Source organism: Triticum urartu, chromosome 7A, assembly GCF_056163025.1.
Source record: "Triticum urartu cultivar PI428250 chromosome 7A, HENAU_Tu73, whole genome shotgun sequence".
Classification (NCBI taxonomy): domain Eukaryota; kingdom Viridiplantae; phylum Streptophyta; class Magnoliopsida; order Poales; family Poaceae; genus Triticum; species Triticum urartu.
In genome coordinates this window covers 46,063,258-46,135,346 of record NC_141879.1, presented here as the reverse complement: position 1 = coordinate 46,135,346, position 72,089 = coordinate 46,063,258, and the positions used below count along the sequence as shown (strand labels likewise).

At 44.9% G+C, this 72,089-nt stretch overlaps 1 protein-coding gene and 1 pseudogene across 1 annotated transcript; one reads left to right on the top strand and one right to left on the bottom strand.

Moving 5' to 3' along the window:
• Positions 1-42,398: 42,398 nt before the first annotated feature.
• LOC125518258 (elongator complex protein 4-like) lies at positions 42,399-44,093 on the bottom strand (annotated as a pseudogene).
• Positions 44,094-46,402: 2,309 nt separating this feature from the next.
• On the top strand, positions 46,403-63,193 carry LOC147957542 (uncharacterized). Its single transcript, XM_087531754.1, has 7 exons — positions 46,403-46,954; positions 47,238-47,348; positions 47,447-47,596; positions 47,688-47,786; positions 48,031-48,902; positions 56,108-56,281; positions 62,974-63,193. The coding sequence occupies exons 1-7, from the start codon at positions 46,403-46,405 to the stop codon at positions 63,191-63,193; spliced, it is 2,178 nt and encodes a 725-aa protein (XP_087387880.1).
• The last annotated feature ends 8,896 nt before the right edge of the window (positions 63,194-72,089 follow it).

The window sequence follows — 72,089 nt, the reverse complement described above, 5'->3', positions numbered from 1 at the left end:
AAATAACAAAACGTATAATTATCTGTGGATATTCGTAATCGAATACAAATTGGATTTGAATTTAGTTTGCCAGGTCCTAGGGCAAACGTGAATGCTAATTCTCCCAAGTTTTGAACGAAGCGGCTAAACACCCACTATAATTTGTGGGCTGCTCGAAGCAAGTGTTTGCGAGATGGAAATTACTGTCTACCCCTGACACTTGACATCCTTATCGACAGGATTTACACTATTGTTGATAGGGGTAGACTAGTAACTTCAATCAGACGTGACACGATGGCCTCTGAGCCCATTCAGACATGGTGGGCGCCAAACGTGGGCGGCAAAACACAATTGATTCAAGCTCGTCCGAAAGACATGTGTCTCGTCTTCCATTTCCCCATTCATACACGGTGGGCGGCAAAACAAACTCTCCTCGTCCGAAATCGATGTAGGTTTATATTTTAAATAGGGGCAGATGTGTAACTTCCATCAGACGTGACACAACCGCCCTACCTGTCAGCCCCGTTCATACACCGTGGGCGCCAACCGTGGGCGGCAAAACACCCTCTCCTCGCCCGAAATCGATGTAGGCTAATATTTTAAATAGGGGCAGATGTGTAACTTCCATCAGACGTGACACAACCACCCTACCTGTCAGCCCCGTTCATACACCGTGGGCGGAAAAACACCCTCTCCTCGCCCGAAATAGTTACCGGCAATTATTTGGGAGATGCGAGATTACTGTCCTATCCCCAACCGACGCGATGTCCGAAATTTTAAACGGGGGATAAGTTTGTAACTTTCCCCCATTTCAGAGAAGCGCGTCCCAAAGTTTGATATCCCCCCCTCCGCTCCATTTCCCCATTCATACACCATCGGCGACATGACAACCTCCGCACTGAGGCCAGCCTCCTCCGTCCGCCACCCCATCCTCCACCTTGCCGGAGCCGCTACCCCTACCCCGTCGTCCACTGCAAGAGATGGATGTCTCTCATCCGCTGGACCAGGATCCTTTCATCGCCTCCTCTCGCTTCATCGGCGCCGTCGTCCACCTCGCCGTTGCTTCTCCTACGACCGCCTTGTCCACGGCAACAGGATATATCCCCCGAACCGGCCGTCTACCGTCTAAAGTCTTCTTCCCCTCCGCCGATAGCCATCGCACCCGTAGCACCCTCAACGTATCAGCATAGGCCTACACGGTGTCGCAAGAGAGGTGGTACTCTTCCATATGTGCTTAAGTTATTGATCTCACCTGAAAAATAGATCGTAATTTGTTTACTGTACTTTTCTTGTCCGTACCAAATCGTAGTGGCTAGTTGAAAGCAAACATTGGTTGCGAAGTAGCTTTGTCCAGTTTGCACCTTCAGATCCGCCATGGCACGGGCACTATACTCGTAAAGCTTATGGTTTCCCCCCTTTATATTGACTACCATCATCGTAGGTGCTTCGTGTCGTGCTAGCACTGCTCCTCAAGACCTCAACCCAAAGCTTACGTGTTGAAATACGAATCTGATATGATGCTCATATCACGAAAACAGAGAACATTTAATTGGTCACCTAATGTTCCTATATTCGTTTCAAAAAGCATGTGCGCCACCCACTGGTCCAGCTAGTTCCACTTTCCTGATTTTTGTCTTGATGCTTAGGGTTTTCCCCTTTTATCTACTCTACTATGATCTTCGTAGGTGCTTTTTGTCGTACTAGCATTACTCCACCCTTCAAGCTAAACAACACAACACTCATAATTCGAAAGCTTAGTTGTTCAAATATGATTGTGATATGATACTGATATTAGTTAACCGACACATTTAATTGGTTAGCTAAAGGTCCCACTTGAGTTTCCTAATGCATGTCGCGACATATAGAGAGACAGCATAATTGCATTTCATTGTCACTTGTTGACCGTAGTTTCTTGTCCATACCAAATCTTAGTTGTTATTTCAAAGCAAACATCGGTTGCTAACTACCCTTTGTGCGGTTTGCAGCTTCAGATTTGCCATCCCACTGCCACGGTCAACACTGTACTCATCATGCTTATGTTTTCCTCATTTTATGATGACCACAATCAGCCTACGTGGTTCGTGTCGTAATAGCACTGCTCCACCCATCGAGCTAAACACACTTAGTTGTACAAATTCATATCAGATATTATTGCTGATATTAGTAAAACTGAGAGATGTTTAATTGGTTAGCTAAATGTTCCTACTTTAGTTTCGATATGCATGTGAGCCACATATGGAGAGACCGGAAAGAATAGTATTTCTCTGTGTGCTCTGGTTCATCATGGGTGGCCAACCGACATTGTATTAAAAGACTTGTAATATCTTCAATCTGCTTGCTCTTCTGCTCTTCTTTAAGATGATACTCTTCTCTTGCGGTTGACTGGTCAGGTCGAGTTGTTCTCCCTTAGTATATTTTGAATCTGTCGAGTCAGGTCGACTTGCTCTTCTTTACTATATGTTGAAGCTATCATCTGCGAAGTGCCATCACTTCTGGAGCACTCATATTTTGAGTAGTAGGCCACATTATATTAATGCACACAACAAATTACAACATGCATGGCATCTTTTAAAAGAATTGCAGAGATAGCACAAAGGGGTTTACAGGGAGGCACTATTGGATTAGAATCACTTCTGCATTACAAAGAAAATCTCACTTGTTTTTATGTTTTCATGCATGTCAGATATTGAACATTATCAAAATGAATATGAGAATGGGCACACGAGAGGAATATTGCGGAATGATCCACTGCCTAGCAAACTTGGCATGGTGGAGGATGGCCTATCTTATTCACCCATCAAGGTGCTTGCTCTAACTTTGCAAAGTTGTATTGGCCGCACATATTTTGCTTCTGACCTCTTGCATTACTTCTACTTTGTTACACCATCTGCTTAGTTTAAGCATCATATATGAGTATATGCCATACCTATCCATTTTCTGTACCTATTCCATGTGTCGTCACACTATGTTTTTCCAGTCAAATGTTGTTCTTTCGTAATAGGTGTCTAGAAGGAAGAGGGTGATTGCAAGTCGTCAAGGAGTACAAACTAGGTATTTGGAAAAGGTAGTGATACCTGTTAAATCAGATAGATCAGCAGCCACAGAAAACATAGGCCCAACTGTACATGTCGTGGAATTGTCACGGCAGATGTCCTAGTGTAAGGACTTAGTCGCGAGGCCAGCGCATCTATGTGGTAGCTTGAAGGGGTTGAGCGGAATCGAAAGACGCAACACACAAGACGAGGATTTAGACAGCTTCGGGCCCCGGGAAACATCATCCGGTAATAACCCTACATGCTGTTTGTGGCTAGGTCTCATTATGATTATGAGGAAGTCGCCGTAAGCCGGCTCTCCTCTTGGTGTCTAGCCCTAGATATTGTTTCTTGTTCCCTCTCCCTCTTTGGGGAGCCCTGCCCCTCCTTATATAAGTTAGAGGGGCGGGTTACATGTGGAGTCCTAGTAGGACAAGGATTAGTCTATCTTCTCTTACAAGTTGATTACAAGTCCGGGTCTTGCTTCCTCGTAAAGGAGATATTCCTCACGCCTTTCCTCTTAAGCCGGCCTACCATAACGTAGCCTGCCTTCTGGGCCTTGAGCCTCTTGGGCCCCCGGGTCTTGTCGCTCCTTTGATCCGCTTGCCAGGTCACCCATAAGTCGCCAGGCTCGGGCGGGTCACTTAGTGAGTCGTCCAGCCAGGGCGGGTCATTAGTGAGTTGCCAAGTCCGGCCGGGTTATACATCTGGCCGGGTTATATCGCGGGGTATATCCCCGACATTAGCCCCCAAGTTTAATTTGGATTTATCCATGTTAAACTGATCTGCAACATATACACAAGAACAAATTGACAGGTTGCACTCCGGGTTAAATATTCTTGTAAGCCGGCACTTGATCATCCTTAAGTCCTTGTCATCTCCTCCTTCTGGAAAATCCGGGTCAATGGACCAACTTCGTAGTCAATTTGCTTGTAGAAGAAATATTGTAAATAAAGCATCCATTTGAGTCGGCCTTCAATGCTCCGACTTGACAAAAATATTGGTCTTCAAATATTCAACTTATATTCAGCCGACTTGAGATATAAAACTTGCCGGTTTATGATTACCAAAATTGTCGGGTTATAAATAGATGATGCCGAGTCATAATTGTCGCCGACGCCGGTTTATGATTTTTGCAGACACCGGGTCAATCTGATTTACTCAAACTGAAAATTTGAAGATATTTCTCCCTTATATCCATAATACCTGTAGCCCCAAGGGCCGATTTAATCAGCCTGAATAAGCCGGGACTTATCACCATGGCTTTAAATGAAATCCAGTTGTGTAGCCCCCATGAGTCAGCTATAGTCATAGTAGTGTAGCCGGGTCATCCTAGAATTGTCTTAAGCTAAGAGCAATATGCATTAGTCCCCAAGTGTCGGGTCATTATGTAATAATGAGCAGGGACTTTGTAAATATGATGATGTAAATTTGAGCAGTAACGTGTAGCCCCCAAGGGCCGGCTTAGTAAGATAATACTAAGCTGGGACTTTTCATTGAAAATAATATCATATGATGTAACCCCCATCCTGGGGCTTGAACCCACGTCCACAAGGTTAAGAGTTTTATGCTTTACCAACTGAGCAGTGGATCCTTCAATATATAATGGAATAAGGCTTGTGTATCTTGAATTTTAACAGGAGCAATTGGTAGCCCCCAAGGGTCGGCTCATTACAATGGGATGAGTCGGGTCTTTAATAAGGCCAGTAAAATGACTTTGCATTATCCCCCAAGTGTCATGGTGCATGCTTGCAGCGACATGAGACTTGCATATTTGATGTTACCTCAACTTGAATAATGTAGCCCCCAAGTGCCAGGTCATAAGCCTGCAGCGACTCGGGACTATTTCCTCCATTGTAAAATAAATCATGCCCATTGATAAAGATAATAGCTGTGGCGCTAAAGCGACTTTGAAAACCTCAATCATAATACTAGTTATTGATAATAGAAATCCAGCCATGTTGGCTATTCAAAATTTGAATAATATAATCCGGTATGAAAACCTCAATCATTCAATATCATCATTGAAAATCCAGCCATGTTGGCTATTTTAAAGAATTCAAATACCTTATCTGTTGACAAGTAAATCCGGAGTTTAAATACCCGGCGGCTCTTGGCCGATGGCGATTCAATACGCCTTCATTGTAAACCGGAATTTTCATGACCCGGCGGCTTATAGCCTTTTGAGAAAAATCCAGAACGGATAATCATTTTGAAGCATCAACTTTGGTAATGAGCTTGAACTTTACATGCCATATTTCTGCAAATCCTGCAGAGAGTTTAAACAACATATGCCCTGGCGACTTAGCGTCAAAACTAGGGCGGGTCATAATATCTCACATATAACTACTATGATATTGAATTTGTACTGCCGGCTTACATAACCTGTGCAGTAAGGGTGATAACCCAATCCTTAGAAGCCAATGCTTCCACATAGATGATGATTGTCATAAACTGGCGACTTATAGTCAAAAGTCAAGCCGGGTTAAGCATAAAACACTTATATATATTTGAGATATAATCCCAAAAAGGTCTCAAGTTAAGTAATTGTGGCTGCAATAAATTTTACTAGAGACAGAATAAAAACTTTTTGAGGCTTCTGATTCGGATACGATCAGTAAACCATTCCAAAGGGATTAAGCTAAGATTCGAATATGATCATATAGCCCCCAGTGGCTTTGGCGATGCCGATCAAGAGGGTATCGACAGCTATGTTCTCTTTGGTTCGAATACGACCTATGTTTGAACAGGAAGCCCCCAAATGACCTTGAGAGTTGTTTAGCGACGCCGATTCGAATACGATCCACGTCGATTCCCAAAGGGGATGAGCTATGATTCGGATACGATCAAGAAGCCCCCAAGTAGGTTCGGCAGTTTGCCAATCAAAAGGGTATCGACAGCTATGTTCTCTTTGGTTCGAATATGAGCTATGTTTGAACAGGAAACCCCCAAGTGACCATATAAATTTTGGCATTGCGCCGATCAAAAGGGTATTGATAGCTATACTCGATGAGCAGGAAGCCCCCAAGTGATCATAATAAGATAATCCATAAGGCAGGATATCCAAGTTTGAACCGCGCATCAAGGCAGCAAGTTCTTTTGGCAACCTTTAATTTTTCTGAGAACTCGAACTTGTGAGAGATTTAAATCTTTTTGAATCCGGAAATTCTTAAACCGGATATTTGATAGCTCCAAAGCTTTGTAAGAAACAAATTTACCTTGAGCCGGATGTTTCAACCGGATTTGAGAGCTTCAAAGATTTGTGGGAGAAAGATGTCTCTTGAGCCGGATTCTAAACCGGAATAGTTATTTTGAACCGGCAATTTCCTGACGGCTTTTACATTTTCATCAATATGGCGGTAGCCTCCAGAACCCGGTTATTATTCCCTCCAATGACACGGAGTTCCCGAGTCATGTCATTGTAGCTCCCGAGTCTCAAGACGACTCAAGGAGTTGTCTTGAGATTCTCCATATTTGACCGTGATATAAACCGGTATGAGTCAGTCAATAGCTCAGTGATATAACTTGTCCTGCATTGGAGAACTTGCCAGCCAGAGTAATTGCTCTTTTAAAGAAAAGCAACATATAATAAAAATATACTGGAGGGATTTCACCTGATATGTTAGGCCAGAAAATATCCACCACAGAGTTGATGATCACCACGGTGAAGCTGAAATCAATTATGGGCGAGTCGGCCACACAAGCAGACAGATGAAACGGCCGCGGCGTTGTAAGCCGGCACGGACGGGTGAGTCGGCCGTAGGTTGATGTAGACCGGACTGCGGGGGTCAGCGGCCTGTGCGCGCTTTATTGGATAATTCGCGCGGTCCTGACGAGTTAATGAAGGCTGGACCGTGGGAACGGTGGCTTGTACGCATGTCTGTCAAGCAGTGTGGCATGGACGAATGCTAGTGCATGCACTCCGTATCCGAGGCATAAAAAATTGCCCTATGTAAAAATATTACAGGGCAGAGAAAATGTTCTTTGACAAAAAACAATAAGTGTTTAATAGATAAACTTTAGATGGATATCACCTGATGTTTGTGAATGACAGATGATCTGTGCGTAAATTCTGTTTAGTCAACCCGGCACTTTCAATAGGCTGGACCGCAGGGCAGACAGTAAAACGACTGCAGCATCAGAAGCGGCTTCGGAGAGATGAGTCGGTCGCGGCCTTGTAAGCCGGCGCAGACGAGCCAGTTGTGCTCTGCATTATAAACCGGTGCCAATGCGTGAACCGTCGTGAGGGCAGATGGACGAGTCGTCCATGGCGTTGTAAAACGACGCGCACCCCTTAGGTGACACCTTTTTGTAATGGTCCTGCGAAAATATTATAAGACCAAGTAATTGTTCTTTGATGAAAACAATATATATTAATAAAATAAACTTGAATGGATATCACCTGATTTGTTTGGACGACGGATGATCCGTTTATCACGACAGAGGTGGCTCAGGTAGACCGGAGACTCAATATAGCCCCGGCGGCTCAACGCGGCGGGGGCGGCTCGCATATGTCCATTGGCTCTAATTTATTGATATATACTAGCAAGATGCCCGTGCGCTGCACGGAACATCAAGATGCATTTGTATGAGTAGTTTATCTTGTGAGAGAAAAGGATGAACGAGGAAAAGCCTTATTTGCAAATGTAGATAGGGGTGTGGGTATCTTTTTGCAAAATTGCCATAGTTTCCTTCCTATCCGTCAGATATAAATCGGACGGCCTATATTGTAGGATTGCAGGCACACCATCATCACCAACTCTGTTTTTTATAAGAGTATATATATATGTCGGAGTTAACCGCAACATTTAGAAGATGGACCGGACGCGTGAGTCGGCCGCGGTATTGTAAGCTGTGCGGACAGACAAGTCGGCCGTGGGCGCGGACGGTTAAGTCGGCGCGGGCACGGTTGAATAAACCGACTGTAGGCACAGTCCCGGTGAGTTGATGTAGACCGGACCGCTGAGGCGGCGATTTACGCACACCCCTTAAGCAATTTTGACATAGTGCGGATGTAGACACGGCCTCCAATGACAGTGCGCGAGGGCCGGATCAGACTTTAGCCACGAGGTAATTGACATGTGTATACAATAGCACACCTCGAAAAAATCTTTTGATGATACTTAATTATATCAAATAAGTTTAGAAAAATAGCACCTGCTTGTTACGGCCGCGGCGGTTTAGAACCAGCGGGGAGCCCGGCTGTTTGAATCCGGCGACTCGGCGGATGTGGCCGCTTGCAGCAGCGGTTCACAGGAGGGTTACGACAGTGGAGCAGCGGCAAGGCCGGCGGCCTGGAGGAGGCCTAGCGGAGGCGGCTCGGCACACCAGCGCGGCCCACAGGTGGAAGCAGGCGGCTCAGAGGCGCAGCGGCGTAGGCGGAGCCCAGCGGTGGAGGCGAAACAGCAAGGTCGTAGAATCTGCATCGATCCCCGTGTCTCCGTGTTTATCCGGGTCGTTGTCAGTTTGCCATCCCCGATCCGTGTCCTCCAGGTCGTGGGCTCGTGCCTCTTTTTTTTCAACTGTAGCTGCCATTACTTTTTGGTCTAGCAGATGCCATCAACCCGGGGTAACTCCAGGGAGAATCTAGTGCCCAGCTCTCGTACGGCCAGATTCCTTTTTTCTTTTTGGTAACGCTGATTTGCAATTTCACACGGTATTCCATGGAGATGATTTTGATGGATTTGACTTTGACCCGGAGTGCTATCCCGTGACTGCTTTGGCGACACACGATAGCAGCAGCGAAAAGTTGAGCTCCTTCAGGTTGTAGTGGTTTTGAACAATCCACGCCCGGGTCGTGGTACTATGCTATTCAAGCACAGAACACTGGTGGCTCGCCAGAATAGATAACTTTCTTGGCTCGCATGACGGCCGGGTATTGATTTGCCTCCCGACTCAACGGATCGCCGGGTCGCGTTCATCCACAGCACAATGTGCAACCCTAATTTTCTCTTGACCTCAAATCTTCGCAGATTGTAAATTCGGATTGATGAATTTAAAGCTGATGCCAACCCTTCCAGACTGACTCCTCTTTATCCAGATATTGCGAACTTTTCAAAACCCTAGGAAAGATCCCTTCAAGAACTCAACACCACCGTGCGCGAGCCCCACGGTGGGCGCCAACTGTCGTGGAATTGTCACGGCAGATGTCCTAGTGTAAGGACTTAGTCACGAGGCCAACGCATCTATGTGGTAGCTTCAAGGGGTTGAGCGGAATCGAAAGACGCAACACACAAGACGAGGATTTAGACAGCTTCGGGCTCCGGGAAACATCATTCGGTAATAACCCAACATGTTGTTTGTGGCTAGGTCTCATTATGATTATGAGGAAGTCGTCGTAAGCCGGCTCTCCTCTTGGTGTCTAGCCCTAAATATTGTTTCTTGTTCCCTCTCCCTCTTTGGGAGCCCTACCCCTCCTTATATAAGTTAGAGGGGCGGGTTACATGTGGAGTTCTAGTAGGACTAGGATTAGTCTATCTTCTCTTACAAGTTGATTACAAGTCCGGGTCTTGCTTCCTCGTAAAGGAGATATTCCTCACGCCTTTCCTCTTAAGCCGGCCTACCATAACGTAGCCGGCCTTCTGGGCCTTGAGCCTCTTGGGCCCCCAGGTCTTGTCGCTCCTTTGATCCGCTTGCCAGGTCACCCATAAGTCGCCAGGCTCGGGCGGGTCACTTAGTGAGTCGTCCAGCCAGGGCGGGTCATTAGTGAGTTGCCAAGTCCGGACGGGTTATACATCTGGCCGGGTCATATCGTGGGGTATATCAGATGAATCTCCTTGCTCAAAGGATCATACGATCTCAAAACAATAATGGGCTCTACATTGCTCTTGTCAGTACCTCTCTCCCTTTTGCCTTGTAACGATGTACTTAATTAATTGCTATTTGATTATGTATCATCAGTCTGCACCTGAGCTTCATTATCCTCTGTTTCTTCCAATATTATTTGATCTATATTTACTCTTTGCAAAATGTAGAATAATGGCAATGCTTATAAAGAATTTTCTTTGGGGAATTTATTGAATTATCCTTCCATCAACATGGAGAAGGGCTTTGTCCAGCCTGTGTTAACATGTAATGTAAGTTCATCCTTCTCAAGCCTTCAAACTTTGTTCTAGTATAGATTTGGATAGGCATCATTTCCTCCACTGTTCTTTGCGTTGCTGTTTACATCTGATTGGATGTTTGCAACAACTACCAGTTTCAAATTGTAGTTGTAAAAACATGTTCCTTATGCAGAACAGATCCATTTATTTGCTTATATAATTGTGAAACCTGTTACGTGTCTCCTTGTTTCTCTTTCAGACTCGTATCTCTTACGCTAGGCAGAACTTTAGGGAAGATAGTGAGCCAAACCATCTTGAGGACAGCGAGATGACCCCAAGGTCCTGTCTTGATGAAGACAGTGAGTTGAAGCTACTCACCAGCAGGTGTGAGACAACCTCTGTGCAGTCGCTGCCTCAATCAGTTCAACTTCTTCAGTCTCAACTTAAAGCGGAAAGGCTTGATTCAGCTCAGCTCCGACTTGAAGTCAAAGATGCAATAAAGATGTCAGAGGACTGCCGTGCGCACCATTATGCCTTAAATCTAGTGTTGATGCATCTATCATTGACACAACTGAGGTCTACTCAGCTTCTTCAGCTGTTTGGGGGGGCGACCTGGCCAGGCCTAGTGCCTTCTGAAGTGCTCTCAGTTTTTGTATATTCTTTTGTCGGCGCGTTTATTTGCACTGGTGGCAAACTTTGATGCCCAGTGGATGTAATATGTGTGATAGCCGTGATAGCCTAGCGTAAGTTGCTTGCTTATTTATTTCCTTGTTGTCTTGTTTATTTGTTTGCTTCTAGTCATTGCAGTTCTTTTTCCGCGGTTTGCTAGTGGCTGCAATAACCTATTTTTTAAAACTAGGCCACAATAACCATGGGCTAATATTTACTATAGTGACACTGGGCCTCCTACGGGCCGTAGAAACAGTGGGCTTCTACGGGCCATAGAAACAATGGGCCTTCTACGGGCCTTAGAAACAATGGGCCTTCTACGGGCCGTATTATCAATGTGCCTTATACGGGCAGTATGATCGATGGCCAAACATGGGCCAATAACAGGCCGCATTATGGTCGTAAATAAGCTAGAGTTGGAATCGTCCGTTGATGGGCCGACCATAACGGGCCATCGTTAATAGGCCGTATTTGATGACGCTATGAAAATGGCCCAACGTATTAACGGATCACAAACGGGCCGACTATAACCACGGGCTGAATTTGGCCCACAAGCAGAAAATGACAGTAACGGGTCGTAAGTAAACGAATGCTGGAAATGAGCCCAAGAATAAATGGGCTCTGAGAAGGCCGAAAGATAGCATGGGATGGAAACGGCCCAACGGAATAACGGGCCGTTAATGGGTATAAAGTGATACACTGTTCATTACGGGTGTCGGTGTCAAAACCAGCGGATCTCGGGTAGGGGGTCCCGAACTGTGCGTCTAAGGAGGATGGTAACAGGAGGCAGGGGACACGATGTTTTACCCAGGTTCGGGCCCTCTTGATGGAGGAAAAACCCTATGTCTTGCTTGATTAATATTGATGATATGGGTAGTACAAGAGTAGATCTACCACGAGATCAGAGAGGCTAAACCCTAGAAGCTAGCCTATGGTATGATTGTATGTTATTGTGTCCTACGGACTAAAAACCCTCCGGTTTATATAGACACCGGAGGGGGCTAGGGTTAAACAAGGTCGGTTACAAAGGAAGAGATATCCATATCCGTACTGCCTAGCTTGCCTTCCACGCCAAGTAGAGTCCCATCCGGACACGAGACGAAGTCTTCAATCTTGTATCTTCATAGTCCAACAGTCCGGCCAAAGGATATAATCTGGCTGTCCGGAGACCCCTAATCCCGGACTCCCTCAGTAGCCCCGAACCAGGCTTCAATGACGATGAGTCCGGCGTGCAGTGTTGTCTTCGGCATTGCAAGGCGGGTTCCTCCTCTGAACATATCACAGAAGAGTTCGAATACTAGGATAGTGTCCGACCCTGCAAAATAAATTCCACATACCACCGTACGGAGAATAATATTTCCACAAATCTTAATCTGCTGACACGCTTTGTCAACATGACGTCAGGCCATGGCTCGGTGATTATTCGAACCGTTTTTCTTCAACCAGCTCCACACATAACGCGAGGCGGTTTCTTGACACGTCTTGTCAAAGCAGAGATCGTGTTCCCCTAATTACGAGATTCTCATCAATACGGTCGTGGGTAACCCAACCGTGCCTAGGACTCCTAGATTTTAGGCAAGTCCCTAACGGCCACTAGGAGGACGCTTGATATTCACCCTCTTTATAAAGGGACAAGGCTTTTACTTTTTTCCCTCCCGTGCTCAATCGAATCCTTCCCCCGCCTCGAGTTCTAACACCCAAAGCCCAGGTCAGGTGCTTCGGACCTTCAATCATGTCCGTATCTAGCCTTCAAGGCCGGTGGATGCCCTCCTCCATTACGGAAGAGGATATCAAGAAGTTGAGGGAGGCCAGATATCTGACCGCCGAGGTTTCGCATCGGCTGCCTGCCCGAGGGCAGGTCGTCCTACACCCGAACCCAACGAGAATGTTGTGTTCATCTCCCACTTCCTCCGAGGCCTAGGCCTCACCCTGGATCCCTTTGTTAGGGGTTTGATGTTCTATTACGGGCTAGATTTCCATGATCTAGCCCTATAGTCCTTTCTCCACATCTCGGCATTTATTGTCCTATGTGAGGGATTCCTCCGCATTACCACTCACTTCGGCCTGTGGCTCAAGACCTTTGACGTGAAGTCGAAGATGGTCGAGGGGCAGCACGTAGCTTGCGGAGGCGCATTAATAAGTAAAATCGCTGGAGCTCCATGGCCAAAGGGTTCCTTTCCAGATGTGTCTGGATTATGGCAGAGGGAGTGGTTTTACATCACAGCTCCCAGAAGTGCCAAGTGGGTGGCCGCCCCTGCTTTCCGCTCGGGACCTCCACCACAACTGATGTCATGGATTAGCAAAGGGCTGAGCTGGGGTCCAGCCAAGGACATGCCTATACTGTAAAGCCGCATTCAAGATCTCTTCGACGGAGATTTCAGTCTGGTTACGGTGGTGCAAGTCATGTTGGTTCGTCGAGTCCAGCCTTGCAAACGCCGGCCCCTCCACATGTGGGAGTTCAACCCAGAAGGGCCGCGCACTATTCAGAATTTCCTCGGCCCGACGCACGAGCAGATGTACAAATCATTTTTCGGACCCCAAATAGAGTGTCCGGATACTACCGAGGACGTGGGCCTGAGCAGTAACCGTACCGCCGACCAAGTAAGTAATCCTCTAGCCGAACACACCGTCTTTCATTTACCATGACGTCATTCTGAGAAATCGCTCTTTGACCAGGACTGGCTAACAAAGGCGAAGATGATTCGGTGTTTGGCCCCCCTTCTCGAGGGTTTGGAGAATCCGGTACTGGAAAAGATGCTCGAGCTAGCACCTTGCACGGAGCCCTCAAAGGAAGATAAAGGGGGTAATAATGAGGTCGAAAGAGGGCCCCCATCGCTTCCAATTCCAACCGAGGGAATGAGCGCCTCCGTGAAGGAGGATAACCAAGGGGAAGAATCTGACCTTCTCTCGCTTCGGGGAAGGAAGAGGACTGCCTCTGAAGATCCGGAAACCAAGGCTTCCAAATGGGAGAAGAAGTCTCCACCAGAGGGTCCTACCTCGGAGGGTGCTTTTGCCGCACAAAGTCCGCGCGGGCATCAGCCCTCTAACGAGCCGTAAGTGATCAAAAAATACTTAATAGTAAAGATATTCTACCTTACTTCCGAGGAAAATAACCGAAGCGTTTATCTCGCAGTTCGGATCTTAGCCCTTCTCAACGGAGCTCGTCTTCAGGGGACCTTCTTCCGGAGATGATGGAGAGCGAAACGCCTCCCCCGGACTCCCCCGCTCAAGAAGCGGGCGACCTTGAAGTGTCGTCACCGAGGGCCTCTCCGGATCCGGTGAGGCCAGAAGATAATCCTATAGTCACCCGAAGTCCCCAGCATCCGGCTCTTGAAGAGAGCAAACAAAAGAGTCTGTCGCCGTCTGGTATGTGGTTGGACGCACTGAGGGATGTGCTAAGACGGGTGACCATCTCGGAAGAACACCGTACATTGATGGGTACGGTGATGGAAAGGATTTCATCCGCCGAAAGCAGGTTGCATGACGCTTTCATGAGTCTACTGACAGGCTTTGAGGTACGTAAAATGATGTACATTTGTGATGGTACCGCACATTTTTAGGTGTGTGATACGTCTCCAACGTATCTATAATTTTTGATTGCTCCATGCTATATTATCTACTGTTTTGGACTATATTGGGCTTTATTTTCCACTTTTATATTATTTTTGGGAATAACCTATTAACCGGAGGCCCAGCCCAGAATTGTTGTTTTTTGCCTATTTTAGTGTTTCGGATAAACAGAATATCAAACAGAGTCCAAACGGAATAAAATCTTCGGGAACATGATTTTCTCACCGAACGTGATCCAGGGGACTTGGACCCTACTATAAGGGATCAAAGAGGAGGTCACGAGGGTGGGGGGCGCGCCCCCTGCCTCGTGGGCCCCTCGGTGCTCCACCGACGTACTCCTTCCTCCTATATATACACACGTACCCCCAAACGATCAGAACGGGAGCCAAAAACCTAATTCCACCGCGGCAACTTTCTGTATCCACGAGATCCCATCTTGGGGCCTGTTCCGGAGCTCCGCCGGAAGAGGGCCGTCATCACGGAGGGCTTCTACATCATCATATCCTCTCCGATGAAGTGTGAGTAGTTTACCTAAGACCTTTGGGTCCATAGTTAGTAGCTAGATGGCTTCTTCTCTCTCTTTGAATCTCAATACAAATTCTCCCCCTCTCTTGTGGAGATCTATTCGATGTAATCTTCTTTTTGCGGTGTGTTTGTTGAGACCGATGAATTGTGGGTTTATGATCAAGTCTATCTATGAATAATATTTGAATCTTTTCTGAATTCTTTTATGTCTGATTGGTTATCTTTGCAAGTCTCTTCGAATTATCCGTTTGGTTTGGCCAACTAGATTGGTAGTTCTTGCCATGGGAGAAGTGCTTAGCTTTGGGTTCGATCTTGTGGTGTCCTTACCCAGTGAAAGAAGGGGCAGCAAGGCACGTATTGTATCGTTGCCATCGAGGATAACAAGATGGGGTTTATTTCATATTGCATGAATTTATCTCTCTACATCATGTCATCTTGCTTAAGGCGTTACTCTGTTTTTAACTTAATACTCTAGATGCATGCTGGATAGCGGTCGATGAGTGGAATAATAGTAGTAGATGCAGAATCGTTTCGATCTACTTGTCACGGACGTGATGCCTATATACATGATCATGCCTAGATATTCTCATAACTATGCTCAATTCTGTCAATTGCTCAACAGTAATTTGTTCACCCGCCGTGGAATACTTATGCTCTTGAGAGAAGCCACTAGTGAAACCTATGGCCCCCGGGTCTATTCTCATCATATCAATCTCCATCACTTTAATATTGTTTTGCTTTTTTACTTTGTCATTACTTTTTACTTTGCATCTTTATATCAAAAATACCAAAAATATTATATCTATCAGATCTCACTCTCGTAAGTGACCGTGAAGGGCTTGACAACCCCTAATCGCATTGGTTGCGAGTAGCTATCGCTTTGTGCAGGTACGAGGGACTTGAGCATGGGCTCCTACTGGATTGATACCTTGGTTCTCAAAAACTGAGGGAAATACTTACGCTACTCTACTGCATCATCCCTTCCTCTTCGGGGAAAACCAACGCAAGCTCAAGACGTAGCAAGAAGGATTTATGGCGCCGTTGCCGGGGAGTCTACGCAAAAGTCAACATACCAAGTACTCATCACAATCCCTATCTCTCGCATTACATTATTTGCCATTTGCCTCTCGTTTTCCTCTCCCCCACTTCACCCTTGCCGTTTTATTCACCCTCTCTCTCTCTCTCTTTCCTCTTTCTCTATTTGCCCCTTTTTTGTCCGCTTGCTTCTTGTTTGCTCGTATGGTTAGAATAGTTGTTTATTTATTACTAAACAGAGAACCTAAGATCTATGGATCCTCATCCGCTTGCCAATCTTTTTAAGAGATCCAATTATGATGAACCAATTCCTAGTGATTTGGATGCACTAGATTATCTTTATAAGCTTTTGCCTGAAATCCGTAAATCTGAAAATTGTGATGAAGTCCTTCACGATAGATCTTTGAATAAAAAGCATGATTGCAATGATTTTATTATAAATTCTCTTGATTTCAATTGTGCTAATAATATGCAAAACCCTAAGCTTGGGGATGCTAGTTTTGCTATGTCCTCTACTTGTTGCAGTGATCATGATTGGGGTGATTCTTCTTTTGATCTTGAAAATTTATTTAAACCCCATGATGAATATGAGATTGATTATAATGTTTGCAATAATATTGAAAGTGGGTTTGGAAGAATGTCAACTTTAGATCCCACATATTTGGAGACTGTTCAATCTTATGAAGTTTGTGATAAAAGTGGGTTTGGAAAGGTCATGACTTTAGTTAATGTTAATCCCACTATTTTGGAAGAGTGTCAAATTTGCATGCGTGTGGATCGTGTTGAAAATATTTTATGTGATAGCTATTTTGTTGAATTTTCTTATGATCCTAGATATAATTATTATGAGAGAGGAAAATATGGTGGTAGAAATTTTTATGTTACTAAATTACCTCTTGTTATGTTGAGATTGCTATTGTTTCTTTCCGCTTCCTTGCATATGCTAGTTTTTGCTTGCCTTGATAACTTGTTTTCCTATAAGATGCCTACGCATAGGAATTATGTTAGACTTAGATGTGTTTGTCACGTGTTTTATGATGCTCTCTTTATGCTTCAATTCTTGTATTTCATGTGAGCATCATTGAAATATTATGCCTAGCTATAAGGCTTTAAAGAAAAGCGCTTGTTGGGAGACAACCCAATATTATTCCTTGCTGTTATTTAATAAATAAATTATTTAGCCTCTGTTTTGGTTGTGTTTTTTTGTGTTTAATTAGTGTCTGTGCCAAGTAGAACCGTTGGGAAGACTTGGGGAAAGTCTTGTTGAACTTGCTGTAAAAAACAGAAACTTTAGCGCTCACGAGAACTGCTGTCATTTTTATTTGAAGAGTGATATTTAGTTAATTATTTTTGCATATGATTAATAGATAAATTCCTCACGTCCAGAAATTTATTTTAGAATTTTTGGGGTTCCATAGTTTGCGCTAGCTATAGATTACTACAGACTGTTCTGTTTTTGACAGATTCTGTTTTTCGTGTGTTGTTTGCTTATTTTGATGAATCTATGGCTAGTAAAATAGTTTATAATCCATAGAGAAGTTGGAATACAGTAGGTTTAACACCAATATAAATAAAGAATGAGTTCATTACAGTACCTTGAAGTGGTCTTTTGTTTTCTTTTCTAACGGAGCTCACGAGTTTTCTATTTTGAGTTTTGTGTTGTGAAGTTTTCAAGTTTTGGGTGAATTCTTCTGATGGATCATGGAACAAGGAGTGGCAAGAGCCTAAGATTGGGGATGCCCATGGCACCCCCAATATAATCCAAGGACACCAAAATTTCAAAGCTTGGGGATGCCCCGGAAGGCATCCCCTCTTTTCGTCCACTTCCATCGGTAATTTACTTGGAGCTATATTTTTATTCACCAACATGATATGTGTTTTGCTTGGAGTGTCTTGTATTATTTGTGTCTTTGTGTCTTAGTATGCCACAATCATCCTTGCTGTAAACACCTTTTGAGAGAGCCATACATGAATTAAAATTTGATAGAATACTCTATGTGCTTCACTTATATCTTTTAAGCTAAGTAGTTTTGCTCTATGTGCTTCACTTATATCTTTTGAGCTAAGTAGTTTTTCTCTATGTGCCTCACTTATATATTTTGAGCTAGATAATTTTGTTCTATGTGCTTCACTTATATCCTTTTGAGCTAGATAATTTTTCTCTATGTGCTTCACTTATATCTTTTAGAGCACGCTGGTGGATTTGTTTTAAAGAAACTATTGATCTCTCATGCTTCACTTAAATTAATTTGAGAGTCTCTTAATAGCATGGTAATTTGCCTAATAATAATATGCTTGGTATTCAAGATTTGTGAAACTTTATTTTGAATGTGTTGAATACTAAGAAAAGATTGAAGCATGATAATTGTTTTGAGATATGGAGGTGATAATATTAAAGTCATGCTAGTTGAGTAGTTGTGAATTTAAAGAATACTTGTGTTGAAGTTTGTGATTCCCGTAGCATGCACGTATGCTGAACCGTTATGTGATGAAGTCAGAGCATGATTTATTTATTGATTGTCTTCCTTATGAGTGGCGGTCGGGGACGAGCGATGGTCTTTTCCTACCAATCTATCCCCCTAGGAGCATGCGTGTAATACTTTGCTTTGGTAACTTCTAGATTTTTGCAATAAGTATATGAGTTCTTTATGACTAATGTTGAGTCCATGGATCATACGAACTCCCACCCTTCCACCCTTGCTAGCCTCTCTAATACCGCGCAACTTTCGCCGGTATCATACACCTACCATATACCTTCCTCAAAACAGCCACCATACCTACCTATTATGGCATTTCCATAGCCATTTCGAGATATATTGCCATGCAACTTTCCACCATCTAGTTCATCATGACACATCCATCATTGTCATATTGCTTAGCATGATCATGTAGTTGACATAGTATTTGTGGCAAAGCCACCATTCATAATTCTTTCATACTTGTCACTCTTGATTCATTGCATATCCCGGTACACCGCCGGAGGAATTCATATAGAGTCATACTTTGTTTTAGTATCGATGTAATCATTGAGTTGTAAATAAATAGAAGTGTGATGATCATCATTCAACGGAACATTGTCCCAAATAAAAAAAGAGAAAGGCCAAAGAAAAAAAAGGCCCAAAAAATAAATAAATAAAAAGGGGCAATGCTACTATCCTTTTTTCCACACTTGTGCTTTAAAGTAGCACCATGATATAGTGAGTCTCATATATTGTGCTTCAAAGTAGCACCATGTTCTTCATATAGAGAGTCTCATATGTTGTCACTTTCATATACTAGTGGGAATTTTACGTTACAAAACTTGGCTTGTATATTCCAATGATGGGCTTCCTCAAATTGCCATGGGTCTTCGTGAGCAAGCAAGTTGGATGCACACCCACTAGTTTCTTTTGTTGAGCTTTCATATATTTATAGCTCTAGTGCATCCGTTGCATGGAAATCCCTACTCACTCACATTGATATCTATTGATGGGCATCTCCATAGCCCGTTGATACGCCTAGTTGATGTGAGACTATCTTCTCCTTTTTGTCTTCTCCACAACCACCATTCTATTCCACCTATAGTGCTATATCCATGGCTCACGCTCATGTATTGCGTGAAAATTGAAAAAGTTTTGAAAAAGTTAGAGTATGAAACAATTGCTTGGCTTGTCATCGGGGTTGTGCATAATTTAAATACTTTGTGTGGGGAAGATGGAGCACAGCCAGACTATATGATTTTGTAGGGATAACTTTCTTTGGCCATGTTATTTTGAAAAGACATAATTGCTTTGTTAGTATGCTTGAAGTATTATTATTTTTCTATGTCAATATAAACTTTTGTCTTGAATCTTTCTAATCTGAATATTCATACCACAATTAAGAAGATTTACATTGAAATTATGCCAAGTAGCACTCCGCATCAAAAATTCTCTTTTTATCATTTACCTACTCGAGGACGACCAGGAATTAAGCTTGGGGATGCCTGATATTATCTACTGTTTTGGACTATATTGGGCTTTATTTTCCACTTTTATATTATTTTTGGGACTAACCTATTAATCGGAGGCCTAGCCCAGAATTGTTGTTTTTTGCCTATTTCAGTGTTTCGGATAAACAGAATATCAAACGGAGTCCAAACGGAATAAAATCTTCGGGAACGTGATTTTCTCACCGAACGTGATCTAGGAGACTTGGACCCTACTGCAAGGGATCAAAGAGGAGGTCACGAGGGTGCGGGGCGCCCCCCCTAGGGCGCGCCCCCTGCCTCGTGGGCCCCTCGGTGCTCCACCGATGTACTCCTTCCTCCTATATATACACACGTACCCCCAAACGATCAGAACGGGAGCCAAAAACCTAATTCCACCGCCGCAACTTTCTGTATCCACGAGATCCCATCTTTGGGCCTGTTCCGGAGCTCCGCCGAAAGAGGGCTATCATCACGGAGGGCTTCTACATCATCATAGCCTCTCTGATGAAGTGTGAGTAGTTTACCTCAGACCTTCGGGTCCATAGTTAGTAGCTAGATGGCTTCTTCTCTCTCTTTGAATCTGAATACAAAGTTCTCCCCCTCTCTTGTGGAGATCTATTCGATGTAATCTTCTTTTTGCGGCGTGTTTGTTGAGACCGATGAATTGTGGGTTTATGATCAAGTCTATCTATGAATAATATTTGAATCTTTTGTGAATTCTTTTATGTATGATTGGTTATCTTTGCAAGTCTCTTCGAATTATCCGTTTGGTTTGGCCAACTAGATTGGTAGTTCTTGCCATGGCAGAAGTGCTTAGCTTTGGGTTCGATCTTGCGGTGTCCTTACCCAGTGACAGAAGGGGCAGCAAGGCACGTATTGTATCGTTGCCATCGAGGATAACAAGATGGGGTTTATTTCATATTGCATGAATTTATCTCTCTACATCATGTCATCTTGCTTAAGGCGTTACTCTGTTTTTAACTTAATACTCTAGATGCATGCTGGATAGCAGTCGATGAGTGGAGTAATAGTAGTAGATGCAGAATCGTTTCGATCTACTTGTCACGGACATGATGCCTATATACATGATCATGCCTAGATATTCTCATAACTATGCTCAATTCTGTCAATTGCTCAACAGTAATTTGTTCACCCACCGTAGAATACTTATGCTCTTGAGAGAAGCCACTAGTGAAACCTATGGCCCCCGGGTCTATTCTCATCATATCAATCTCCATCACTTTAATATTATTTTGCTTTTTTACTTTGTCTTTACTTTTTACTTTGCATCTTTATATCAAAAATACCAAAAATATTATATCTATCAGATCTCACTCTTGTAAGTGACCGTGAAGGACTTGACAACCCCTAAACGCGTTGGTTGCGAGTAGCTGTCGCTTTGTGCAGGTACGAGGGACTTGAGCATGGGCTCCTACTGGATTGATACCTTGGTTCTCAAAAACAGAGGGAAATACTTACGCTACTCTGCTGCATCATCCCTTCCTCTTTGGGGAAAACCAATGCAAGATCAAGACGTAGCAGTGTGCCCTTTGTAGATAGTAGCCCCTAAGACTCTGGTTGTCGCCGAGAACGGCGGCAAACAGAGGATCGTAGTCCCAGGTAATAACCATACCGCTTTATGTGCAGGTGATGGAAGCTCCGGTGGCTGGCCAGACTAATGAGTTTGCCGAACTAAAGCGGCAACTGGATGCGGCAGATGCCGACATCGAGCTTGTTAACAAGCGGCTTGACGAGGCACAGGGTAAGTAATGTTTTTCCGGTCAATGTCACATAGTAAGAGCAGCGTGATGCCAGTATCTTTAATATGTTATGACTGCAGATGGAGCTGCCGCCGTGGAGAACCTTCGGGTGGAACTTGCCCGTGCCAACGAACAAACAAGGATTAGTAATGCGGCCGCTTTAAAGGCGGCCGAAGAGTTAAGAGCCGAGAAGGCCGCGCATTGCGAGAGCAAAGAAAAGATGGCCAAGATGGCTGTAAAGTTAAAATACACTGCCGACCGTTGCCGGTTCCTTGAAGAAGAAAACCGAGCGAAGGCGACGGACCTCGAAAAGGCCATGATGGCGGCCAAAGACACCCGCTCTGCCATGAGGGCAAAGAAGGAAGATTTGTGTGAAGCTGGTGATATTGTGGCTGGGAAGCCCTTTTCGCTGTGGAGGAAGTTCGGAGATCCGCGGTATGCCCCTCTGGATCGGCTGTGGAGTTCGGCAGACGCATATCTGGATTTGACGGCGAGTGCTGTCGATGTGGCCGAATACTTCCGAGATCAAACAGATCGTGAAGTGGACAAGCTATTCTAGTCGCAGTTTAATCTTCCACTAACTGATCAACTTGCTGAATGGGCCGAACTCAATATATTGTCCGGACTCGCCATGAGGTCCGTCGTAGATCATCTGTGGCCGGAAAAGCCGAAGCCGAACAGCTATTTCAGCTTAGTGCGGCAGTTCCTTGGTGTGGTGCCGCGCATCAATGCGATGAAGAGGTCGGCGTGCATAGAAGGCTCGCGGATGGCCCTTTCCCATGTCAAAGCATACTGGGCGGAGATGGATGCTACCACTGTTGCGGTGCAGGGTTCGGCCATAGGCCGAGTTGCGGCCGAGCACTATTTTGAAGAAGTTCTTGAGGGTGCTCATGTGATAGAGGCCCAGTGCTCGAAGAATATTATGTTTGAGTGACATGTATTCCCATTGTAAAAACAATGTTTATCAAATTTATTAAGGTTGTATTTATACTTTTGCCTGAAAGTAATATGATACCTCATGTCCGGCCGTTTATGTATATATGTATATAACCTGAAAGATTGCAGTCGTCGACTTCAGCCCCCACGCATATAATGCAGGGGTGTTCGCAGAACACGTGTGTTCATAATTAATCCAACGTCTTGGTCCTAATAAGGAGGTGGTAGCGCAGCGAACGAGGCAACCGGACTATAATGCTTTAACACTTTCACTTAGCCATAGGAGTTTGACGGTGGGGCTACTATATAGCCCCTGGTGGCTCCGCACTCTCCCAAATTCGGGGTGCGTACATGCCTGGCCGGGAAACGGCCCTTCGTTAAGGCGGAGGGATTCTAACATTCCGATGGGTCACCGAGTGGTTGACCAGTCTCACACTATATCATGACAGTCAGTTTTCGGCTTTCTCTACTGAGGTGCTCGTCCGGATGAACCGGGGCACAATTGCAGTAGTTCTCCTGGTGCCGCCTTAGCCGATAGAGCGGAACGTAAGGCAACAAAACATAGGAGCCGGGCAAACCCAACATTTGACCAAAGACATGATTCGGAGCTGATGCATATAAGGCCAAACTCGCGACGCCGAACACTCCCTAAGGTATTCGGTATTCTATGGTATAAACCAGGCCTAAACAATGCCCTTTGTAAGAAGCCCCTGGTGTCCAGGTACGTGCATTATTCTAACGTGGCCACATGCCAAGACGTCAGCATCCTTCTCAATAGTACTGAGAATCCGAGGGATGTGTATCAACAAGAGACAGTAAGAAAGGTTTACGCAGGGTCTTAATATAAAAAGAATCCTTGGAATGGGTCCCTGCTGCACGTCTGTGCTTGTGTCTCCGTTGTGCCGTATTCTGGACGGGTGTAGCATGATGGTCATCTGTAAAAGAGAGGAACTTAGGTGAAAAGTTCCCGTGCAAAAAGGTAGGTTATATTAAAGAAACCATGTACAATTCAAAATGAGTAAAAATTGCCACTTGTCTGCACGCGTTGAGCCCCTTGTATTTGTAATAGGGGTGTGGCCATCAAACCTGTATGAATTACATATAGCTGTGTCAGACTCGTCTAACCGTGTCTGTAGTCTTAACGACCTATCGAATGCTTTAGTTGGTGAGGCCGTTTTACTGTGCGGCTGCCAAGGAAGCCGCACTCTCTTCGGCGCGCAGGGATCGCTCAATATTTCCATTTACTGTAATGATGCCACGTGGACCGGGCATCTTAAGCGTGAGGGAAGCGTAATGCGGTATTGCATTAAAGTGAGCGAAAGCTTCGCGTCCAAGTAGTGCTTGATAGCCACTTTGGAACGGGGCAATGTGGGAGGTTAAATTTTTGCTACGGAAGTTATCGGGGAAGCCGAATATAACCTCTAGTAGCATGGAGCCCGTGTAATGAGCCCCTGGGCCTGGCGTTACTCCTTTAAAGGTAGTATTACTGTGGCAAATTTTCGTTGGGTCTATCCCCATTTTGCGGATTGTATCCTGATATATCAGGTTTAGACTGCTGCCACCGTCCATCAGGACTCGTGTGAAGTGGTATCCGTCAATTATTGGATCTAATACCAAGGCAGCCCATCCTGCATGCTGGATACTTGCTGAGTAATCCCGATGGTCGAAAGTGATCGGTTGGGATGGCCAGTGGCAGGACTCCGCGGTGATAGGCCCTTGGGCATATTTCTCTGCGAGTGCCGCTTTGTTTCTCCCCTTGATCACGTGAAACACATGTACTGTTTTGACTTCTGGTGGAATTTTCTTTTGTTCCCCAGTGTCTTGCTTGAGAGGCTCATCCTCGTCTTCGCTTGGTGTATCCTCCCCCTTGTGTACGGCGTTGAGCTTACCGGACTGCTTGAAGACCCAACATTCTCTGTGGGTATGATTTGCAGGTTTATCGGGGGTGCTATGGATCTGACATATTTGGTCCAGAATTTTGTTTAGGTTGGACAGTTCATCTTTGGCGCCTTTAGAGGGTGGCTTTTGCTGACCTGGCCGAGAGCTTTTGAATCCGGCGTTTACCGTCGTGCTCTTCGGGTTGTCTTCTTTATTCCGGCGCTTATTATTTTTGCTGCGTCGTGATTTCCCGTTTCCATCTCTAACTTCGGATGTACTTGGGTCGCTGGTGCTGCATCGGGCTAGCCAGCTATCCTCGCCCGCGCAAAAGCAGGTCATGAGGCTTGTTAATGCTGCCATTGTTCTCGACTTTTCTTGGCCGAGGTGTCTGGCAAGCCATTCTTCTTGGACGCTGTGTTTAAAAGATGCCAAGGCTTCGGCGTCCGCACAGTCGACTATTTGGTTCTTTTTAGTAGGAAACCTGTTCCAAAGCTTTCGGGCTGACTCTCCGGGCTGTTGAGTTATATGACTTAAATCGTCCGCATCCGGAGGTCGGACATAAGTCCCTTGAAAATTTGCCCGAAAAGCGTCTTCGAGCTCTTCCCAGCTTCCAATGGAGCTTTCGGGGAGGCTTTTGAGCCAGTGACGAGCTGGCCCTTTGAGCTTGAGGGGTAAGTACTTGATGGCATGGAGATCATCTCCTCGAGCCATATGGATATGGAGGATATAGTCCTCAATCCAGACCCCGGGGTCTGTTGTTCCGTCGTATGCCTCTATGTTTACGGGTTTGAATCCCTCTGGAAATTCATGGTCCAGCACCTCGTCGGTGAAACATAGGGGGTGTGTGGCACCCCTGTATCTAGGTGTAACGTGATGTTCGGATGTTTGTTGTGTTGCATTGTATGCTGGAGCGCGCTTGCGTGGTCCATAGATGGATCTGGTTGCGCCGTCCTTTTGATGCGAGCCCTCGCGTGGATCGCGTATTGGCTTATGTGCAGCGTTGTTTGCCGCTCTATGTTGGCTGTAAGGTTGTCTATCCGGCCAGATGACCATTTTAATTTTTGGTTGCGGGGGATCTAAGGCCTCCTCATCGAATTCAGGTAGCAACTTCCGCTTCGGGTAGCTCTTGGTGGGGCGATTACCGCCGTACTTCGCTGCTGTGTTGAGTACTTTACTCCATCTGATTCTGAGTGTGCCTTGCGCAGCCTTGAGCCTTTGCTTCTGCTTTTTTAGACTTCTCGCGGCGGCAACAAGCATTTGACGGGCATTCTGTTGCTCCGGGTGTCCGTCCGGTGTGATATCGTCCGGACTATTATCTTTGATAGAGTCGGGTTGTTCGGTTTGATTCTCTGTGTTGCCGTGGTCCGGCGATTGTTCACCCTGCTCTAAGGCTGGGTCTATATGATCGTTGTTTCTGCCGAGGCGGGATTTGGGCGGCGCTTACGCCGCCGCTTTGACTGCTTCTCGAGGGGACAACACTCTGTTGCGTCCTTCTGTTCCTCGTCGTCATCTTCTTTTGGTGTGTCCACCATGTATACGTCATGTGATGAAGTGGGCGTCCAGTGCCCTGTGGGCAGTGGTTCCTGTTCGCCTCCTGCATCGTCGTCCATACCGTCGATGTCTTCGGAGTCGAAGTCGAGCATGTCGGTTAAGTCATCGACAGTGGCTACTAAGTGGGTGGTGGGTGGGCGGCGAATTTCTTCGTCATCCGCATCCCAATTCTGCCGGACATAGTTCGGCCAGGACTCTCCTGACAAGGAGAGAGACTTTAATGAATTTAGTACATCGCCGAAGGGCGAGTGCTGAAAGATATCCGCGGAGGTGAACTCCATGATTGGCGCCCAGTCGGATTTGATAGGCACGGGCGCATGTGGTCGGAGTCCGTGGCCGGGGAAGGATCCGACAGTTTGGCAACACGGCTCTCATGAAGGGTAAGGTCGATATTCGGCTCGATCGCCGCTGAGGGTAAGGCCTCCGTGGCAGGGTCCCTCCACCTGTCCATGGACGGCGCAACTGGCTCCGAATTGAGGGTCGGAGCGGCCGCCGGTGCAATCTTCTGAACACTGTCTGATGGTAGAGCTAAATCGTACTTATCGTGACCGCGCGACGCACAAGGTAGAGGCTCGAATCCGTCGAAGATCAAGTCTCCGCGGATATCGGCCGTGTAGTTTAAACTTCCAAACCTGACCTGGTAGCCAGGGGCGTAACTTTTGATCTGCTCCAGATGGCCAAGCGAGTTGGCCCGCAGTGCGAAGCCGCCGAATACAAAAATCTGTCCGGGGAGAAAAGTCTCACCCTGGACTGCATTGCTAACGATGATCGAAGGAGCCATCAAGCCTAACGGCGACGACACAGAGGAACTCAATGAAAGCACCAATGTCGGTTTCAAAACCGGCGGATCTCGGGTAGGGGGTCCCGAACTGTGCGTCTAAGGCGGATGGTAACAGGAGGCACGGGACACGATGTTTTACCCAGGTTCGGGCCCTCTTGATGGAGGTAAAACCCTACGTCCTGCTTGATTAATATTGATGATATGGGTAGTACAAGGGTAGATCTACCACGAGATCAGAGAGGCTAAACCTAGAAGCTAACCTATGGTATGATTGTATGTTATTGTGTCCTACGGACTAAAAACCCTCCGGTTTATATAGACACCGGAGGGGGCTAGGGTTACACAAGGTCGGTAACAAAGGAAGAGATATCCATATCCGTACTGCCTAGCTTGCCTTCCACGCCAAGTAGAGTCCCATCCGGACACGAGGCGAAGTCTTCAATCTTGTATCTTCATAGTCCAACAGTCCGGCCAAAGGATATAATCTGGCTGTTCGGAGACCCCTAATCCCGGACTCCCTCAACGGGCCAGTTTCACCACGGGCCGTTAATGGGTGTAAAGTGATACACTGTTCATTACGGGCCAGTTTCACCATGGGCCGTTAATAGGCCAAGAGTTATATAGGGCCTCATATGGGCCAAAAGACATCATGGGCCATACATGGGCCAGAAGTGAAAACAGGCTGGAATCATATTGGGTGGCCCAAATGACGCTACTGGGCCTAATTCGGATAGGGCGTAACGGGCCTTGGGTTAGCGGGCTGTAAATGGGCTATATGCAAACATGCCATTAACAGGCTTTACATGGGCCGGCCCGCCACCTTTTGACCAAGTCAAACGGGCCGGCCTTTTCACAGGAATGGGCCTCTATTGGGCCGTGCCACGTGTCGACATATCATAGGCGCCTATCTGACCCACTGACGAGCTGACACGTGTTTCGTCCGGCCGATAAGAATTTTACACGTGGAAATTTCCCATTGGTCGGGGCTGTTAACGGGTTATCGGATCCAAAACCCGACCCGATAGCTTAACGACGTTCCTTTACAGTGGATGCCACGTGTCGGTCACCCTTGACGAAAGCACTTCTGTGACGCGCGATTTATCGTCATGGAAGTGGACACTTCCGTGATGATAATTTTGGTAATGTCATGGAACACTTCTACGACAGCACAGGTATGACTATCTTGATTTTGTCATAAATTTTTCATGGATGTACATGCATGACAAAAAACGCGACCTACTGTGACAAACACGTATCATCACGGAAGTGTATTTTTTTCTAGTGATGTGGGTTGCTAGTAGTGTTGATTACTCCTTGTAGTTAACGCTAGTTGGTTTATTCGGTGCAAGATCATATGTTCAGATCCTTTATGCATATTAATACCCCTCTGATTATGAACATGAATATGATTTGTGAGTAGTTACGTTTGTTCCTGAGGACATGGGAGAAGTCTTGCTATAAGTACTCATGTGAATTTGGTATTCGTTCGATATTTTGATGAGATGCATGTTGTATCTCCTCTAGTGGTGTCATGTGAACGTTGACTACATGAAACTTCACCATTGTTTGGGCCTAGAGGAAGGCATTGGGAAGTAATAAGTAGATGATGGATTGCTAGAGTGACAGAAGCTTAAACCCTAGTTTATGAGTTGCTTCGTAAGGGGCTGATTTGGATCCATATGTTTCATGCTATGGTTAGGTTTACCTTAATACTTCTTTTTAAGTTGTGGATGCTTGTAAGAGGGGTTAATCATAAGTGGGATGCTTGTCCAAGGAAGGGCAGTACCCAAGCAGCGGTGCACCCACATATCAAATTATCAAAGTACCGAACGTGAATCATATGAACGTGATGAAAACTAGCTTGACGATAATTCACATATGTCCTCGGGAGTGTTTTCCTTCATATACGAGTTTGTCCAGGCTTGTCCTTTGATACAAAAAGGATTGGGCCATCTTGCTGCACCTTATTTACTTTTACTATTTGTTACCCGTTACAAATAACATTATCACAAAATTACCTGTTACCGATAATTTCAGTGCTTGCAGAGAAAACCTTGCTGAAAACTTCTTATCATTTCCTTCTGCTCCTCGTTGGGTTCGACACTCTTACTTATCGAAAGGACTACGATAGATCCCCTATACTTGCGGGTCGTCAATCATGTCCCGGTTTTGACACAAACCGACTCAGCTTGCTCACAGCAAAAGAGATGTCAGGCCTCGTGGCACTCGCCAAATACATAAGGAAGCCAATAATCTGAGAATACCTCAATTGATCTCTAGCAATCCGTCGATTTTTTCAAAGCAACACACTAGCATCTTATGGAATTGGAGAAGGCGTGCAGTCACTATACCCAAAACGACTCAAGATCTTTTCCACATAGTGAGACTGAAGCAGTGTGATCCCACCATTCTCATCTCTCAACAGCTTGATGTTTAAGATAACATCAGCTACTCCTAGACCCTTCATCTCAAAACAGCGAGATAAGAAATCCTTAACCTCCTTGATTAGATCAAGTTTGGTTCCAAAGATCAGTATGTCATCGACATATAGACAAATAATAACTCCTTTGCCCCCACCATGGTGATAGTACACACACTTGTCACCATCGTTTACTACAAAACCAGCAGCAGTTAATGTTCTTTCGAACTTCTCATGCCACTCCTTAGGAGCTTGTTTAAGGTCATATAAAGACTTTAATACCTTGGACACCTTTCCTTCCAGACCAGGTACTACAAAACCATCTGGCTGATCCATGTAAATTTCCTCCTTCAACTCTCCATTGAGAAAAGTCGTCTTAACGTCCATTTGATGAACGAGAAGACCATGTGAGGCAGCCAGTGATAGTAGCACCCGAATAGTGGTCAGTCTAGCCAGTTATGAGTAAGTATCAAAGAAGTCTTCACCTTCTTTCTGGGTATAACCCTTAGCCACAACCCGTGCCTTGTACTTCTCAACCGTACCATCAGAACTAAGCTTCTTCTTGAACGCCCACTTACATCCTACAGGTATGCACCCATAAGGACGGTCAGTGACCTCGCAAGCTCCGTTAGCTAAGATGGAATCTATCTTGCTACGAACAACTTCCTTCCAGTAGTCAGCATCAGGAGATGCATGGGCTTCTGAAATAGTCCTGGGTGTGTCATCCACGAGGTACACAATAAAATCAACACCAAAGGACTTTGCAGTCCTCTATCTCTTACTCCTTACAGGAGTTCCATTATCACCCTCAACAGGACTCTCAACGTGTTCCATCGCAATGGTGGGTTCAGGAATTACAGCGAATTCTGCACTAGATGGAGTAGGTATCTCCTGATTTGATGAACTCGACATATCCTTCATAGGAAATATGTCCTTAAAAAGTTGCATCATTTAACTCCATTATCATACCAACATGCATGTCAGATACCTTAGATTTTATTATGAAAAATCTATAGCCAATGCTATAAAAGCATAGCCTAGAAGAGAAAAATCCACGGTTTTTGGTCCAAGCTTGCGCTTCTTGGGAATTGGTATATTGACTTTCGCCAAACAACCCCAAGAATGTAGGTAAGAGAGTTTCAACCGTTTCCTTTCCCATTCCTCAAATGGAGTCATGGTCTTATGCTTTGTGGGAACTCGGTTTAGGACATGACATGCAGTCATTAGCGCCTCCCTCCACCATTCCTTGGAAAGACCCGATGTGTCTAACATGGCGTTAACCAAATCAGTTAGAGTTCGGTTCTTTCTTTCAGCCAACCCATTCAACTGAGGTGAGTAGGGAGGCATTCTCTCGTGGATTATACCATGTTCCGCACAAAACAAATCAAATTCATTAGAAAAATACTTTCCACCACGATCAGACCTTAGCCGTTTAATTTTTTGATCAAGTTGGTTCTCCGCTTTAGCTTTATAGTTTTTGAAGAAAGTTAAAGCCTCATCTTTTGATTTTTGAAGATACACATAACAATATCTAGTGGAGTCATCAATCAGCGTCATGAAGTATCTCTTTCCACCTTTTGTCAACACGCCATTCATCTCACAAAGATCAAAATGTATAAGCTCTAGTGGCGCCAAGTCTCTTGCCTCTGCAGTATTATGGGACTTGCGAGGTTGCTTAGCTTGCACACATACCTGGCACTTGGAGCCTTTGACAGTAGGGATTTTCAGAATTAAATTCATATTGGCTAGCCGCGTCATACAACCAAAGTTAATATGACAAAGTCGTGAATGCCAAATATCAGACTCATTATTGTGGCAAACATTATTAATAACTTTAGTGCAAATATCTGACAAAGATAGGCGGAACAAGCCTCTGCACTCATAGCCTTTTCCAACAAATTGTCCGCACTTGGAAATTAAAACTTCATTGGACTCAAAAACCAACTTAAAACCATCTCGACATAGACGGGAATCGCTGATGAGATTCTTATTGATGGACGACACATGATGAACGTTCGTCAGACGCACGGTCTTCCCCGAAGTAAACTTCAGATCAACCGTATCGACAGCTTGAACAATGGCCTGTGACCCATTCCCTGTCAGCACGGGAGAAGTCCCTGTGGCCTGGTAAGAAGAAAACATGGAGGCGTCAGCAGAAACATGTACATTGGCACCGGTGTCAATTAACCAATCAGGAGATTGAAATACTGAAAGGATGGTAGGAAGAATACCATACCCAGATTCCTTCATATCAGTATCACCGATGACAACATTACCGGACTTGCTGCTCTTCTCATGTTCGCGCTCCTTAAAGCGGTTAGGACATCTTGGAGCCTAGTGATTAGGGTCACCACAGACATGGCAAAGTCCCGTCCACTTCTTATGAGAACTCTTTTTGAAGTTGGTAAAATGTGACGGCTTGTTCTTTGCATCAAACTTGCCTTTGCCCTGAGTTTTGTTCTTGTTATTTTTAAACTTGTTGGGCTGGAAGTTCTTATTTTGTACCATGTGGGCACTAGAAGCTCCCTCATTACCAATGAGATCCGGAACGGAAAACTCCTATCTCTTGTGTTCCAGGGAAGTAGCAAAATTGTTTCATGAAGGTGGAAGCTTGGCAATGATGCCTCCGGCAACACACACTTGAAGTACTCAAGTTCCTTTGCGAGCGACTGTATCTCATGACCTTGCAGGACAACAGAGCGCTCATCGGTCATCTTGTAGTCATAGAATTGCTCCATGACGTACAACTCGTTGCCGGCGTCCGAGGCCCCAAAGTTGGCCTCGAGTGCAGCCCACATGTCCTTGCGTTGTCAAACGACATATATGAATCCACAATGGAATCGTCAAGAACACTCAGAAGGGCACCTTTAAAGAGGGTATCGATCTTCTCAAAAGCTTCCTGCTGTGCAGGATTAAGATCTACCTCGGGCTTGCCCTTGGTGGCGTCATAGTAGTACATGGTGTGAAACAGTAGATTGCTCTCGTGTGCCACCTCTTATATTGCACCCCCTAAAGGTAGGCGGCTTCAAATGCGTAGCAAAACCACTCAGAGTAAATTGCCTATAATCAGGTTTATGGATTGTTGAATATGTGAGCAAATTACTACGAGATTTAACCCGAACAAATAATAAATAAATCATGACGACGAAAACAGAGATTTAATTAATCATGCAGACTAGCATAGTAGATGAACAGATCAAATCTATGGCACCTATATATGAACATATGTTAGATATTAATGTCAAATGTTAGATGAATTAGATATAAATTATATGTTAGATATATATTTAATTTAGTTATATGAGATTTCATTATCTAATTAACATTTTATTATATAGAACTAGCTACCTTATTTTTAGTAAGAAAATTAATAGAATTAGTTTAGTTGAACTAGTTAGTTGAATTAGTTCAATTAATTAGGTATATTTTTCATAAGTGCTTAGTTGAATTAGTTCAATTAATTAGTTGAACTAGTTGAATTAACAGAATTAGTTGAATTAATAGAACTAATAAGTGTTTAATGTTTCACCTATGAACATAGGAATGTCGTCTGACGACGAACACGATTTCATTATGTGCGAATACTGCGAAGACCAGCGCGGCCTGTGCGGCAGGAATTTTTTAGTTGATGATAGACGCTTCAGCATCAAGCTGGATGAGAACTTCGAAGTGGATACAGTAAGTCACAATGACAATTCTTTTTTCGTAATTAAGCATGACTTATGCTTCATTTGCTTCAACTTTTAATTTTAATTTTTCACTATTCTACTAGCGTATCCCCTGCCATGCAAGAATTTTTGTCTTGGATAAGATAGGTTTCAGTCCTAGCGAAACTATGGAGGTAAAAAGAATTTTCTTGAAGACCGAGCATGGTTATATCTTCAACGTCAAATTATACAATGCAGACACATACACCTATTTTGAATGCAAAACTTGGCAAGCACTATGCAAGGCTTATGCATTTGAGCCTGATATGGTTATCACCTTTGATATTCGTCCGGAAGATGATATTGAAGGTAATAGAGACATCTGGGTCGAAGTGCAGACGCCTCCAGTTCTTCCATTATGTGAGTTTCTCAACCATATTTATGTCTTCGATATGAGATTATTTGAACCAGTTGAATAATTAATAGATCTCAATTTATATTGACAGCTTACTTCCAATCAAGCAAACATGTCCGGCGCTTGGTAGACAGGACCGTCCACTGTCCCGGGGCTGAACTAAACTACGAGGAGACAAGTCATTATGTTTCATGGCTTGAGGATCTTGATGTTGTCAAGACAAATTTCTTTCCTGCACTTAGAAATGTTAGTATTCAAAACGTGCGACCAATAGTGTTCGTACTGAACTACGGTCACATATATTTAGGAAAGATGATAAGATTTCTACTATTTCTCCTCAGTGCATCTTTTGCATACATTATTTTTTTAAGCTAAACTTCATTGCTAAGTATGTTACTATACGATGTTCTTCAACAGGGACTCCCGATGAATGTTGTGCCTGATTGGATCGAGACTAAAGGTACCATGAATATTGTTAGCTTACGGTCAAGATATCCTACAATGCACTTTAGTGCATTCAGGATTTCTAATAGCGAGGAATGCTTAATAGTAAAAGACTGGAGCAAAATTGTGAACGATCACAGAGAAGTATTAGGGGGCAGCAATCAGAAGCGCAACTCACGATTAGGAGACAGGTTCATCTGCATGCTCCTATATGATGAATCAGCAAAGCTATACATGTTCTATGCTATTTTACCTGAGCGAGAGCAGCAGGAGTGATTAATTAGCTAGTTCATGCTCTTAGTACTTGTCCTCTCATGTTCGTGTTCTTCGTCCTGAACTTAATCTCAAAGAGTGATTTACTTTTGTGGTGTTATGAACGCTTATAATATCATTATCATGTTGAACTTGATGATCTCTTTGCTATGAAAACCGTTGGTGATGATATATATGATGCAAGAGTTTTATATTAATTAATATGATGATGATGAGTTTTTATATCATTTATGAAAGAAATTGCATATTAGTTTCAACTGGATGGATTCTAGCTAAGTGATCAAGTATATGCCATATCCATATTACCTCGACCACTTAAGTAGGTGATCAAGTATATATAATATGGATATGACATATACTTGATGACTTAGCTAGGATCCACGCATTCAGTCAAACTATTCTGCGGTACATTCACCTAATGATTTAACAACTCATTATAATGTAAAACAATCACTAAATTAAATTGAAAACACAAAATTAAAGTAAAAATAAAAAATAAAACCAAAACACACCCAAACATTTAGTACCGGTTGGTGTTACCAACCGGTACTATTGTCCTACGCGCCCACGGAGCTGGCTCGTGCCATGTGGTTGCCCTTTAGCACCGGTTCGTGCTGAACCGGTACTAAAAGGGAGGGGGGGCCTTTAGTGCCGGTTAACCGGCACTAAAGGGCCTTACGAACCGGTGCTATTACCCGGTTCTGCAATAGTGCTTCTAAGCCAAAAAAAATTACTATCCAAAATTTGGATGATTCTAAGTATACACGCCGAATACTTTTTCTTCATTAATTCGACTTTAACTTCAGTATGGAGTGCACCAAGGTTGTTGTCGTTGTTGTTTTTTTTTTTTTTTGCGGGGAAGAGTGTACCAAGGTTTTTCAGCAAAACGACCTTGCAGATTGTCCGTTGTAGTCTCTGCGTTCCTTGTGTGTGGCTCATACTCTCCTTTTGTGTTGCAAGTTGACAGGGGGCGCGTGTGCACACCCAAGACGTTAGTAGCAAAGGCTGTGTGGGGGCGTACGTGCATGGCGACGTGCGCGTGTGCCGCCCTTTTGGCGAGTGCTCGGTGTGTCTTCTTCGCGCACGCACACGCTCGACGACCGGGAGTGGCACGCACGCAAGCGCCTCTCGGCCTCCCTCCCGGCTCACTGGCCGAACCACCGCAGCTACAAGCCTAGAAAAGGGGGTCTGTTTTCGGCTCCGTACGCGCGCGCCCGCAAGATGCCAACGGCGCTGTCCTCCTCGTGTACGGTGGTTGGTCTTTTTTTTTTTTTGGTCTGTAGAACCAACGCAACGTACGACTGCGTAGCGGCCGATGGAGTGCGTCTACGGGCTAGCCTGCGCTTTTGGTCGATGCTCGCAACGATGCCCGTCCGCGGGACACATGCTAGCCAGCAGGCAGCTGCAGCTGGGCGATGCTCACAAAAACAGTGCCCTTCTCTTTTTTTAACTAGATAATTGTCCGTGCATTGCAACAGGAATATAAACATTCATTCTAATAAATTAGCCCGTGAATGTATGTCTATTATTATATTGATGCGTTCAAATCTGGTAAGATTTTATTGACTACCAAAGAAAATATGTTTTTATTTTGATAAGTTCATAAAAGTATAAAACGTGAGATAATTGATTATATTTTTTGGAAAATTAATGGAAGAAAAAAATCAAAGAAGAAGGAGGGGGGAGGGGGCATATGTAAGCAAGGTTGCACGAAGGAGAGGTGAAATGAAAACCTTACGTTCTTTTTAAGTAGTAGAGAAAGAATGCCCATATTTCTTCAAGGTGGGGGGAATGTGTGTAATTTTTTTGTGAGAAAAAATGAATTTGGTTCTAGAATCATAGAGTTACAGTCAAGAGGCAAGAGTTCCTCCATACATTGGGGCCCTCTACATAACCACACAACTGTGCTACTTTCAGAGCGACTATACCTTATCAAACAATCAACCACTCTATTTTGATCAGAATGTAATTTATGTGAAACAATCTCTCGTCGCCTCCTCTGAGGCGACTCGGGGGCCAACCCTAGCGCCGTCGCCACGTCTCCCCCTCTCCTCCCCTCCCTCCGCTGCTGCCTGAGGGCCTCCGAGGCGTTGGTGCTCGGCCCCAATGATGGTGGCGGCGGGATCTGGCGCCTCCTCTTCGTTGGAGGGCCTTGGCTCCCCGGGGCGGCGGCCCCGGTTGGTGGACGCGGTGCAGCCGGCGGGATCTGGTGGGCAGCCTCCTACGGCCGTGCGGGCGGCGTGGGGCTGCTGACGCTGGCGCAGTGGCGGCTCCTCGCAATCCGTCATGGCTCCATGTACAAGATCCGCCCCTGCTCCGATCTGTCCCGATCCGTACTGGCGCCAGTCCTTGGCGGCTGCTTTCGGCGACCCCTATTGTCGGCCTGGCGGATCTGGCATGCGGGTGACGTTCCGGGGGAAACCCCTGGCTGGCGCGGCGGCCTCCCCAAAGTCGACGCCTTTGGTGCCGATCCCCTTCCTGGAGGCTTTGGGGTGGATTCTCTCCCTTCCGCCTCCTCCTCGAGCTACGGCGAAAGCTTTTGTTCCCCTCCTCTGGGCGTCGACGGCACCCTGGTGTCGTGTTCCTCGGCGGCTGGGAACAACTCTTGGTGGCGGGGCTGCTGGTGGCGTGGTGGCGGTGCGACTTCGGCCTTCTACTTGGTGCTGCGCCTTGCTTCGCGGGCCAGCGGACGGTTTCTTTGGTGGAGCGGTGCTTCATCCATACATTGATGGCGACGGATCTTGACGGCGTGGCGCAGTGCAGATTCGGAGTTCGATGTGGGAGGATGGACTCGCGCAGGAGGATGACGCTATCTGGCGTCGTGGTGGCGTCGATGGCAGAGAGACCTGGCACGGTAGATGCAACAGTACAGCTTTGAAGATGGACTCGTGGCAGGTGGCTGCGGCGGCCTCATACCCGGCAGGCGTCCTGGTTGAGGAGTGCGCCGGACTAGTAGGTGCCCCATAACAGGCATGCGTCCTGGTTGGGACCTCAGGTCTTAGATGTTTAGGTTTGACTGCGATGTCTGTTTGGTATTAGGCCCAGACTATCAGCACACCTTCATCAATTGGATAGGTGTAACGACAGTTATTGTTTAGACGGTGGCTTTTGTCTTGCTGTTGTATGAATTTGTAAGGTCTTATGAGAATAATAGATAAAATGAACGTATGCATCGCCCAGATGCAGAGGCCGGGGGTCATCCTCCTTATCAATCATAAGAGCTTTAGTCTCGAAAGCTAACCGTAAGCAGAACGGTCTACGTAGTCATCAACAAGTGTTGGGAGAGCCATCGACGAGTTAAACTGAACAATAACCGGCAGCTCCGTAAGTTGAATTGCAAGAGCCATACCTTGGATTAGCGCGTGGATTTTGGCCTCAAGTGCATCATTGCAATGGAATAAGAATTTGTACGCCGCAAAATAACACTCTCACCAAACCTCTGTAAGATCATACCTGCCACCGCCATACCATCCGCAGCCGAGAAGGAACCATCAACGGATAATGCCCTTTCTTTCACGAGGTGGTGGCATCCAACACAGGGCTGGTTTTGGGATGGACGCAATGTTACACTGGTAATACTGATCAATAACATCTTTCCCTTTAGTATCTCCTCGGCCGAGTGCTTGTGACTGTTATCAAGAGACCATCAATAACTTTGTAAAGCGTATTCTGTAGTACTATATACTAGTGAACCTGGTAATACACGGTACCCATATACTCACTCTTCAGTCTTCACTCCCAAAGACAGAGTTTGTCACACTTTACCCCATTGAGCAGACAATGGGGCCCACTTGATGGGATGGGGCAAAATATTTAAGAGGTAAAACGGGAACAAACTTGCTACTAACATATTATATTTTCGAGAATTTTCTACCAAATGAAGTAAATACATCACAGACTTAACCTTAGGGCATTTCTAATCGACCCCTGAAAATAATGGAGTATTTGGCAGAGTAAACCCTTAGTGGAGTGTTTTTTACTTCACTAAATTTTGGTCGGACCTAACCAACCCCTTGTATCTAATGGAGTAAAAAAAATCATTTACATTTCATTTTCGGTCACCGAAACACATTTTTTGCTTCTTTATCTCATTCAACGGCAATTTTACACATTGGAGTACATAATTCACCAATTCTTTGCTACGAGAGCAAGATAAAAAAACAAAAACCACAATTAAACACTTTAATAGATATCCAACTTTCATAATTGCTCCCACTAGTTAGATTAATATATTCTCTATGGCTTCATTGTTGATTCTCTTTATTGGCTTCTCAAGCATGCACTTTTTTTTCTTCTTCATTCCGAAGACTTCGACGTTGGTTCGCATCTAATCTCATCTCTAACCTCTATTGTAGCAACGAGTGCACGAGCATCTATCAAATTTCAATAGATCGATATAGTTATCTTTGCAATACCAAAACTTGCATCCATCCAACAAATAAATTTGAGCAAATAATGAGCTACCAAAATTGCACCGAACCCGGTGAACAACTGAATCAAAATAAGCACATATTCCATCTATTTTGCTCTTGAAGAACATCCATCTGGGATGTTCCGGCGTGGTAGAAACTCGGCGCACCACCTGCTACGGGCAGTCGTCGCACTTCATAATCGCCAACAGTGAGCTGACGAGCCGCTAGGCTAGCGCCGAGCCCGGGTGACGGCCGGGCGTGTCTTTGCAGGCGAACTGCCGTCGGGAGAGATCTGAGCGGCTAAAAGCGGATTCAATGCCCGCATGCGGCGCGGAGGCATTGCCGGGGCAGTGCGGTCCGGTACCCAACCAATCCATAGCAAGGCGGTGGCGGCGGTAGTTGCAGATCCACCAGTTGTGCGCCAGCGATTGGACAAGGAGATCTGAGTTTATGTTCTGGGCTTTTGGTAACATGGAGATGATCAATACATTTGCTTGTTCTACCTCAAATTTCAAAAAAGAAAAATTAAAAAATTCCACAGGAACTCTACGCAGGACATGATCGAGGGACAACGGGGCGGTGGCGGTGGCCAAGGTGCCCATGCATGCAGGCAGGTCAGGTCAGGTCAGTGTTCCACCAGAAAAACCCGGCTGACCCCCTTTCCCGCGCGTTGACCTGGCTACACCTACACGCGTCGTCTCGTGTCAGATAGATAATCGTCCCGAAGCAACGCCGCGTGGATCGTTCGCCACGGCAGTTGATGAGCGTTGTATATATCCGGGCGGCCATGAATGTCCCAACATCGTCGCGTCTACAGGCTGCAGCTCGCCCATGCCGGCGCCGCTGCACCGCTTGCACCGATCAGTCGCCGCTACAGCTGCCGCGCATGTATACCGAACGAACCAGAACGGAGCCGGCGCCGAGGAATCTCGCTGACATGCATGGTAGCCAGAGGTCCTACGTGCTGCCCCCACCCACCGTAACACCTCACAATAACTACACTGCTCGTCGCTGGAGCGGTCCAATTTAGTTCAGTCTGTTCGTTGGCGAGCCTCCGAACCACCCGGTCAGGTCAACCACTAGGCATGCATCTCCTATACTATACGGTCGTCCCGGAAAGATGCAACTGTGCAATGAGGTTAAGTTAAAACCGGTGGCGCTGCCAAAGGAAGGAGACGGGCTCGGCTTTGGGTCGCCGGGACATAAATGTGCCGTCCTCCGTGCCCGTGTCTGAACTCTGAACGAAACGAATCTATGGATCGAGACGACGACCGACGACCGGAGTTAATCGCCTATCTACCGCCAGTCCACTGTAGGCTGTACCGCGCGCAGAGCGGAGGGCGAATGGATGCTTGGATAATGCACGCTGTATCACACCATTCCCATGTTGGGTGGTGCAGTGCACGCATACGTGTGATCCGGGAGTACGGCACCCGGCCAGGTGCGCGTGTTGCTGCTGCTTGCTCCATCCATCCATGCGTGCGTACAGTCGGTTGCCCGGCCGTTTTACCGTCCGATTCCTTATTTGTAAACCAAGGTTTGCGCCGATAAAAGTTGGCATTGCATTTGCATCAATGCGTGCTGCTCGAGGACACGTGGTTGGTTCGACCGAGAATGCAGCTAGCTTGTTAGCTTGGCCGGACTGATTTGACCGATAGCATGTGCCACCACACCGAGCTAATTAAGTCCGGATTGATTTTGACCGATGGCAGTGGCATGTGACACCACACCGTACGTGGTACGTGCCTCCTGTTTTCAGTGGACGAAATGGTGGGGTTAATTTGGACAGAGACAATATAGCAGGATGGCACGATGGGATGTGCCTTATTCGTCCCCAACATTGTTGGAGCCGTCCAAACTTTTAGGAAGAATCCATCAGCAACCCTCAACATATTTTTATCTTAGCTTCAAAAAAAAAAACAGTAGTTCAGCAAGAGCAAAAAATAGTACTTTCTCCGTCCGAAATTACTTGTCATTAAAATGGATGTGTCTAGAACTAAAATACATCTAGATACATCCATTTCAATGACAAGTATTTTCGGATGGAGGGAGTAAGAACTGATGTAGTTTCACTATGTTTAGACACCATAGTTTCTTTTCAATTATAGCGTGTCGTTGGGGGTTGCGTTCCGTGAGCATGTTCATGCGGTGGTGCCGGTGCCATCCTTGTAATCGCATGTAAATGAACCCGTAAGATTTTTTTTAGAACGAAGGCTCGTGAAGAGCCCGGCTTTGAATTAACAAAGCCATCAATCGGCCAGGAATTACAAACATACACCAAACCACATCGGCCCAACGATACAAGGGAGCACTCTAGAAAGCTTACAACTCAACGCAGCGCACAAGCACGAAAGGAAAATACAACCGAGCCCATAGCTTGTACTAGCCGAAGACAGCAGCAAAAGTGATAACAAAGGTAGCGACTAGCAGAGCAGGATGAAGACCTGCTAGAACAGAGTGTGGGCATGAACTAGGCTGACTCGCAGGATGAAGAAAACCATGCGTCTTCCTCCTCTCGCGCCGCAGAGGGACCCTTCCCTCTCGCCTTGGATCGAAAGGCATCGAACCAGCGGACCTGAGAAGCGCTCACCCTAGAGCAGAAGCGATGGCAACCTCAGAGCCAGGAGCAACCGCAGAGCACACCACCATGGACAATGAGCACACAACATCCACTATACCACCGCAACCAAGGACACCAGTAGACTGCCGGAAAGCCACCGGGAGCAGCTGCTGAAGAAGGGCGGCAAGGACATCAAGGAAGATCGCAGAACGTCGAGGAGCAAGACCCGTCGGCCGTTGAAGAAGAGCACCGGGAGCCCACCGCCGGGGCCGTGTTGCTAATGCTGGGAAGGGGAACCCTATCCCCTACCGCCGGATCGAAGGCGCCGTACCGCCAGCCTTGAGCCAAACACGCCACACCCAGTGGGCGCCACCCTTGAGGGGAACGGGGACAGTGTCGGCCAAGCAAATCCCGACGAAACCGCCGCCGCCAGACAACTAGAGCCGCCCAAAGCTCGGACCTTTGACACACCTCACCCGAACACGAGCCCTCCCCAGGCGGCACCTCCAAGGAGGAGCACGACAGGAAACACGCCGTTGCCGCCCAATCCTAGCCGGATTTTGGGCTTTCACCCAGGAGGGGGAACGAGGGTGGAGAGGGGAGGACCTCGGCGGCACCTCCAGGGAGGAAGAACGGCGCCAAAGGCGTCGCTGCCGCCGGGCCGGACAAGCCAACCAAACGGTTTCCCGTAGTCCCAAGCCTCACCACCGAGCACACATCATCTCCAGATCCGGCGCACGAGACGCAAGCAGCAGGGGACGGCCAGAGGGAGTCAAGGAGGAGGGAGCCAAACCTCAGATCCGGCGAGGAGGGGAAAACTCCGCGCCGCAGCCAGCCCCCGCCGGCGGCTCACCACCCGCGTGGTCGAGCAATCCGGTCAGAATCACCCGCAGCCGGCGCCAGCCGAGAGGACGCCGCTGCCTCGCCAAACAGGGCCGCCGCCCCAGATCCGAAGACCTCCGCCATGGACGAAGTGTCAGAGGCCTCGCTGCCACCTTCCCCGGCGTCCGCGGGCAATATTCGGGTGAGACCCTCAAGTGGCGGCGAGGGAGAACGGGGAAAAGGGGGTGGCGGCTTGGGGGGAACCCTAGTCGCCACCCGAGTCGCCCAGGAGGACGACGCGGGGGCAGGTGGGGGGGGGGAGGTGCATCGCAGGGATCTTGGGTTCCGAACCCGTAAGATTCAAGAAAGCAAAAGAACGCGGTGATTCGAAAGCTACCGTCGATGAACGTCGAACGGAGAGCATGCCGCCGCCGGCCTCCAACAAAAATTGTCATCCTCGGGTAATCACCGACTAGTGGAAAATCTTTTAAAATACAGGTATACGTGCTGAAAGGGTATCAGCAACTGAATGATCCATTGCAAAACCAAAATAAAACCTCTAAAAGTTGCATTTTTAGTAACAAATACACACAGCAACCAGGAGCCTTTCTGAGCTACTCCCTCCGTAGCAACCAGGAGCCTTTCTGAGCTATACTTCCTGTTTCAAGTATCCTAATAAGATGAAGAAAAGCGGATGCTACCCTCTATTCTTCAAGGGAAGCTCCAGTAGTCCCAATTAGAAATCGAGCTGTGAGCCTTGCGTCGACGAGGAGCAACTGCCTGATCCACCAGACGAGGGCCCGCTCGACCCGTCTACCGGGGCCTGATTCAGCCGTTCTAACACCAGCGACCTCCTCTTTCGCAGCTTCAGAGAAAATGTGGAGGCCTCTAATATCACAGGAACCTGCGTATCGATGTAAATGGCGTCGTCAAAACAGAAGAGCGCAAGTTTTGTTTACAGCAGCTATGAGCCTATGTTTACTTTGGTGGGTACCTGGCTGTTGGTCTGTGCCACCTTATGAACATGCAGAAAACCAACCATATCCTGATACCCTGTGAGGAGTTTCGCCAAGTCCTTGTCCTCGTCTAATGATCAAGGTGATTGACAATCAGGCTTTAGGATCGGCAGTCGAAGTGGCAAACAGGAAAACATATTTCGAAGTATGAGGCTTGCCTGGGATTGCTTTTATTGACAGCAGTGTATCTGCTAGGTGCTGCCATCTCTTGCAGAAAGAATCTGATAGGACTGTGTATGGAAATGTTATAATGGCAACGGCATTAGATGAGCGCACCATGGCCTTCAGTGATCTGAGAAACGAGACCATGTCCCAGTCCTGCAATGCATAAACAGTTTACTATGTCAGAGAATGATTTGAAAGGGAGGAAGCTAAAAAAATTCAGTGAGCTGCATCATTTCGACCAGTCAGCATACATCATTTCAAGCAAATATTACCTCCGTCCCAAATTACTTGTCTAAGATTTGTCTAGACACGGATATATCTATCTAGACAAATCTAAGAAACTAATTCGGGACGGAGGGAGTACTTGCCTTCCCAAAATATCCACACTGTGGTGCACAGAGAGACTGTATAGCAATGCGTCCAGCATTCAGATTTCCACCATCTTTCCCGAATGGAGAAAATACAAGAGATTCACAAGCAATACGGCAAAATGCATCACAGTCATCTAATTCAAAATGCATCAGATCTAATACAACTCTAATTTTGTGGTTACTAAACAATAAACGTCATCTTGAGGCTTGAGCTACATTAATCTGTGATAACAAGGTACTGCAGCCTTTGGATGACATTCCTCAAGAACAACAATCTCGACCATAGATCCAGCCATCCAGGAATCAACCTCACCTTTGATGTTTGGATAAGAAAGCACAAGAACGATTCTGGAGGTCACTCAGAGTGTCTACATCTTGAGTGCTCAAACATTCAATATTCTGTGCATTAAGCAAATGCCGTTCCAGGGGCTTCCGTAAATCAAAATCATGGCTAAATTCCTGCTTGCTGTCTGCAACATTTGCCAAATAAGTCAGCTCTTTAAAAAAATACTCCCTCTATCCCATAATGTAAGACGTTGTTTGACACTAGTGTAGTGCCAAAAAAGTCTTATATTATGGGACGGAGGGAGTATCTCGAAAGACAGTAATTTCGATGTGGACACATTCCTAGCTCTCATGCGTGCCCATCAACAAGGGACACATCCGTGTACAGGCCGAGCCGGGATCGGGATAATCAGGAATCTAATCTAACATCGTAGGGCCACGTACCACGGAGACGCGGTCCGACGAAAGCTACGGCGCGTGCGTGTGCTCCTACGGCGCACCGGCCGGGTGGCTGTAACGGCGGCGCCGGAGGCGGACAGCTGATGGACGCCGGCATGGGCGGAGGTCGATGGACGCCGCCGTCACGCTTTCTCGATCGATCGATCGCGCATCAAAAACCCGTCCATGGTTACACCACGTACGTAAGCAAGCAACAACTTATGGCTCGCGGCAACTTCGAGATTTTTGCGGAGACGGAGTGGTACATTGAGAGGGAAAGATGTGATTGTTTTCAGTTCAACGGCGCTGTACATAGTTATGGACTGGACTTGGATGATGCGAGCTTTGCCACTGTTCGAGAGTTTACTAGCTCGGCTGGCTGTGGTCAGCTAAGCGATGATGTTAATCAGCAGCTGGTGATAAATTAGCGTATCAATGGCAACGTCCACCGTCCACGTCGTCATTGTACTTAGAAACAATCTAACGTCCGTCTACATTGGACGAGTGGCACTGCTGAGCAAATACAAACAGTGCTTGTACTACTATATGCACAGCACGAGAGAAAATACGAAGAATTGGTTCATTGCACTGTGTTGCTAATCATTTTGTCTAGGGATGTAATGGCACCGCTAGTCCGATACTGTTGTTAATCTGGATGTTTGATCAAGATTATTCAAGACGATTCATTGCCGGAACTGTTGCTAGCTTGCGGCCGGGTCCTCCATCGATGGCTCTGGCCCGATACGGACAGTTCGGATACTGGATATGTGTATGTACTTGGTGTGATGCGTTCAGACCAATCTGGAAAAAAGGGTCGACAAAACGCGAGCAGATTGAACCGGGAAACAGGCATGTCTTAACCGATTCTTGCTTGTTGGTGCGGCATTTAATTCCGGTGACGTCGACTGCTCCCAGCTGATCATGAGAGATCACCTTTTTTTTGTCCAAAAAATGCACTTATATATTGTCCACTAATATATACGCAGACCGTCACACCTCCCTGGCACAGGTAACAAAAATCAAAAAATGTATTTGGCACACCTGTGATAGATTGCAAAAACGCCACACCACTTGGATGCCGTCAATTTGAATCCAACGTGCGTTACTCGTTCCAGCAAGCCGTTTCTTTTTTCTCTCGCTGCTGTGTGGGCCACCGCTGCACGTCCGCTCGCTTGAACCGTCCCCCCCCCCCCCCCCCCCCGCCGATGCGGACTTAACTCCTCCCTCCCCCCCCCCACTTCCTTGATTCATTTGGTAACCGCGCGCTGCTCCGCTCTGTGTTTCTCGGCCGCTTCGCCCCCGCTCTCTCTCCGTCGACGGCGAGCGGTGGCGCCTTCTCCGGCCGATTCTCGGCGGCAGTTTTCTGTTCCACCGGTGAGTATCGCTCAATCCCCCTCGCATCCGCCCCACTAGTTCGTGCTTTGTTTCTCGACGCCGTTAGTGGCGGAATGTTTGTCAGATTGGTCGCAGGTTAGAACAGATGAGGAATGCGCCCAATACGTTCAATTCGTGGTGCATTTGCTATTTGTTAGCCTCTGTTTCGCATGCACATCGTTTTAGTGCTTAATTTGTCGTTTTCAATTTCATGAGTAGTTGCCGTAAGTTTTTGAACTGACCCCCCCCCCCCTGTTACACGGCTCGATTCTGATTTCTAGGGTTTTCTCTAGATGCATAACCATTATGTTTCCGTTCATGATTCGACGGCGTTATCCTATGATGATTTCTGCCGTTATTTTGGTCGCCGGTAGGGTTTGGTGCGGGGATTTTACAACGACTCTCCTCACTCTGTATCTATGTTGGGCTCAGTTTTATCATGCTCTTATGGTTGCAGTGAAGGAATTGAATTACCACCTGTATAATTAGGTTGCTGGTGATAATCCTATACTGTTTTTGTGTTTTATATGCAGTTCATCTCGTTTTGTGTTTAGGTTGTCATGATGGATTGTTTGTTCTAGCACTATCAGTGGTGTCTCTTTTCATGATGCATTTTTGTGTTTCTAACTGATGGATGTGCCATCATTTAACTTACCTGAACTTTAATTGTGAATATTACCATCGGTGGTGTGAATAATTTATCAGGAGTCACCTGTAAATTTTATCATGTCACTGATTTTTTAATAGTTAGTGATGTGATGTCCAATATATGTGTTTGTGTGTAAGTTGATGCCATCCCTATTTTGCATAAGTTATCTTGCCTGATACATACATTTTATCGGTGTATCGTAAGAAAAAAAATCAGGTATTCAATATCTAGTAGAAGCAGACATGTCCCCTTTTTTTCGTCCTTCTCTGTTGTGGATGAGTTATCTTGTTGTATGTTCACAAGTTACCAATGTATCATAAGAATAGGTGTGTGACTATTAATTCAACAGCTATGCATTCTTTATGCTCACTTTTTCTCTTGTTATTCTTGTGTGTCTGGTCAAGATGCCAAGGAAGCGCAAATTAGATGATGACTTTGAGGAGGTGAACCCCTTAAAGAAGCATAAGCCTCCCGCAGATCGGAACAGGGCTTCTCCTAGTGCTCTTGTGACTGCCTGTAAGGATATGTCAGATAAGAGAATGGCCGCAATCGATGACATGGATTTCACTAGTCTGCGGAATATCAAGTGTGATAATCTGTTCAATCGGCTTTCTCAATGGCTTGCTGGTCTATACGACCCTGATTCCCGTGAGGTTGTTGTACCCGGTCGCGGAAGGTTACCGGTCAGTGAAGAGTCTGTGCATCGTATAATGGGTGTGCCCCGAGGTGATATTGCGGTGGATTTCAAGGTTCCTACAGATGCACAACTTGAGCTTGTGGGAGATCTTTTTGGTGATCTTGGACATGCTCCTAAAACTGTGGATGTATTAAACCTTATCTTGAGCACTAACCGTCATGACGACAATTTCAAGCGCTTGTGGCTTGTGCTTGCTGCCAGCACTGTGATGGCGCCGACCACTTCGAACAAGATCAGCACCAGATGGTATCCTGTGTTGGTAAGAACATCTGGCTATCTTTCTAGTTCATGATTTTTATCTATTTTCTTTTTCTGTTTTTCTACCTGGTAATTTTTTGCTTCTTAGTCTGATGATTATGCACATATGCACTTTGATAACTTTCCCTGATTTTTGGAGTGTGCTAACTTCTATCCCTTTGACAGTGTGCTTATGTACTTGGTGATTCAATGCTTTAACAGTGTTATAAGTATCTATTTATGTCCCCTGCTAACTTGTGTGCATACATTCCTCTATGTTTCATGTGCTTTCTTTTTTTTCGCAGCAAAATATTGGCAATGTAAAAAACCTCAACTGGTGCAAATTTATTGTGGATCAGCTTCACAAAGCCCTTTCAAAGGGAAAGTCTACGACAGGTTGCCTCCTATTCTACAATGTTAGTCCCCCTATTCTTTTTTTGTTCCCATGATATTTGGATTGTACGTCTTATTCCGCCAAACAGTTAGATTGTAACGACCTTTTCTGTTTTTCCAGCTTATGTATATAGATGCTATTGACTTAACTGGCCTTGGTATCATCTTGCCTAATGGTCCTTTTGCAATTAATGTGTGGACGAATGAGTTGGCATCGAAAGTTCTCCGGATGGATGTCCAGAGGGACAAGCTTTCTTATGGGAAATTACCGGTAATTTCCCATTCGTCATTTTTCTTACCTTCTATGTATTGCCATCTTTTTTATCAAGATCTTAATTTGTTTTTTATCATATTTTTTTCAGCTTAAGCCCCAATATGGTCAAGACTATTGCTTGTTTGGTGGTTTACAAGGTCTAGATAAATTCATGCGTGTTCATGCACCGCAAAACTGTTCTGAACAGGTATTTTTAATATTTTTAGTGCGTTTGGGTATTTTTGTTTTCCTTTTTCCTGGTAAATATTGTTATAAAGACCTGGTAACTTGTACTGTTTTTAGGATGGTAACTTGTTTTATTTTTTAGATTCTCACTTTGGAATAACTTCATTTGAACTTATCTTTCTGTGGTATTTTTAGTTGTTTTTGCATGGTACTTAATGTCTCTCACAACCTGATTATTTGTTTTTTCATTCGTGGTTTTCTATCAGAAACTTGCTAAAGCTTCTGCTATTGTGGGTCGCTTTTCGTCTGGCATGGTTGGCCTCCTGGGTGGTCTTGTTAATGAGTTCATGTCCTTGGATGATGAAGATAGCTCATGGATGTCCCGTGTGTTAGAGAGCCAACTAAAGGGTTTATCTTCTGCTGCCGGGAAGACTGCCGGGAAGACTGCAAGCACCCGTCCTGCATCCCGCTTGTGTGAAGTAAAAGATACCGGCAAGCAAACTGTCGAAGGTTCAGATTCTGATCATGAGGATAGTGATGGTGGCGGTGATGGTCACTCTGACGAAGATCTAGATTTTCACGTTCATTACCATGGTTCTTCAGGTGGACCGAACGCCCATGAGGCTTCAGGTAGTGGGGGTAGTGCTGGACCGAATGCCCATGATGCTTCAGGTAGTGGCGCAGCGAATGCAGATGTGGGTGCAACCATGTTTGCAACTGCCAATGTGTCGGTAAGGTCAGCCGGAATTGATACAACTGCTACTGCAGGAACTGATCAGCCTCTCGAGTCTCAGATTATGCTTACTGCACGTTCCGGGAATGTATCTACTGATGGATTGCATAACCAGCCAGATATGACGGATACTCAAAACGAGGCTGTTGTTGATGCTTCTGTGAAGAGGTGCGGTTCTTCTCTCGTCCGTAACTTGGAAAAGCAATATTCCAGGCGTCGCAAGAAATTACGCCTACCTTCTCCGCCCATGGCCACTGGTACAACTGTTTCTGACCAGCCGTCGTTGGATGATACACATTGTTCTATCAAGGCAATAGTCATCAATGAGCTTGGCATTGTAGGCCCTGATAAGGGCTCTAACTCAGTAATTGCCAATCCCACGCGGAAGAAGAAACATCCTCGCAAGTGAGTTTCTTATCATCTGCTAGTTGATTTCTTTTTATTTTCATTTGTTATATTGCATTTCTTAGCTGGTAACTTCTGTCAATATAAGCTGATAACTAATGTTATATTTTAGCTGTTGTGTGCAAATATAATCTGATAACTAATGTTAATATAAGCTGGTAACTAATGTTTTATAAGCTGGTGATGTCCATGTTTATTTTTCTTTGTGTACATACTCACTTGTTGTTACTCTTTTGTGTTATCACTTTTCCTAGCACCTAGCTTCTGATAATTAGAAGTAAATATGTCTGGATAGTTTCTATTCCTTATCCAGCTTGTGTTTTTTCTAGAAAGGATAGTAATTATATCATGGTAAGGCTGATAACTTTCAGTAGCTATTTTCACGATAATAACTTCAGTTTTTTATTTGAACAATATGTAGTTTAACTTTGTTTGCATGATAATTTTAGTAGTTATATGCTGGTAAGCATGTGTTATTTGTCTACGGTAACATTTTTCTCACGTGCACTATATCCTTTTTCAAATAATAACTTGTCAGGGGTTCGAATGCTCCATCTATTAGTGTTGCCGACCTTCAGCAAACACGGTCTAGCAGTGTGGGTGTCATGTCTGAGGAGATACCTAGTAATCGCGCGCGTTCTTCGGCAGAGGTTGACTCGTCTGACACGTCACGCAGGTGATTATGAATGTTATTTTCCTTGCTATATGATATCTAAATGATTTTCTCTATTTGTTTATTTTTCATTTGTAAATTAGGTGAATATATACCGGTAATTTAACTCTTTTATGTGTGGCATCATAATCTGTACGGGAATGACTGGTAGTTTTTATAGTCAAAGCTCTTACACACTAGTAGAAAACAGGGCTTTGGTCCAGGCCGGGTCAGCCCATTAGTCCCGGTTCAGTCCAGAACCGGGACCAATGTGGGCATTGGTCCCGGTTCATGAGCCCAGGGGCCGGCCGGCCACGTGGGCCATTGGTCCTGGTTCATCTGGACCTTTTGGTCCCGGTTGGTGGGACGAACCGGGACCAATGGGCCTCGCTCCTGGCCCACCATCATTGGTCCCGGTTGGTGGCTTGAACCGGGACCAAAGGCTCCCCTTTAGTCCCGGCTCATGTCACCAACCGGGACCAATGAGGTGCCTATATATACCCCTCGCTCGCGAGCAGAGCACCCCAGTGCTCTGTTTTTCTCTGGCCGAGGGGGAGAGGGCTTGGTGGTGCTCTAGCTCACCTCCTATGCACACAAGGTGTTCGATGGAATGCCCGAGCCACACTACTTAAGCTTTCTCCTCTCCAAGCTCGACCTCCAAGCTCCATTTCCATAATATTTGTCTAGGTTTAGCAGTCCGTCACGCCCCGTCCCCGTCTTCACCGTTGTCGATCACCCGCGCCGAGCTCATCGCCGGCACCACCGTGGTGAGCCTCTTGTTTTATCTTCTTTCTGAAAGGAAAAATATTCTTACTTATATGTTTACATAAATACTTGTATTATTTTCTTACTTTTATTATTGCATCTTATATAGTGCGATGGTTTTGGTATCCGCCCCCGTCGGCCCTCGTCCTGTCTATGATTCGGATGTGGTATATATATTATCTTTATAACTATTGGTTCATTTATTGTTTATGAAAATTATGCCGACCAACGTGACATAGATTTTATTTATGTAGGATGTATGTGAATCGGAAATGCCAACCGACCCTATTGTCGAGAGGTTAAATTTAGTTGAAGAAGAAAATAATTTGTTGAAGGAAAAAATAAAAAAAATTGAGGAGGAGGAGATGATATTGGAGTTGCGTGTTGCGGATGTCGTCGATGATCACAAGATCAAGATGGATGCAATGCGCTTGAAGATTAGAAAGATTAGAAAATATGCCATTCATACCGAGGCTTGGTATCATTATGCCGTCGGATCAATTGTTACCTTGGTTGCGATTATGATCGCATTTGTTTTCGCATTGAAATGTTTTACATAGTTTCAATGTATGGTTTAATTAATTAGATGCTCTGGAGAGCTATATGTTGTTAGATGAGAACTATGTATGCACTTTGGTTTTAATGTGATGATGAACTTCTATTAATTTGGACACTTAATTATATATAATGCACGCAGATGAACCGGCAATGGATGTACGGTGACAGACACACCCGCGAGTACATTAAGGGCGTGCATGAGTTTCTCAATGCGGCTGAGGCAAACAAGCAGAATGGTTTTATGTGTTGTCCATGCACTGAATGTGGGAATACGAGGTCTTACTCTAACCGGAAAATCCTTCACTCCCACCTGCTTTACAAGGGTTTCATGCCACACTATAATGTTTGGACGAGGCACGGAGAAATAGGGGTTATGATGGAAGACGGCGAAGAAGAAGAGTACGATGACAACTATGTGCCCCCTGAGTACGGTGATGCTGCAATGGGGGGAGCTGGTGAAGATCAAGAGGAACCAGACGATGTGCCCAATGATGCTGCAACGGGTGAAGCTGCTGAAGATCAAGAGGAACCAGACGATGTGCCCGATGATGATGATCTCTGCCGGGTCATTGTCGATGCAAGGACGCAATGCGAAAGTCAAAAGGAGAAGCTGAAGTTCGATCGCATGTTAGAGGATCACAAAAAAGGGTTATACCCCAATTGCGAAGATGGCAACACAAAGCTCGGTATCGTACTGGAATTGCTGCAGTGGAAGGCAGAGAATGTTGTGGCTGACAAAGGATTTGAGAAGCTACTGAAATATTGAAGAAGAAGCTTCCAAAGGATAACGAATTGCCCGACAGTACATACGCAGCAAAGAAGGTCGTATGCCCTCTAGGATTGGAGGTGGAGAAGATACATGCATGCCCTAATGACTGCATCCTCTACCGCGGTGCATACAAGGATCTGAACGCATGCCCGGTATGCGGTGCATTGCAGTATAAGATCAGACGAGATGGCCCTGGTGATGTTGACGGCGAGCCCCTCAGGAAGAGGGTTCCTGCGAAGGTGATGTGGTATGCTCCTATAATACCACGGTTGAAACGTCTGTTCAGAAACGAAGAGCATACCAAGTTGATGCGATGGCACAGTGAGAACCGAAAGAAAGATGGGAAGTTGAGAGCACCCGCTGACGGGTCGCAGTGGAGAAAAATCGAGAGAAAGTACTAGGATGAGTTTGCAAAGGACCCAAGGTATGTATGGTTTGCTTTAAGCGCGGATGGCATTAATCCTTTTGGGGAGCAGAGCAGCAATCACAGCACCTGGCCCATGACTCTATGTATGTATAACCTTCCTCCTTGGATGTGCATAAAGCGAAAGTTCATTATGATGCCAGTTCTCATCCAAGGCCCTAAGCAACCCGGCAACGAAATTGATGTGTATCTAAGGCCTTTAGTTGAAGAACTTCTACAGCTGTGGAATGGAAACGGTGTGCGTACGTGGGATGAGCACAGACATGAGGAATTTAACCTTAAGGCGTTGCTGTTCGTGACCATCAACGATTGGCCCGCTCTCAGTAACCTTTCAGGACAGACAAACAAAGGATACCACGCATGCACGCACTATTTAGATGACACTGAGAGTATATATCTGGACAAATGCAGGAAGAATGTGTACCTGGGCCATCGTCGATTTCTTCCGACCAACCATCAATGTCGAAATAAAGGCAAGCATTTCAAAGGCGAGGCAGATCACCGGAAGAAGCCCGCCATGCGCACCGGTGATCACGTGCTTGCTATGGTCAATGATTTACACTACGTAATCTTTGGAAAGGGTCCCGGTGGACTAGCTGTTCCGAATGACGCTGAGGGACACGCACCCATGTGGAAGAAGAAATCTATATTTTGGGACCTACCCTACTGGAAAGACCTAGAGGTCCGCTCCTCAATCGACATGATGCACGTGATGAAGAACCTTTGCGTGAACCTGCTAGGCTTCTTGGGCGTGTATGGGAAGACAAAAGATACACCTGAGGCACGGGAGGACCTGCAACGTTTGCACGAAAAAGACGGCATGCCTTCGAAGCAGTATAAAGGTCCTGCCAGCTATGCTCTTACGAAAGAAGAGAAAGAAATCTTTTTTGAATGCCTGCTCAGTATGAAGGTCACGACTGGCTTCTCGTCGAATATAAAGGGAATAATAAATATGCCAGAGAAAAAATTTCAGAACCTAAAGTCTCATGACTGCCACGTGATTATGACGCAACTGCTTCCGGTTGCATTGAGGGGGCTTCTACCGGAAAACGTCCGATTAGCCATTGTGAAGCTATGTGCATTCCTCAATGCAATCTCTCAGAAGGTGATTGATCCAGAAATCGTACCAAGGCTAAGGAGTGATGTGGCGCAATGTCTTGTCAGTTTCGAGCTGGTGTTCACACCATCCTTCTTCAATATCATGACGCATGTCCTAGTTCATCTAGTTGACGAGATTGTCATCCTGGGCCCGTATTTCTACACAATATGTTCCCCTTTGAGAGGTTCATGGGAGTCCTAAAGAAATATGTCCGTAACCGCGCTAGGCCAGAAGGAAGCATCTCCATGGGCCATCAAACAGAGGATGTTATCGGGTTTTGTGTTGACTTCATTCCTGGCCTTAAGAAGATAGGTCTCCCTAAATCGCGGTATGAGGGGAGACTGACTGGAAAAGGCACTCTTGGAAGAGACTCAATAATATGCAAGGACGGATATTCTTGGTCTCAAGCAAACTACACAGTTCTACAGAACTCTACCTTGGTGACCCCGTATGTCGATGAACACAAGAATAGTCTGCGCTCCAAACACCCGGAGTAGTGCGACGACTGGATTACATGTGAACACATCAGGACTTTCAGCAGTTGGTTGGAAACACGTCTCAGAGGTGACAACACTGTTTGTGATGAGTTGTACTTGTTGTCCAGGGGACCATCTTTGACTGTATTGACTTACAAAGGATACGAGATAAATGGGAATACATTTTACACGATCGCCCAAGATCAAAAGAGCACCAACCAAAACAGCGGTGTCCGCTTTGATGCAGCAACCGAGAGCGGAAAGGACACATATTATGGTTACATAGTGGACATATGGGAACTTGACTACGGACCTGATTTTAAGGTCCCTTTGTTTAAGTGCAAATGGGTCAATCTGTTAGGCGGCGGGGTACAGGTAGACCCACAATACGGAATGACAACAGTGGATCTAAAAAATCTTGGGTACACTGATGAACCGTTCGTCCTAGCCAATGATGTGGCACAGGTTATCTATGTGAAGGACATGTCTACCAAACCGAGAAAAAGAAAAGATAAGGAAGCCAATACATCATACGATGAGCCAAAGCGCCACATAGTTCTTTCAGGAAAAAGGGACATCCTGGGAGTGGACGACAAGACAGACATGTCTGAAGATTCTGAAAAGTTTCATGAAATTCCTCCCTTCAATGTCAAGGCTGACCCAAGCATCCTGATAAACAATGAAGATTATCCATGGTTACGGCACAATAAGCAAATGACACAAGCGAAGAAAAAGTGAAGACTTTCTCCCGCAACTATTATGATGATACCATGCCAACTTTGTAACACACGAACATGATACCATTGTCCGTTTTGTACATGCACATGCTACGTGGGTGAAATTATGATACCATGCCAACTTTCAACTTTTTCAGAGTTCATTTGAAATGCTTTCATATCTTATGGTTCGGCCCTCGTAATACCATGACCATTAGTCCTTGGCCCATGCCAACTTTCAACTTTCAACTTTCTAAAACTAATGGCACTAACAGAAAGTTTATAATTTTGCTCCTCGCCCCTGGCCCATGACCATTAGTCCCGGTTTGTGCCACAAACCGGGACTAAAGGGTTGGTCCTCGTTGCGGGCAGAGTTTAGTCCCACCTCGCCAACCGAAGGGGGCTCACACCGGTTTATAAGCCCTTCCCTCTCTGCCTTGTTGAGCTCCTCTCAAAGTGAAAATAGATGCCCTAATAGAGAAAAGTTTAACCTAAATTCATAGTGAATTTCTCTGAAATTCATAGAAATTTACTAGGAATTTAGGTTGAATTTTCTCTATAAGCGCATCTATTCTCATTTTTTTAGTAAGTTAATCACAAACTTGTGATTCAAACAATTTTCAAAGAATTCAAATTAAAAGCAAAAAGTTTATAATGGCACTAACAGAAAGTTTATAATTTTTCTAAAACTAAAAGCAAAAAGAATAAAAAAATAAAGCAAAAAACAAAAGAAAATAAATAATGCAGAAAACAAAACAAAAAAACTGGAAAAAAATAGTAACAATAAGTATTTTTTTGTAAGTAGAAACAAAATAAAATAAATAAAGAAACAGAAAGTTTATAATTTTGGTAACCTAAAAGCAAAAAGAATTAAAAAATAAAGCAAAAAACAAAAGAAAATAAATAATACAGAAAACAAAACAAAAAACTGGAAAAAAATAAAAATAGCAACAATAAGTATTTTGTTGTAAGTAGAAACAAAATAAAATAAATAAAGCAACAAAGAAAACAAAAAAACAAAAAAGTGTTTTGAAATTTGAAAACTAATGGCACTAACAGAAAGTTTATAATTTTTCTAAAACTAAAAGCAAAAAGAATTAAAAAATAAAGCAAAAAAACAAAAGAAAATAAATAATGTAGAAAACAAAACAAAAAAACTGAAAAAAAATTAAATATAGCAACAATAAGTATTTTGTTGTAAGTAGAAACAAAAAAACAAAAAAAGTGCCACCTACTGGGCACCCACGGCCTGAATACGACTAGAAACCCTACCATGGACCAGGATTCAGGCCCGCGGGAGGCCCAGTAGGCCCACAGGCACATATTGCACGGTTAGGTCTGAAAGCCTGCTTTAGAGAGGAGCTCGAGAGGGAAGGCGCACCGCACCTTATAAATAGGTGCGGCTCCCTCTCAACTAGCGAGGTGGGACTAAACATTTGGGTGCGGGGCAGCACAAGGCCTTTGGTCCCGGTTGGTGGCACCAACCGGGACTAAAGGGGGCATTGGTCACGGTTGGTGCCACCAACCGTGACCAATGCCCCCTTTAGTCCCGGTTGGTGCCACCAACCGGGACCAAAGGCCGCCGCTTCCCGCCCTTTGGGCTGCTGAAAAGAGGCCTTTGGTCCCGGTTGGTAGCACCAACCAGGACTAAAGGGGGGCATTGGTCACGGTTTGTGCCACGAACCATGACCAATGCCTTAGCTATATAAGCAACACTTAGGAAATTTTCACCATTTCCCTCGCCAGTTGCCCCGACGCCGCCAGGCTCCCCGACGCCGTCCGCCGCCCCTGCCGTCGCCCGTGCCTCGCCGTCGCGTCTCCGTCGCCGTCGCCGAGCCCGCGCGCCCCTGCCCTCGCCCCCGAGCGGGCCTCCGCCGTCCCCGAGCCTAGCTTCTTCCTCGTCGCCGACGCCACCTCACGGTGAGCGCCGCCCCGTTCTCCTGCTCCTCCCCCTGTACTGGCTGCCGCCGCCGCGCGCTGCCATCGCGTCGCCGCCCCTGCCCTTCACTGCCGCCGCGCGCCGCCCCTGCCTTGCGCGGCCGCCGCGCGCCGCCCCTGCCCTTCGCTGCCGCCGCACGCCGCCCCGCGCCGCGCCGCCCCTACCCTTCGCTGCCACCGCGCGCTGCCCCTGCCTTGCGCGGCCGCCGCGCGCCGCCCCTGCCCTGTCGTGCCACCGCCCCTGCCCTTCATTTTTTAAGTTTAATTTTTTTGTTCATAAATATATATAATGTATATGTGTATGTACGTATGTGGCTATGTGTATGTATATGTTCATAGAAAATTTTGTATAATGTATATGTGTATGTATAATGTATATGTGTATGTATATGTGTATGTATAATGTTCATATACAATGTATAATGTATATGTGTATGTTAGTTTAATTTTTTTGTTCATAGAATTTTTTTTCATATATATATAGAAAGTTTTGTTCATAGAAAGTGTTTTGTTCATATATAGAAAGTTAGAAGAAAATTTAGAATATGCTAAAATTTATAAGAAAAAGAAGGATAGGAAAGAAGAAAATAAGAAGAGGAAAGAAAGAAGAAGAGGAGAGGAAAAGAAGAGAAATAAATAAGAAGAAGAAAAAAGAAGGAAAAGAAGAGGAGAAGAAGAAAGGAATAGTGGAGAAGAGATTCCTTTCTTCTTCTCCTCTTTTTTTTCTTCTTTTTTTTCTTCGATCTTCTCCTCTAGCTATTCCTTTCTTCGAGGATTCCATAGGGTCGAGGGATCGAGGGTCGAGGGTTTCAGGGTCGTCTAGGGGTCGAGGGTTCTAGGGTCATCGAGGGTTCGAGGGGTCGAGAATCGCCGAGGGGTCGAGAGAGGTTTCCTAGTGTCAAAGTATTGAAGAAATCCATGGCTTCATCATTAGCCGGAAGTAACCAGGGCATGACGAAGTCCTCCAAAGTTATTTTGGAATGGTGTCCCGGATAGGATAATTTTCCTTTTTGTATGAATTTCAGCAAATGCCTTCCAAATAACGATATTTGGAAGGTTCTTGCTGAACTTTGTACCAAAAAGCGAATTATCTTATCTGGGACTCCGTTCCAAAATAACTTTGGAGAGCTTCGTACCATCATGCACCTGTTACTTTCGCCTAATGATGAAGACATGGTTTTGTTGAATCCTTTGATACTAGGCAACCTCCCGACCCCTCGGCGATCCTCTCGAACATGAGAGGAAGAAGAGGATAAAAAAAGAAGAGGAAGAAGAAAAAAAAGAGGAGAAGAAAGAATAGAGGAGTTCTTCTCCTCTATTCTTTCTTCTCCTCTTTTTTTTGTTCTTCTTCCTCTCTTTTTTTATCGGGAATGAGGGTCGTCGAGGGTCGCCGAGCGGTAGAGGAGAAACCCTAAATAGAAAGTATCGTCGGTGTGAGATACATGTACCGTCGGTGTCGGACACTACATCCACGTCACTTGTGGGACGTGGATGTAGTGTCCGACACCGACGGCCACATGTATCTCACACCCACGATACTTGCTATTTAGGGTTTCCTCTATCGCTCGGTGACCCTCGACGACCCTCGTTCCCGATAAAAAAAGGGGAAGAAGAAGAAAAAAAGAGGAGAAGAAAGAATAGAGGAGTAAGAAGTCCTCTATTCTTTCTTCTCCTCTTTTTTTTTCTTCTTCCTCTTCTTTTTTTATCCTTGAAGCGTTGTCGAGGCCACCCCAAACCCTAGAGAAGCAGTGTCGAGGCCACCCCAAACCCTAGAGAAGCAGCGTCGAGGCCACTAATTAATATTAGTTCTACGTTTTTGCCACTAATATATCCATCTGTCATGTTTGAATAATAATTGCCATGTTCTCAATATTTGTAGAAACTATGGACACCGCTCGAGATGAAGTACAAGAAGAGTTGTTGGGGGACATAATCGCACGAGGAAGTGATGCCATCTGCTCGTTGTTTCTCAACGAGACCGATGGTCTGGAAGCAGCTGATTATGATGGCTCCGGTGACCTAATGCCAGTGCAAGAAGGAGACCGTGAGGACGGCTCCGGTGACCCAATGCCGGTGCAAGAAGGAGACCGTGATGACGTCTCCGGTGACCGAACCGAGTCCGGCCAGGTATATATATTAGTTAAGCTTCTGCTGACTAGCTAATTGATGCATTCATTGTTTTGGTATGTACACATATTAATTAAGTCTTTGTTCTTTTTTCTAGCCCTTCGGATCGAGCACAACTTCGGTAAAGAGACGAGGCCCGAAGAAAAAGTTGAGCTCGGATGAAAAGTTTGAGATCATAGCAATCGCGCCCGACGGCCAACCGATTGAACCCCTCCGGACAAAGAGCGCATTTGTTGCTCAGTGCGGGGTTTTGGTTAGGGACAAGATCCCGATCAGCATCCAGCAATGGTTTAAGCCGGCTACAGAAGACCCTGAGGTGTCTTATGTCAATGATATGCAGAAAAATGATCTTTGAACTGAGCTGAAGTCAAATTTCACCCTACCGCCAGAGGATAATCTAGAGAAGCCAGTTAAAGAGCAATTAATCAAGTTTTTTGCTCTTAAGAGGATGGCAGAACTATTCAGGAGGTGGAAGAAAGAGCTGAATAAGTTTGTCGAAAATAATGAGACACCAGAATTCAAGGGCAGATATGAGAAGATCAGAGATCACTGGCCCGCATTTGTGGCCCACAAGACATCGGAAAAGAGTAAGAAGATGTCGGCGACAAACAAGCAAAATGCTGCGAAGAAGAAGCATCACCATCGCACGGGGTCAGGTGGCTACCTCGTAGCCCGGCCTAAGTGGGCCAAGACTGAGAATGATCTGTTTGATAAAGGGATCGAACCAGAGACAATTAACTGGCAGTTCTTCGGGGCTGGTGGAACCTTGGACCCTGTAACAGGGAAGTGCATTTGGACGAACGATCAAATGGACATACCAGTCAGGAAGCTTCAACACTATATCGAAGCAGCGCAGCAAGGGACGTTCTTTCCAGACAGAGAGAACGACGAGCTCACAATGGCCCTCGGGAATCCTGAGCACCCTGGACGGACACGAGGCACGCCAGGCTCCATTCCGTGGAAGGTTGGGTTTCTGGACGCAGGTGGTTACAAATCCCATGAGAGGAGGAAACAAGTGCAGCAGACCCAAATGCAGGCGCTGCAAGCAAGGGTACAAGCGATAGAGGAACGAGAAGCAAATCGCAGCAAATGTACTGCCGAAGCTTCCCCCGAAGCTACCCCGCCATCTCAGCGGAGAAGCAGCGTGGCTTCCACCGAGCTGCTTCAGCCGGAGCATGCCTTGACGGCTCCTGCCAGCTATCCCGTGGATGCTATCACGGAGTCTCAAAATTGCCACCTTATGACGCAATGGATGAATTTGAAGGTCAAGGCGGCTGTTGGCTCTGTTTATCCTACTGAACCCGGCGCAACTTTTCACTGCCGACCGATTCCAGAAGGATATGCTAGGGTGATGGTGGATGAAATAACGGAGGGATTTGAGGACCTCCAGCTTGACCACCCTACCGGTGAAGGGGAGACTAGGCTGGGGTCTGCTCTGAAGACTCCACACCTATGGCGGAAGGAGCTCATCAACCTTCCGAACTGGACGCCTCCGCCTCCTCCTCCTCCGGCAAGTCAGGGCACTCCGCCTCCTCCACCGCCTCCTCCTCCGGCGAGTCACGGCACTCCGCCTCCTCCACCGCCTCCTCCTCCGGCGAGTGACGATCAGGGCACTCGACCGGCTCCTTCTCCAGCGCGTGGCGGCACTCCGCCTCCTTCTCCGCCTACGTCGACGCGCCCGAGCAGCCAGCCTCCTCCTTCTCCGCCTCGTCAGCAAGGGCGGAAGAGACCTGCCGCCGCTCCGGCTGCTCCGGCGCGTCGTAGTCCTTCTCCTCCGCCTCGTAAGCAAGTAAAGAAGACAACCGCTCCGTCTGCTCGACCGGCGTCTAGCAGTACAGCCAGAGGTGGGAGGACGTACAGATTCGGTCCTTCTCTGAAGACTCCAGAGAAGTTACCATATGAGAGGACCCCGGAGGAGAACGCCGAGATCGCACGAACCGAAGTGGATGACTAGTTTCAAGGGTTGAAAGCAAAGAGACATCCACTTCCGGAGGAGAAGGTAGATCCGGTGAAAGCTAAGCGCACTCTGGCTGCCCTGACAAAACCACCCAAGTCTCCGCCGAAAGGAAACTATGAGCGCATTATTGGAAAGGAATTTGTCGAAGCGGAGCGGTCGGGAAGTACTGTCAGTGATCAAAGGCTGAAAGAACGACGAGCTGGGAAACAAATTGCCCAGCTCGGCGAACAAGTGAAGCAATCGTGCCCCCCGCTCAAGGTGCCTAGCCACAACATCGCTAATGATCCGAGGATGGTGCCCGGTTATAACAATCTTGCAGATTACCTGCCCGACGATGTACATTATGAACCCATGGAGGTGCAGATACAAAGATATGAGTACGGGAAGCCTCTCGTCAAAGATGAAAGATCTCTATCAACGATGATGCGAAGATTGCATGATTGGTACTTGAAAATCTGCAGAGACTCTGGGGGAAGGAGTACTTTGTATGTGAAAGTTAAAAAGGAGCATGACCTCATTGGAATTGAACTGTTGCCTGTTCCATTTGAGGAGTTCTATCAGTTTTTCAATCAATTGGCCCTCGATAAAACAACGGTCGCCTGCTACTGTCTGTAAGTAGTACTACTTCTGTCATTAAGTCTCTCTATATAGCTCAGCTCTTTCATTGCATGTATTTATAATCATCCTCACTATATTATGCAGATTGAAGATCGCCGAATTGAAGAAAAGACAAGTCGGTGATATTGGGTTCATTAACACATATCTCATAGATGCAACTCAGGTTAAATTTCATGCCGCAGCTACCAAGGCCAACTTGCTACGATCGTTGGTAATAAATGAAAACAAAGATATAATACTCTTTCCTTACAACTTCAAGTGAGTGTTACTGTCTTGTGCGTATTCGGTTTCCCTTATATATTAGTCAAGGTTATAGTAATGTAATTGATGAGTTATGCATGCGTGTGCAGTTTCCACTATATTCTCCTAAAGATTAAGCTTGAGCAGGGACTAGTAACCATCTTAGACTCAAGACGAAAAGATCCCCAGGACTATGCAGACATGACTCAAATACTCGAGAAGTAAGTTAAATCGATCATTATCCACCATATCAGCAACTTTGTTCATTTCCTGATATATCAAGTAATTGTTTTCTTTGTCCCGCAGGGTTTGGAGAAAATTCACCAGAAAAGCTCCGGGACTATCGAAGGAGCTGCAATTTAGACACCCGAAAGTAAGTACTATCGTAGCATGTTCCGCGCATCTACTAGTCATTCAAGCGCTAGTTTCATCAATACCATTTGGCATTCTTGCTTATCAGTTTGATTGACCTCTATTTCTTGTAAAGTGGTTGTGGCAGGAACAAGGGAATGATTTCTGTGGATACTACGTTTGCGAGTCCATCCGCCACACGACCTGTGAGCGGGGCTACACTGACGAACAATATGAAGTATGTAAATAACAACATTCACAATTTTATTTTATTACCATCATTTGTGTTGAGTTTCATTCATATATATATGTATTGACCCCCTTCTTTAAATTAGATGTTTCGAAAGTGGGATGAACTCCTAGCACCAGCTCGCATGCGAGCAATTCAAGAGGAATTGGCGGCATTCTTTCTTGACCACGTGATCCCTGAAGACAGAGAATACTATGTGGACCCTGAGTCCGTATGATTATATTTGTAAGAGATAATTATTGTATATATGTAGCCGGTAGTGTCGGATAGATATACGAGAACTTGTTGTTCGACCAATCTCTCGAAGAAGGAGAGGTGGTCGATATCACTTCTCTCTGTATGCATATATGTTCATGACGATCTTCTGTTTCCTTCGTTTGCTTACTAGCTAGCTAGCGTGTCTAGTCCTCTCTATACGTATGTATAGTACGTAGCGTCGACCAAGCACGGACATAAGAGAGGACACTTCTATCTATTAATTATAGCTAGCTAACACAATATATGAAACACCTAAATTAACCCCCCAAAACCCCCAACCCCCCCCCCTCTCAAAAAAAACAAAAACCCCAACCACAGAAATGCTGACGCATGGATGCCTATTGGTCCCGGTTGGTGCCACCAACCGGGACCAAAGGGTCTCCTGCCTGGGCTCCGCGCACAGGCCACGTGGAGGCCCATCTGTCCCGGTTTTGGATTGAACCGGGACTAAAGGGACAGGGCATTAGTACCGACCCTTTAGTCCCGGTTCCAGAACCGGGACAAAAGACCCTTACGAACAGGGACAACAGGCCCTTTTTCTACCAGTGACAATATTTATTTATTTTTAGCATGATAATTTTGTTGGTAACTTTGTTATCTTCATAGTTACCATCTTCATTAATGATTCGTGACGATGTTGATTTTTTGCATTATGTGGATAACCAAGTTGGCCATAAGCTGTCAAATAATTTGAATACAAGCTGGTAACTAAAGTTATTTTTTAGCTATTAACGTCTGTCAATATAAGCTGGTAACTAATGTTATTTTTAGCTGTTGTATGCAAATATAATCTGATAACTAATGCTAATATAAGCTGGTAACTAATGTTTTTATAAGCTGGTGATGTCCATGTTTATTTTTCTTTGTGTGCAGCAAGAAGACCAAGATTACTGTGAGGAAGATTACGAAGTCTTCTAAAGTTGCAGTTGCAACTAGGCCATCTCCTCGTTTTGCTCCCAAGGACGCGAAAGATGATTTTAAAGACTCCCCGATGGTCAGTTCTCCAATAGCTGTTGTGCAAGATAATGCCCCTGCGAGGAATTCACCAGATGCTGGTTTTGGAGCTGTGGATGAGCTCGCGGCACACCTGTGATAGATTGCAAAAACGCCACACCACTTGGATGCCGTCAATTTAAATCCAACGCGCGTTACTCATTCCAGCAAGCCGTTTCTGTTTTTCTCTCGCTGATTTGTTGGCCACCGCTGCACGTCCGCTCGCTCGAACCGTTCCCCCCCCTCCCCGATGCGGACTTAACTCCTCCCCCCCACTCCCTTGATTCATTTGGTAACCGCGCGCTGCTCCGCTCTGTGTTTCTCGGCCGCTCCGCCCCCGCTCTCTCTCCGTTGACAGCGAGCGGTGGCGCCTTCTCCGGCCGATTCTCGGAGGCAGTTTTCTGTTCCACCGGTGAGTATCGCTCAATCCCCCTCGCATCCGCCCCACTAGTTCGTGCTTTGTTTCTCGACGCCGTTAGTGGCGGGATGTTCGTCAGATTGGTCGCAGGTTAGAACAGACGAGGAATGCGCCCAATACGTTCAATTCGTGGTGCATTTGCTATTTGTTAGCCTCTGTTTCGCATGCACATCGTTTTAGTGCTTAATTTGTCGTTTTCAATTTCATGAGTAGTTGCCTTAAGTTTTTGAACTGACCCCCCCTGTTACACGGCTCGATTCTGATTTCTAGGGTTTTCTCTAGATGCATAACCATTATGTTTCCGTTCATGATTCGACGGCGTTATCCTATGATGATTTCTGCTGTTATTTTGGTCGCCGGTAGGGTTTGGTGCGGGGATTTTACAGTGACTCTCCTCACTCTGTATCTATGTTGGGCTCAGTTTTATCATGCTCTTATGGTTGCAATGAAGGAATTGAATTACCACCTGTATAATTAGGTTGCTGGTGATAATCCCATACTGTTTTTGTGTTTTATATGCAGTTCATCTCGTTTTGTGTTTAGGTTGTCATGATGGATTGTTTGTTCTAGCACTATCAGTGGTGTCTCTTTTCATGATGCATTTTTGTGTTTCTAACTGATGGATGTGCCATCATTTAACTTACCTGAACTTTAATTGTGAATATTACCATCAGTGGTGTGAATAATTTATCAGGAGTCACCTGTAAATTTTATCATGTCACTGATTTTTTAATATTTAGTGATGTGATGTCCAATATATGTGTTTGTGTGTAAGTTGTTGCCATCCCTATTTTGCATAAGTTATCTTGCCTGATACATACATTTTATCGGTGTATCGTAAGAAAAAAATCAGGTATTCAATATCTAGTAGAAGCAGACATGTCCCCTTTTTTTCGTCCTTCTCTGTTGTGGATGAGTTATCTTGTTGTATGTTCACAAGTTACCAATGTATCATAAGAATAGGTGTGTGACTATTAATTCAACAGCTATGCATTATTTATGCTCACTTTTTCTCTTGTTATTCTTGTGTGTCTGGTCAAGATGCCAAGGAAGCGCAAATTAGATGATGACTTTGAGGAGGTGAACCCCTTAAAGAAGCATAAGCCTCCCGCAGATCGGAACAGGGCTTCTCCTAGTGCTCTTGTGACTGCCTGTAAGGATATGTCAGATAAGAGAATGGCCGCAATCGATGACATGGATTTCACTAGTCTGCGGAATATCAAGTGTGATAATCTGTTCAATCGGCTTTCTCAATGGCTTGCTGGTCTATACGACCCTGATTCCCGTGAGGTTGTTGTACCCGGTCGCGGAAGGTTACCGGTCAGTGAAGAGTCTGTGCATCGTATAATGGGTGTGCCCCGAGGTGATATTGCGGTGGATTTCAAGGTTCCTACAGATGCACAACTTGAGCTTGCGGGAGATCTTTTTGGTGATCTTGGACATGCTCCTAAAACTGTGGATGTATTAAACCTTATCTTGAGCACTAACCGTCATGACGACAATTTCAAGCGCTTGTGGCTTGTGCTTGCTGCCAGCACCGTGATGGCGCCGACGACTTCGAACAAGATCAGCACCAGATGGTATCCTGTGTTGGTAAGAACATCTGGCTATCTTTCTAGTTCATGATTTTTATCTATTTTCTTTTTCTGTTTTTCTACCTGGTAAATTTTTGCTTCTTAGTCTGATGATAATGCACATATGCACTTTGATAACTTTCCCTGATTTTTGGAGTGTGCTAACTTCTATCCCTTTGATTTTTCTGTGATCTAAAGTGTGGTATTTATGTAGTAATGCACCTGATAACTTTATATGGAGGTGTAGTAATTATATAGTAATGCACCGGATAACTTTTTATGAAGGTGTAGTAATTACATAGTGATGCACGTGATAACTTTTTTCTGATGGTGTGGTAATTACGTAGTAATACACCTGATAACTTTTTCTGAAAGTATGGTAATTATTTAGTAATGCACCTGATAATTTATTTATGCCTTGCAATATGGTAATTTTGACTTACTTCTCAATAATGTGGTAATTGTGTGCTTATGTACTTGGTGATTCAATGCTTTAACAGTGTTATAAGTATCTACTTATGTCCCCTGCTAACTTGTGTGCATACATTCCTCTATGTTTCATGTGCTTTCTTTTTTTTCGCAGCAAAATATTGGCAATGTAAAAAACCTCAACTGGTGCAAATTTATTGTGGATCAGCTTCACAAAGCCCTTTCAAAAGGAAAGTCTACGACGGGTTGCCTCCTATTCTACAATGTTAGTCCCCCTATTCTTTTTTTGTTCCCATGATATTTGGATTGTACGTCTTATTCCGCCAAATAGTTAGATTGTAACGACCTTTTCTGTTTTTCCAGCTTCTGTATATAGATGCTATTGACTTAATTGGCCTTGGTATCATCTTGCCTAATGGTCCTTTTGCAATTAATGTGTGGACGAATGAGTTGGCATCGAAAGTTCTCCGGATGGATGTCTAGAGGGACAAGCTTTCTTATGGGAAATTACCGGTAATTTCCCATTCGTCATTTTTCTTACCTTCTATGTATTGCCATCTTTTTTATCAAGATCTTAATTTGTTTTTTATCATATTTTTCCAGCTTAAGCCCCAATATGGTCAAGACTATTGCTTGTTTGGTGGTTTACAAGGTCTAGATAAATTCATGCGTGTTCATGCACCGCAAAACTGTACTGAACAGGTATTTTTAATATATTTAGTGTGTTTGGGTATTTTTGTTTTCCTTTTTCCTGGTAAATATTGTTATAAAGACCTGGTAACTTGTACTGTTTTTAGGATGGTAACTTTTTTTATTTTTTAGATTCTCACTTTGGAATAACTTCATTTGAACTTATCTTTCTGTGGTATTTTTAGTTGTTTTTGCATGGTACTTAATGTCTCTCACAACCTGATTATTTGTTTTTTCATTCGTGATTTTCTATCAGAAACTTGCTAAAGCTTCTGCTATTGTGGGTCGCTTTTCGTCTGGCATGGTTGGCCTCCTGGGTGGTCTTGTTAATGAGTTCATTTCCTTGGATGATGAAGACAGCTCATGGATGTCCCGTGTGTTAGAGAGCCAACTAAAGGGTTTATCTTCTGCTGCCGGGAAGACTACCGGGAAGACTGCAAGCACCCGTCCTGCATCCCGCTTGTGTGAAGTAAAAGATACCGGCAAGCAAACTGTCGAAGGTTCAGATTCTGATCATGAGGATAGTGATGGTGGCGGTGATGGTCACTCTGACGAAGATCTAGATTTTCACGTTCATTACCATGGTTCTTCAGGTGCACCGAACGCCCATGAGGCTTCAGGTAGTGGGGGTAGTGCTGGACCGAATGCCCATGATGCTTCAGGTAGTGGCGCAGCGAATGCAGATGTGGGTGCAACCATGTTGGCAACTGCCAATGTGTCGGTAAGGTCAGCCGAAATTGATACAACTGCTACTGCGGGAACCGATCAGCCTCTCGAGTCTCAGATTATGCTTACTGCATGTTCCGGGAATGTATCTACTGATGGATTGCATAACCAGCCAGATATGACGGATACTCAAAACAAGGCTATTGTTGATGCTTCTGTGAAGAGGTGCGGTTCTTCTCTCGTCCGTAACTTGGAAAAGCAATATTCCAGGCGTCGCAAGAAATTACGCCTACCTTCTCCGCCCATGGCCACTGGTACAACTGTTTTTGACCAGCCGTCGTTGGATGATACACATTGTTCTATCAAGGCAATAGTCATCAATGAGCTTGGCATTGTAGGCCCTGATAAGGGCACTAACTCAGTAATTGCCAATCCCACGCGGAAGAAGCAACATCCTCGCAAGTGAGTTTCTTATCATCTGCTAGTTGATTTCTTTTTATTTTCATTTGTTATATTGCATTTCTTAGCTGGTAACTTCTGTCAATATAAGCTGGTAACTAATGTTATATTTTAGCTGTTGTGTGCAAATATAATGTGATAACTAATGTTAATATAAGCTGGTAACTAATGTTTTATAAGCTGGTGATGTCCATATTTATTTTTCTTTGTGTACATACTTACTTGTTGTTACTCTTTTGTGTTATCACTTTTCCTAGCATCTAGCTTCTGATAATTAGAAGTAAATATGTCTGGATAGTTTCTATTCCTTATCAAGCTTGTGTTTTTTCTAGAAAGGATAGTAATTATATCATGGTAAGGCTGATAACTTTCAGTAGCTATTTTCACGATAATAACTTCAGTTTTTTATTTGAACAATATGTAGTTTAACTTTGTTTGCATGATAATTTTAGTAGTTATATGCTGGTAAGCATGTGTTATTTGTCTACGGTAACATTTTTCTCACGTGCACTATATCCTTTTTCAAATAATAACTTGTCAGGGGTTCGAATGCTCCATCTATTAGTGTTGCCGACCTTCAGCAAACGCGGTCTAGCAGTGTGGGTGTCATGTCTGAGGAGATACCTAGTAATCCCGCACATTCTTCGGCAGATGTTGACTCGTCTGACACGTCACGCAGGTGATTATGAATGTTATTTTTCCTTGCTATATGATATCTAAATGATTTTCTCTATTTGTTTATTTTTCATTTGTAAATTAGGTGAATATATACCGGTAATTTAACTCTTTTATGTGTGGCATCATAATCTGTACGGGAATGACTGGTAGTTTTTATAGTCGAAGCTGTTACAATATTTATTTATTTTTAGCATGATAATTTTGTTGGTAACTTTGTTATCTTCATAGTTACCATCTTCATTAATGATTCATGACGATGTTGATTTTTTGCATTATGTGGATAACCAAGTTGGCCATAAGCTTTCAAATAATTTGAATACAAGCTGGTAACTAAAGTTATTTTTAGCCGTTAAATTCTGTCAATATAAGGTGGTAACTAATGTTATTTTTAGCTGTTGTATGCAAATATAATCTGATAACTAATGTTAATATAAGCTGGTAACTAATGGTTTTATAAGCTGGTGATGTCCATGTTTATTTTTCTTTGTGTGCAGCAAGAAGACCAAGATTACTGTGAGGAAGGTTACGAAGTCTTCTAAAGTTGCAGTTGCAACTAGGTCTTCTCCTTGTTTTGCTCCCAAGGACGCGAAAGATGATTTTAAAGACTCCCCCATGGTCAGTTCTCCAATAGTTGTTGTGCAAGATAACGCCCCTGCGAGGAATTCACCAGATGCTGGTTTTGGAGCTGTGGATGAGCTCGCGGCTGCAGCCACTATTACTCAAGTGGTACAAGAAATTGTCAATGTTGTTATTGGCACTGAAGTTGAAACTTCTGCTGATCAACCTAAAGGAATTGCTCCTCCAATGAGCGCTGTTGTAGCTGAAACTTCTGCTGATCAACCTCAAGGAATTGCTCCTTCAACGAGTTCTGCCGTAGCTGAAACTTCTGCTGATCAAGTTCAAGGAATTGCTCCTCCAATGACCGCTGTTGTAGCTGAAGATGACCAAGCTCATGTCAAAATACCATGTGTTGTTCAAGCTCAAGTTGAATCTTCCCAATCCAATGTGGCAGAACCAGTTGAAACTGAAAATGCAGTGTTTGTTGAAGCTCAACCTGGGGATGACCAAGTCGCCACCCAAGAATTTAGCATTAATGCAGATGTAGAAGATGTTGTTGCTGATAGGGCCTACTAGGATTTCACCCCACCATCTTGCTCTCTTGGCCTAGATTTTGGCCCCACACTGCCCGGACTAGATATTATTACGACGACCGTAGTCCCAGCTGCAGTACCAACACCGCCCCAGCGGTTGTTTCGACAACTCAAGCACCAGCAGTGGCCCCAACGGTTAACAATGCTCCCCAAGACCGAGCAGCAGCACCCCCAATTGATCATATGGCGGCAGCACCACGAGATTTAAAGAATGCAGAAGATAATCCTATTGACTCCAATTCATTTTCAGGCTCTGAGCCTGCTGACCTTGGTAAGTGAAGGCATATAAGTGTCTTCGCTTTATCACAAAAGAGTGATGGGATGGATGTCTGCTTTTCGAAGACCTTTTTTATGCTTTTAGTTTGATCCTTGTGTGTATATTTATGCTCTTTTTATCCTATGTATGGACAACCTCCCCCCCTCTCACATGTAATGACTTATGCTTTTGCGTGTGTGCTATGTAATGAACTATGTGTTTTCGTTTCACATTTGCGCTCTTTTATTTTTTATGTTGTCTGGTGTGTGGATGTATTATACGTGATTATTATTGTTCATTTTTCCTGGTAACTTTTACTAACATCTGACTGATAATTATTTGCTAACTAGTTAATTAAATGGTAACATTTGTGATCATACCCTGATAACTTCTGCTATCACCATGCTGATAACTTCAACCCTTTGTGTGGTAACTTCTGCTATCACCATGCTAACCTCTGACTGATAATTGTAGCGCTCTACTTTTAACTGATAAATACATCGCTCTACATGAAAGATTTTTGTACCTTGTTTTCCAGCTTACCATTTTATCGTATGGTAACTTTCACCATGATAACTTTTTGTGAATGTTGTGCTAGTATTTTTTGTTCTAACTAGATACCTACATGTTTTCATTTATTTATTTTTTGCTAACTAGTTACTTAAATGGTAAAATTTGTGATCATACCCTGATAACTTCTGCTATCACCATGCTGATAACTCCAACCCTTTTGTTTCCTTTATTGATGCTGTAAATACACCCCTCCCCTTCCTTTCCCTGCATGCACATACAAACCATTCTAATACATTTATGCTGCCCCTTTAACTATCCTGACCCCTCTCATTTTCTTCCCTTTTTTTCTCTACAGTAATTATATCATCATTCTGTACTATCTATCACCTTCTTCTTTAGTTGTTTTTCCACATATTTGACATTCCTTTTGTCAGTTCACAAACTGACCTGATCGCAACTTTTTCAAGACCGTCGATTTCGAGTTTATGATGCGGATGTTGAAGATGACGATGTAATATGTGGGTTGAAGAAGTCGAACGTGCCACTGTTAGAGCAAAAGCAAATTACAGTTCTATAAAAGGTACTGATAGGAAGATTTTATTTAACAAACTTTTTCCTACTGCCAACCTTGATAACATCATTATCTTCATGTTGATAATTTACTGTTCTAAACTTTGATAACTTCTTTTCTTTTTTGTTTCCCCATAATATTTCTTTCCATCATTCCCAACTCTGATAACTCCCTTCACTTTTCTTCTAGACCACCCCACCAGCCCTGAATTCGCTACACTAGTTATTCAACCTCCCTATGGTAATCATTCAGCTAGTGTGACTCCTAAATCGTACATTCGGAAAGTTAGGGTAAGCCGCCCATCGCAGTTCCTTCTGCCTCCATATTGTGGCCTCACAGCATCTGCACTCGAAGAGGTTATTTACGCAGAAGTTATCAAGCACACCACTGATTCAGTTGACTCCAAGATAAAATAGTAATGACATTTACTGTTATCCTTTTCTCTAGTATTTTAACCCCTCACCGGCAAAACATTTGCTTATATACTATTTTTTTTCTTTGTTTTCTTTTCAGTATTAGGGTTATTGACATCGATGGGCGGTGGGTCACATTGGAGGAGCTCGCTAATAGTGTGATAGAAGGTGGTCAAGTTTCGAATAATATTGCAGAGCTCCACATCCGAACTCTTTCTGATTCTGTACCCCCAGGGAAGATCATCTTTCCATGGTTGCTGTCAGTATATCTTCTCATACATGATATGACGAGCAAGTTCCTAATCCAACATTTCCGTCTTGATGCAAACTACATACTTAGTCACCAATCAGGTACAATTTTTTATGTAAACTACATACTTTTCTTCTTTTAAATCATACAAGTTGTTTTTTAGTTGGTCTAACAGGCAATTTTATCAGGCTCTTATTTTGGTTTTGTCAGACATTGTACCATTAAAGAATTTTAGCTGGTACCTAGTTATGTTACTTTTCTGTGGTAACTTTCATGTATGCCTACTGGTAACATATGTTGTCAGTGTCCTGATAACTTTGCCTTTTTAACTATAAATGCATTGATAACTTCTTGTGTTCATGTGTTCACATTTTTCCTTTCTGTGGTAACTTTCATGCATGCCTACTGGTAACATATGTTGTCAGTGTCCTGATAACTTTGCCTTTTTAACTGTAAATGCATTGATAACTTCTTGTGTTCATGTGTTCACATTTTTCCTTTCTGTGGTAACTTTCATGCATGCCTACTGGTAACATATGTTGTCAGTGTCCTGATAACTTTGCCTTTTTAACTGTAAATGCATTCATAACTTCATAACTTCTTGTGTTCATGTGTTCACATTTTTTAACAGCTACTATTTCCAACACTACAAAATTTGGGACGTCTACCAAAGGACGGGCATTGGTATGTCTTGTGCCTTCATCTCAAGGCAAAACGATTTGAAGTTCTTGATTCTCTTCGTCCACAAGATAGCCCTTCGCTCATCACACATGCGACGAAGCTTATGAATGGCATTAAAAAAGCCTGGTTGATTGCGTACAAGGACTCGAGTAAGCAGATCCAAGACTATGATCTGGTGTACATCGATGTGTTCAAACAGGACAATGGGTTAGTTTTTTGGCTAGTACCCTATCATTTTTTTCAACTA

Bases quoted from the DNA above. Each gene is read 5' to 3' on its own strand.
- LOC147957542 (XM_087531754.1), top strand. From the start codon at position 46,403: ATGCCAAGGAAGCGCAAATTAGATGATGACTTTGAGGAGGTGAACCCC. The intron at 46,955-47,237 runs GTAAGAACATCT...TTTTTTTCGCAG, and splicing joins CCAGATGGTATCCTGTGTTG to CAAAATATTGGCAATGTAAA. The intron at 47,787-48,030 runs GTATTTTTAATA...GTTTTCTATCAG, and splicing joins CGCAAAACTGTTCTGAACAG to AAACTTGCTAAAGCTTCTGC.